At 39.9% G+C, this 62,666-nt stretch overlaps 5 protein-coding genes across 7 annotated transcripts; 2 read left to right on the top strand and 3 right to left on the bottom strand.

Annotated features, from left to right (window-relative positions):
• Positions 1-6,312: 6,312 nt before the first annotated feature.
• Positions 6,313-16,365, bottom strand: LOC148723266 (procollagen C-endopeptidase enhancer 2-like). Its single transcript, XM_088733635.1, has 4 exons — positions 16,227-16,365; positions 8,364-8,620; positions 7,505-7,897; positions 6,313-7,252 (listed from the first exon to the last, which is right to left on the bottom strand). Exons 1-3 carry the CDS (start codon positions 16,355-16,357, stop codon positions 7,533-7,535), a joined length of 753 nt encoding a protein of 250 aa, XP_088589761.1. The 5' UTR covers positions 16,358-16,365; the 3' UTR covers positions 6,313-7,252; positions 7,505-7,532.
• Positions 16,366-18,453: 2,088 nt separating this feature from the next.
• On the top strand, positions 18,454-47,059 carry LOC148723263 (ovochymase-2-like). 3 transcript variants are annotated; one of them, XM_088733368.1, is made up of 9 exons: positions 18,454-18,760; positions 39,906-39,944; positions 40,070-40,145; positions 41,104-41,142; positions 42,525-42,669; positions 43,922-44,178; positions 44,706-45,098; positions 45,935-45,973; positions 46,211-47,059. In XM_088733368.1, the coding sequence occupies exons 3-9, from the start codon at positions 40,097-40,099 to the stop codon at positions 46,297-46,299; spliced, it is 1,011 nt and encodes a 336-aa protein (XP_088589494.1). In that variant the 5' UTR covers positions 18,454-18,760; positions 39,906-39,944; positions 40,070-40,096; the 3' UTR covers positions 46,300-47,059. The 3 variants fall into 3 exon arrangements, with proteins under 3 accessions (XP_088589494.1, XP_088589493.1, XP_088589495.1); XM_088733367.1 differs by lacking the exons at positions 18,454-18,760; positions 39,906-39,944 and having other exon boundaries at positions 39,994-40,145; XM_088733369.1 differs by lacking the exons at positions 18,454-18,760; positions 39,906-39,944; positions 45,935-45,973 and having other exon boundaries at positions 39,994-40,145.
• On the top strand, positions 35,438-36,896 carry LOC148723265 (uncharacterized). The gene is made up of 2 exons (XM_088733388.1): positions 35,438-36,275; positions 36,367-36,896. Exons 1-2 carry the CDS (start codon positions 35,612-35,614, stop codon positions 36,777-36,779), a joined length of 1,077 nt encoding a protein of 358 aa, XP_088589514.1. The 5' UTR covers positions 35,438-35,611; the 3' UTR covers positions 36,780-36,896.
• On the bottom strand, positions 36,794-37,814 carry LOC148723264 (uncharacterized). The gene has a single exon (XM_088733382.1). It carries the CDS (start codon positions 37,777-37,779, stop codon positions 37,033-37,035), a length of 747 nt encoding a protein of 248 aa, XP_088589508.1. The 5' UTR covers positions 37,780-37,814; the 3' UTR covers positions 36,794-37,032.
• Positions 46,835-55,445, bottom strand: LOC148723262 (tolloid-like protein 2). The gene is made up of 7 exons (XM_088733381.1): positions 55,132-55,445; positions 53,924-53,962; positions 52,786-52,930; positions 52,249-52,509; positions 51,163-51,551; positions 48,789-50,476; positions 46,835-47,307 (listed from the first exon to the last, which is right to left on the bottom strand). The coding sequence occupies exons 1-6, from the start codon at positions 55,187-55,189 to the stop codon at positions 50,388-50,390; spliced, it is 981 nt and encodes a 326-aa protein (XP_088589507.1). The 5' UTR covers positions 55,190-55,445; the 3' UTR covers positions 46,835-47,307; positions 48,789-50,387.
• Positions 55,446-62,666: the final 7,221 nt, after the last annotated feature.

Here is a 62,666-nt window from a genome sequence, read left to right as displayed (position 1 = left end):
CGAATGCACAAAAGGAGGTTATCCTTCAATGAATATAGTCATTTTAACGTCTAGCAACGCACCTCAGCATCCTTAAATACTTATTTAGGTTTTATTTTGTTGTTACTTAGAGATGAAAATAATCCGCAAGTTTTAGAAGAGATTACAAGCTTTTAAAATTTAACCCTTCCGATTTTTATTGAATGAAATGATCATAAACTATAGAACTCCACGAGTAAAGAGAAAGATTTACGTATAACCCCATTCATTAACTATGCTTTCAGTCTTTGCTCAATGAAAACAATAGCGATAACCATAGAATGACCTAACCAAACTTACTTGGGACGCTTTTCGCGGGACATATCAATACCTGTGGGGAAACGAATACGCCGCACAAATGTTACAGCAATTCTTAAGCAAACTTGCCTAAACATATGATTTAAGGTTGTAAGTATTTACTCTTCTCGATGCAAAGGCAAAAAAACGATTGAAATGTTTAAAAAACACTCACCAAAAACTCCCGCAGTCGGTACTACGTCAAAGTACTCTGTTTGCCTTAATGGAGAAGCCCACCACGGCGGGTGGATAACGAAGTCGATACTCGCGCGTGCGCAAAAGTGTTTAACTTCATTTCCGGTTCCCGTAGCCGTCCACAAAACCGTCGATGCTAAAAGACCCTTCTCTCTATTTAGCAAGAGGACGGGAACGTCAGTTGACAACGGCGTGCGCAGCAAAAATACCGGTAAGAAACTGGGTCGAGAACGTCGTCCCGTTGTGTTTCAGAACTGATTTAGCAGTCGTTGCAACGAGACGTCAGTGCAATATCTGTTCAATTCTTCAAAAGCCTGAACTCGGCTTTTCAAAGATCGCCAACACAAATTTTCGCTTTCACAAACAGCTTTAAGGACAACGAAAATATCCTCTTTGAGAGTGATGCAACAAGCGCAAACAGAGGATAATTATAGTTACGGAAAGTTAGATGTTTATGATATACGAACCACATGAGCGATTAAACTCTGTAATTGATCTATTCCAGGTAAGACTTGTGTCTGTTGATTTCTTTCTCGAATTTTAGAGCCCATTAGATATTTTTTCGCGATTTGTGTTGCTGTCTTTTCGTTTCGTGCCTTTAGATTTTAGCACTGCTCATCTTCGTAGTTTTACAAAGTATAATTTAGAAATCATCATCGTTTTTCCCCTTGTTTACTGAATATTTCTATTCATTCATGACGGTACATCTCTTTTGAACATTGAATACTTAGAGGTGCAAAGCATTTTGAACGGGGTTATGGCGAAACCATGTAGATAAAAAAAAAGTTGTTTATGATGAGTTCTTGTTTAACGCTGAAAAACTAATGCAAGTCACCCATGAGACCGTTAGGTTTAGGATAAGACTTGGTTTTGGTTTTTTGTATGTTTTGTTTTGTTTTGTTTCTTCCTTTTTCGACGAAGTTGTTCAAGGCTGAATTAAATTATTTGATTTAGAAAGTCGTGTCGAAATAAAATTGATTGTGATTTACTTTGCTGCGTGAGCACGACTTTCTTGTTTTCATAGGCGCCGGGGAGGGAGAACTTCAGACAAGTGTTTGACTAAACAAAGTGGTATATTGGAGAAGCTACTACCTAGAGATTTCGTCCTTGCAGATCGCGGATTTACCATCCAAGAATCCCTTATCTTTAAGAATGCAGAGGTTGCAATCCCAGCCTTCACACGGGGTAAAGACCAGCTAGATCCAGTGGATGTCGAAGGAACCAGGGAAATTGCTAATGTTTGCATACATGTTGAGTGAGTAATTGGTTTACTTCGAAGGAAGTACACTATTTTGAGTGGAATTCTACCAATTGATTTCTTAATTAACAACCCCAGTTGTTCCCAAGAAACATCAGCTCCTATGATTGACAGGATTATTAATGTATGAGCGGCTCTGGTTAACCTTTTCCCTGAAATTGTCCCATTTGACTGATTTTTCAATCAGATGCACTTGTTTGTATATGATACATATATACTATTAGTTAATGTTTAAGAGCAACAATTAAATTTTCTAAATTAAATTGAAACTGTTGGGAAGAGCTGCATGTTACGGGCTCTCAAACAATTGGCTAAGTGAGGTCTCATCCTTGGAATATCAAAACTTGCTTGGGAGGGGTCATGCCCATACATAGGCCTGGGGGGCATAAAATGCTTCCTAGAGTACCACTTGCCTAGCACCTCAGGAAGAATACAAGTTCTCCAAACATGGTGAGGTTGGGCAGAACAAAGTTCCAGTGTTGCTCATCGGGTATAATTCACTGGTGGAAAAATGTAACCGTGCCAGAGGAATCAATTGCACACACGATAAAGTCATTGTACTTTATTTTTACCGTAAACAGTTGTTGTTGTGTCTGGTAATAATATTCATGGTCTTGCTTGGGCCAAAACTTGCCAGGGTTGTCCTTTTCCAAACAATGTGAACTTTTACAGACATAGTTGTCAAAGGCACCATTTTCCATGCAAAGAGGACACTTGGCTTCGCAACATCCTTCCCCACAACAGTCACAAGAACAGAGTTGAATTAAAGACTGAGAAGGTAATGAGGAATCTGTGTGAGCTACCCGCTTACTTTGTGAGGCACTAATCCTTCCAGCTCTGTGCTTGAAAAAATTTGTACCTTCAGACTGGTTTCTGGTGTCTTCCTCAATATGTGTCATTTGATCTTCAGACTTTGCAATTTTCTTCTCGAAACAGACCTTTAGCAGTTCAGGATACTCAAGATCCTGATATCCAGGATCGGACAAATCGTGAATTGTAGGGATCTCGCGACTCTTTAGTACAAAGCTGTCGGCTTGAAACAAGACTTAGGGAAATGGGCTTAAATTTACAGCTGTTTAATTCTTCAAAGAAAGACTCAATTTCATCTTCTGACAGATGTGGGACAACTTTTGACTCAGCTTTCGAATCTTGGCTGTGGCTATCGACTTCAGCCATCTCTGACAGGCTGTCTAGGCGTGCATCTAAATCTACTTTCATTTTCTTCGCAGAGGTAAAGTTCTTTGTCCATGCCTCAAGGTAGAATAAAACACATGCAACATGCGAGCATGACTCTCCGAGACCGGCCTTACACCCACAGCAGAAGGCAGATAAAATTGTTCCCGACTTTTCGGTAATGATCCGGACAAAAATCAAGGCTTCATTCACTCTTTGCGAATTCGTTCGCTAAAACGATAAATTTATTGTTAATGATGCGTCCCCATACACTTGAAATGAACCCGATACCATTTGACTGTGTGCAGGAAGGCTTCGAAAGGCTTTAAATTGCTGTTTAACGTTAAAGCTAGTCTCCAGCACCAGGTAAAACAGCAGGTCCGTGAATTCCACCAGAGGTACACGATCCGGCTCGAAGTTCTTGCCCTCCATTAAGATTGGGTCGATTCCGATCGCCGATGTTTTCTCAAGATAACGTTGTTTGACCTTATTCTCTAACCTGTTTGCATAATCGGATAAGGGTATCGCAGGTGAGGTTATCCCGGAATATTTATCCTCGCTTAACTGCACATCACTCTCTAGAGGACAGGCCGCCATTTTGAAATTTGGCGCGAAAGACCGGAAGTTTCGTGACGTCACGTGCAAGCCACCCATAGCGTTTCATTAAGAGTTAAATTTCTCAGAGAGGCGAACAACTGAAGAACGTAAGACAATACACGAGAACTGAGGCGATGCGAAGTCTGGTTGATCAGCTAAGTCGATTGGCCCATTTAGGTAATTTCCTTGTGTAAAATAAGGAGACGTCAATTTTACTTTTTACACTGGATTATGCAACACCATAGTAGTCATATCTCGAGAAGAATCTTGATGAAGCAAACGCCCTTAGCATAATTAAATTTACTTTTGACATGCTCACTGGGACATGTTTTCGTCAGGTAGGTAAAACAGGTCATTATTTCCTCAACATGTACTAACTCAAATAATACCTTCAGCGCATCATGTTTTTCAATGTGAACTGATATTTTCTGCTTCTATTCTTCTCAGGATCTCGAGGGTCTTAAATTCATTCAAAAGCAAAGCGATTAATGCAGTTGATGTAAGTTATTTAAGGGCTAGCGTAGCGAGCGAGAGAAAATCTCTAAGAGATGTACCCGTAGTTTCTCGGTTACAAGACGCACTCACGATCGGCTATAGGAAGTACTCCAAACTTAGAAATTTAGTCAAGCCAAGTTCCCAAACTGAAAATTACATGAAAATACTCAGTTATAGGACGCACGAAAAGGATGAGAGTTGAAAAAAGGATGTGATGGAACTGAGAAAGTTTCACGGTTGCGCTGGCGTTAAAAGCAAATGGAGAAAAACTCCCAAGGAAAGTCATATGCAAAGGTATTCGACAGCTGAATATCAACACGCCACCGAGGAAACAAGTTTCATTGCGTAAAAAAAAACTGGATGTACGAAGGTAGGTTTTTTCTCAAAATTGTTTACTCAGATAAAGAACTTTTCGAGCAAGCGACACAAACACTATTTTAGGGATTTAAAACGAGGTTCGAACGATTGTTTTTTTGTCATAGATATGTTATTGAGCACGTGCTGTTAAGTAAATATACAAATTTCCGTTTGTTTGCTTTTCCAAGGAAGTTGATCGGTGTTCTAAAAGTAGTATTCCTTTTTAATTCATAGGAATAAAGGAGTGGATTCTACGCAATCTTCGCTACACCTCAGACCAAAAAGCTCTTCTCGTGGGGGATTCGTTTCGTGGTCATTTGACGGATGCCGTATAAGAAACAGTTCTTTCAGAACCACCACAACAGCTCTTTTCAGAACCATCCCAGTTCTTTTCAGAACCACCAGATATAAAAGAGTCAGTGACCAACAATTAGTGTCCTTTTACTGTCTTTTTAATGTAAGTTCTGCTAAAAGTGTGATCTTAAGATTTTGTTGCACAAAAATACTTGGCTATAAGACGCACCCCAATTTCAGCACTAACTTTCCAGCTGAAGAGAGAATTTTCCTGAAAAAACCGTGCGCCTTATAACCGAGAAACTACGTAAGTAAAAGATTGATATAAAAACAAAAAATTTTTGAACAATATCTAAAAGACTTAAGATCGCGAGAAATCAGGGCTATTTTCTACTTCACTTTAGCCACAAATGCATGAGAAGATTCCGTTTACGTTTCATGTTAGAAAATCAAAATAGATACCTTGCACAGTTTCGACAAATAGCCGTGAACTTACCGCTGAGAGCGAAAGCTGAAAGAATCGAGCGTCGCTGATATATTCCCTTTCTCATTCACGGCGAAGTTTCTCCTCTTAGCAATAGTAGTATATCAGAGCCGGCTAACTGTGCATAATTTCACGGTGACAAATGTTGAAATGCCTAAATCCGGTATGTAAGGTGAAACTGCGCGTCAAACTGAGACGATGTTCCCATCACTGATTGGCTGAGAAGCTATGAGGAATCTTCCTTACGGATTATATTACAATGTGCGCCACTTTTATTATGAAAAGACCATTTATGGTCTGGATAAACAACTTATCGAAAGGCTTCTTAAAGTAAGGTCACCGTATAACATAACCTTTAATGAGCATTAGAGCATTTCTTATGAAACGACCATTTATGGTCTGGATAAATAACTTATCGAAAGGCTATTTAAAGCAAGGTCACCGCATAACATAACCTTTAATAAGCATTAAATTGTTTAAAATCCAACCAACAAAATAGCGTAATAAATATTTAAAAAATCCTGAGTTTCAAGTTCGCAATCTGTTTTGTCTGCCACCTAGAAAATAGCCTAAAGACAGAAAGAAACCTATAATTGCTCGTCAGGTTAGACAAAGATCTTGGGATAAACAAATAAAGAATGTATGGTTCAAGAGTTGAGGGGATCGACAAAAACAAAATAATAAAATAAAATAATGAAAATTATACTGAGACAGTGAAGTAATATTCTGGAAGGAAACATTTTGCCGGAAAAGGATGGAAAGAAAATTATAAACGAGAGATACGGTGAAATTCAAACAGGGAACTGGCAAGCGCTAATCGGTTTAGAAACAACTTAAAACAAAAAACAGCCACTAAGATGCGTTTAAATTTCCTGCTGAGCGCCATTGTGGAATGAAACAATATCTATGAAGTAAATCATTTTGATATGTAATATACGTTAAAAAAATGAATTCTTTGACCCTGATAAATGGCATCATGAGAAAAACTATTCTGAGACACTGACGTAAAGTTTTGAACGGAAAGATTTTGCTGAAATAACATTTAGACAGAAGCTTAGGAACTAGAGATTCGTTAAAATTTAAACATAAAATTGATGACCACCAGCTGGTTCATCATTAAACAAGTTGAAAAATATACCAGCCATTTAAAGATGCATTTTTATTTTCCTGTTAGTTTCAAATAAAACTGTGATCAGTTTCATAAGCGGCTGCACTTCTTTCCCAATAGCGCTGGCTCTCTTTGATCATATCGCATCTAGTAATGAAACTGTTTCCTGTCAAAAGCCTCCAAGTCAGCAAAGAACCAAAACACCATTTTAAAATGTCAGAAATAATATCTCTAATCCATTGTCAAAAGAACAACATGATTGTCCCGGAAAAAAAGGATCGTAGTCACTCGTAGTCACTCGTGGTCCATCGGTGTTCCTTTTGGTCACCAATGGTTACTCGTGGTCATGATTAGTTGTGGTCACTTGTGTGTAAATTTAGACATGAATGTGCGATTTCAGTTTACTTTGGGCTCCCTCAACGTCAAATACCGACAATGATTATTTTACAGTTTGCATGGCTACCCTTATCAACCACGTTTATACAACGTTAAGTGTCAGCATCACAGCGGAAATTGTTCGTTTTAATACTTTAGATGACGTAACTATATTCTATAAACGTAGTTCCAATGATAGGTGGGAGAGCGTTGTTACTTGATTATATGAATACAGGACGGACGTTTCTTTGATCTTATCAGTGTTTGTATGATGATCTACATGAATCAGAGCTGCTCTAATAATTTTCCTTGTCTCGTTTTATGGTAAAATGAATACAAATTCAAACTGGTTGAAGAATCCTTAGCGACGACAAAAATCTATCTACAGAACATTAGAAGGAATATAGCTCCTCCAAAAGATGGCAATACTTGTTAAAATCAGGCTTCACAGGAACAAAATGAAACAAAAAACAAAACTTAAAAATCAAATCGCACAAAAAACTATTTTCGACATGTGATTATAACAAGTTGACTTTTTCCACGATCAGAGCCGAGAGGAACAGCAGCGTCAATGGATAACTGGCAGAGAATCTTCCTTGTCCTAGAACAATGAAAAAAAAAAAAAAAAGGGATGGAGAGACAATTTGTTAACCATTCGTTTTCACGGCTAGTTGAATAGCTTTGGTACAAAAGTCAACTCTCTCTCTTTCTCTCAATAACAAAAGAAAAAAATCATTACCTCCGGCGACTAGTTTTGAAATTTCTGCCTTAGTGGCGAATGAGTCAAGTGTAAAAGAACTTCTGTTCCGCTTTACGATAGAGAAACTTAACACATCGTATTTTTATAACACACCTGCTTTAAAGGAAGCTCTGAATCCCTTCTACACTGTGGTGGAGTTTCGGTCACTATTGAACTGAACCCAAATCATGTTTCCTTGACTCTGTATCGAACTCGGCTTTGTACTTCTACACAGACGATTGGTCAGAATTGGACCGTTTGTGCCAGATATTGTTTTAGGATGACCAGCTACGACGGATGCCTCACGGAACTCAACGTAGTCATTTTTGCAATCCTCACTATCCTCCAGTTCAAATACGTCGAAGTCTATCTGAATTTGCCGACCCTCCGGAACAATTAGAAACCATTGTTCTGCGTAACTTGAGGGGTAGTTCTCGACGCCAACTTTTGGTGTGCCAAACTCAATAGTTTCATCTTCGGTTGCATTTAGAAAGTTTTCTTCACCCACTGCAAAATAAAAGTATTTTGCTTTCAATCTCAATCCTGAGGAATTTGTCTCTAGTCTTAAGATGAACATGCCGTGAACATGCAACATTTAATGACCATGAAATCGGGGGAATATCGTCTTAAGAATGGAGCTTAAAAGAGTTGGGGGAGAGGGAACTGAATGCGGGGTCTTTTTGCTTTAAATCAGATTCTACCACAAAACGTTTTATTGTGAAATGGTGCATCACACACACACAAAAAACGGTATCTCAGAAATAATTGTCATGAAATGGTTACCTTTGAGCCTCGGTCTCTTGCTCTCAAGCCAACTGCGCTGGCTTACATAAAAGAAGTTTTGATGGCCACTACTATCTCTAAAGCAGGCTCTAAGGTCCTCTTTAGAAAATTTTTGAAAGGTTGTTCACTTGCTTGATTAGCGACTATTTGTACGCTTCCTTGCTTTATTGTTTGCATAGTTATTACTTACTTGACACAGAAGAGGCTATGAAGGTTAAATTAAATCCCTTGTAATGTGAGTTGTCATCTGACACGAATCGAAAGTAGAGTACCGGTCTAGGAACAGCGCCGACTAACAAAGCTTCCCAATCAACGTTGAAGAGATATTTTTGTAAATAGTTGTAATTGTATCGTCCACATCTTTTATCTTTCCGATGTAAATCATTATAATCGGAACTATATTGGACATAGTCGCATTTACAACCAGAGCACCTTTCTAAGTCCAAGCTAGAGGAAAAAAAAATGAAGCATTAAATTCTGCTTTATCTTTCATAAACCTAAGTAAGAAGCAAACTGGAGATGAATGCAATGGAGAGTCAATTGTAACTTTTTTACTTTGGTGGTGTGGCCTGTTCCATACAAGCTTGACTACGATTATTTCTACCTTTTGGCTAAGTCCATCGTGCAAGTTAAAAAAAAAAATTGATGTTAGCGCGATGCGGGTAACTCTTGGAATCATGATGCCGATGCGCCGCGGGAGCTCCATCAGTGAGCCGCTCGAGATATTACTCTTCCAGTGCCTCGCACGAGCTACATGAGTGAGGCACTCGAAAAGCTTTTTCGCTCGTGGTCCATATACAATCTGATACAAGCTCCTTTCTTGTGTGCTGTACGATGCCGAACTGGTCTAAATCCAAAATGTTTCTTTACCACTCTAAACTTGCTTTCAATGCATTAGTCCTTCCTTTGATCATCTTGGGCTGAATAAGCCCCACCCGAACATTGATCAATTGACATGATTAAAGATTATCATAACCTGATTAGTGATTTTTTTTTTGTTAAATTGAAAGTGTTCTGTTCAGACTACTAATAATAACTTCAAGTGAAAACCACATGTATTTTTTTATATACCATAATAGTAACACAACAAAATCTCCTCAGTAGGGTGGTCTCGTCATAAGTCCAGTCTCACTGGGGGGCGTGAGATCCTCCCACTGCGGGTCCGGGCCCGAACATCCTCCCCACCTCTCCAATACTTTTGGAGACTTGACACTGGTTTCCGTGTAACTTGTTTCTTCTTCGCCCTTTCCTTGACCTTTCGAGCAACAGACTCCCCACCGTAAGCACCGCTGTCACAAAATTCACCACTTCCAAATTGAGTACTGCTTGCTTCCAAACAATGTAGCCTCTGTACAGGTCTCCTTAGAAGCCCTTTCTTTGTCTTCAAAACAACAGTACGAATCAAGCCGTCTTTTCCAGGAAGCAATCTTTCAACTCTTCCCATTGGCCACTTTCCTCTCGACACCTTGTCTTCAGAAATCAGCATTACATCTCCAATCTTGAGGGCTGGTTGTTCATTCACCCACTTCTTTCTAACGGATAACTGATGCAAGTACTCTCCCCGCCACCGTTGCCAGAAATGGTTAATAAGCTTCTGCTGGTACAGATATCGCTGCCTCGTTGTGCTTTTGTTTGCTGAAAGTTCGTCTACGAAGTCCGGTAAGCTAAACAGGGATCTTCCAATAGCAAGATGAGCTGGAGTTATAGGCGTTAGATCTCTTATGTCGTCACTTACTGTGGTGAGCGGTCTCGAGTTAATAACGGCTTCAATCCTGGTAAGGATGGTGGCCAACTCTTGATAGGACAACAGCGCTTTGCCCAAGATCTTGCGAAGAGGTTCCTTCACTGAACGCACCAGCCTTTCCCACCAGCCGCCATGCCAAGGGGAGCGCTCGACGATGAACTTCCACTTGATTCCCTTGGAGGTCAATTTGGCCTGGAGCTCTTCCTGATCTATCCTGTCCCACAATCCTTTATTGACAGATGACCCTTGTGTGAACAACTGTTGGATCTCACGGTCAGCGCATTTGAACGTCTTCGCATTGTCAGACCAGATGGTTCTACAGAGCCCTCGTCTACTGATCATACGAAGAAATGCCTGAAAGAACTCTTTAGTGGACAAGTCACCCGTAAGCTCTAGATGGGTCATGCGGGAGGAGGCACAAGTAAAGATGCATATATAAGCCTTTTCTTGGGAGGCACTCCCTCGTACGAACAATGGCCCTGCAAAGTCTACACCAACGTGAGTGAAGGCTGGAGACAATGACGCCCTCTCTGATGGCAATGGCGCCATTTTCTGTGAACATGGACCAACTCGTTGACGTCGACAAACAAGGCACTTTCCCAGGATTCTTTTAACTTCACGACGTCCCTTGGTGAGCCAGATCTCTTGTCGTAGAACCGAAAGAGTGCCCTCCGGTCCAGCATGAAGTAACTCCTTGTGCACACTTTGTATGATTTTCTCAACTACCGCATGCCCATGTGGTAAGATTATTGGATGTTTGGTACCCTCTGGCAAGTCTGAGTGCTGTAATCTACCTCCTACCCGCAGCAAGCGATCTCTCTTGTCGAAATAAGGGTCCAATTTTAATATAGCACTGGTGTTTGGTAAAGGAAGGTCCTCCTCCAGCCTTTCATACTCTGCTTGGTACACCTCTTGTTGTATCTCCCGGTACCACCTCAACTTGGCATCTTGCAGCTCCTCGGCTGACAGCTCTTTGGAACCTGCACTTATTCCTGACTTAAAAGCTCGAACACCTCGAATAACAAATGCTGTTACCCGGATTAGCGTCAGCCATTGCTCATATCGAGATGGATCAATCACTGGTTCCATAGTAATCAACGCGCACGTTCTTGTCACCCTTTGTTTTCTTTCTTTCTCTACAGACTCGGTCAATTCGTTTGGCGACTCTCGTTGTTCAGGCAGGCATTGAGAAGATAACCAGCACGGTCCACTCCACCACAACTTGCTATCAGCTAAGACCTTTACGGGCACTCCACGTGTAAGTAAGTCAGCAGGATTGTCCTCCTCTGAACAATGTTTCCAATGGTGTGGGTCCCATGTAGACTGAATCTCAGCAACGCGGTTTGCTACAAATGTCTTCCACTGGTTACTTGAGCCTCTGATCCACTGAAGAGTTACCATGCTGTCAGTCCAGCAGACTACCTGCTCTACTTTGAGTGTTAACGTTAGGGATTCTACAACAAACTTCAGCAATCTTGCGTTAACAACAGCTGCAAGTAACTCTAATCTCGGTAACGATACAGCCTTTGCGGGAGCCACCCTTGATTTGGACATGACAAGAGTGTTGACGCATGGCCGGTTTCATCCAAGCACTTGATATAGACTGCCGCACCGTATGCCTTAGGTGAAGCATCACCGAAGCCATGGAGCTCTATTCTAGAACTTGATCCAATGTTTTCCATGAAATAGCGGGGAATGGTGATACAACTTAACTGTGAAAGTTCCGATTTCCACGACCTCCACTGCTTAGCAATATCCTCATCTAACTGGTCCTCCCACTGTAAACCCTTCTGCCATAGTTCTTGGAACAACATTTTCGCTCTGATTGTAAATGGTGTGATTAGTCCCATAGGGTCAAAAACCCTCGACGCAATGCTCAACAGACTTCTCTTCGTTTCGGGGTCACGAGCGGCCAGCGTACTTGGTGGCACGTTAAAGAGGAAGCAGTCAGTTAGTGTATTCCAACATATTCCCAGTGCCTTGAGCGGTTCCCTTGCATTGAAATCAACAGTACTGGACTCTGCCTGATCTTGCTCTGCAATGTGGCTAAGGACCTTCTTCGAATTACTGGTCCACTTTGTCAGATTAAATCCACCTCGTTCCATCATCGCACTTAAGGACTGCTGTAACTTCACTGTATCTTCAACATCGTCAGCACCACTAAGGCAGTCATCCACGTACATGTTCGACAGGACTTCCCTTGATGCGTCAGGGAACTCTTCGCTGCATTTCTTCGCATGGCTTTGAACTGTGGCAATGGCCAGGAATGGACTACAATTAACACCAAATGCCAACCTTTGCAGCTTGTACACTCTCGGTGGTTTATCACTTTGTAGATCCCTCCAAAGATAACGTAGAGTGTCCTGGTCTCGTTCGTCAACCTTGATCTGGAGGAACATATTTTCAACATCAGCCATAAGTGCAATCCTACGTGCTCGGAATCGAAGTAATACTGATACCAGGTTAGGTTGAAGTGCTGGCCCTGACAGAATACAGTCATTGAGAGATACCTCATGCTCGTCATATGCTGAAGCATCAAAAACAACACGGCATTTTGTAGTTTTCTTGTCCTCTCGAAAGACTGCGTGATGAGGTAAATACCTGACCTTCTCGTTATCATCAACTGCTTCCTTTACTTCTACGGCAAATCCCTTATCTACGTATTGGTTGATGGTATCCTTGTAAGCATTGGCTCTCTCTGGGTTTCTCCTCAGCTGTCTTTCGACACTCTCAAGTCTCTTGGCTGCCTGAAGGTAGTTTGACTTGAATGGCAGAGCATCGCTTTTCCATAACAGCGGTACTTCATAACGCTCACCATCAAACTTCAGTCCCTCGTTGAACTGTCTAACAGACTCTTCTTCCTCTAAGGACATGGGTGTATTCCTTTTATCTACAATTCCAATAGATTCCAGCTCCCAAAACTGCTTAAGAATGTCTGTAACTGGATCAATGCACACGGTAGACAGCATGGATTGAGTGTTCTTAGAAGAAAGACCCTCGATGGGTCCTCCTACAATCCACCCAAGTGTTGACTATACTGCAGTGGGAGCATGAGTGGCTTCCCCTTTCTTGCATTTACCACTCATAAATGAAAAGTAAAAGTCTGCTCCTATCAAAATATCGACGTTAACTGGTCCACGAGGGTACGAGTCGGCAAGTATCAAGTTCCGCAGGTGGGGGTAATCTTCTAGCCTGATCTCCACTGGTTCTAGTGGTGTGCAGATCTTGTCGATGGTGAGGGCCTCCATGCTAACTGGTGTTGAAACGTTTTCTTGAACAGAGGCAAGTGAGAACCTGACTTTCTTCATTCTCTTCGTTTGACTGGCTTCTCCCCCTAACATGGATACACTAAGGACCTCAGAAGGTCCATCAAGGGCAAATGATTCGGCAACCTTCTTGGTGATATAAGACCTCTGGCTTCCTGAGTCAAACAAAACTCTTACAGGTGCTCTCTGGAAATCGTCTGAAACCAGCATGGCTGTCCCAGTCTGTAATAAGGTTTGTTGCATCTTGGAGTTGTACGAAGCCACGAATCCACTTAATGTTGTATGTCCCTTTTCTTCCATGGTAGGATCCCAGTCACCATGAAGTATATTGTGATGACGCCGGCCACATCCTTCGACTTTGCACTTGGGTTGGCGGCATACTGAAGAATAGTGGAAAGTATTTGCAGGCTTTAAACAGTTAAAACATAGCCGGCTCTCCCTTACTAACTGCCAGCGTTTGTCAACTGACTTTCGCTCAAGCTCTGGACATTTAAATGTTTCATGTCCCTGCTCCTTACACACATGGCAAGCTGCATAACTTCTCCGATTTGTCTCACTTGCTAGTAGAGCGGCTGCTGAAAACACTTTCTCCCGGGTGTTCCTTGCCCCAGCTCCATCCTTGTCTCGTGCTCCACTTCCTCTAGCTGTCCCACCATTCTCACCAATCATACTAGCATTCCTTTTTCCGGCCTCCTTGGAAATCACTTGTTTATTCAGGAACTTGAAGAAAAGTTCAAGATCAACACTCTCTTCCTTTGTGTCAGTTAGTTCTAATTCCCATTTCTCGGATAACTCAGGTGGAAGTTTGGTTTCTAATATTGGAAGGAGGATACAAGAATGGGTCGTTGGCTTTTCGCCTAGGGCCTCCAGTGCTCTAATCCGATTCTTTAGCGTGTCATGGAGATCTCGCAAAAACTCTACCCCTTCGTTTGACCTTGGTAACTGGATAATTGACTTGACTAGAGATGAAATAATTATTCTTTTCCTACCAAAGCGATGTTTCAGAGCATCAACAGCATGCTGATAATTAGCACTAGTGACTTCAAATCCCTCGATTGTGTGATAAGCAATCCCTTCAAGTACTGAACGCAGGTAGGTGAATTTTTGAACAGAAGGCACATTGTCATTATCATGAATAGCAACCTCGAATTGGTCCCAAAAATTTTGAAATTTTAAAACATCTCCATCAAATTTGGGTAACTCAAGTTTTGGTAATTTTAAATGTGACTGTTTGTGCTCCGCTGAACTCGAAGTAGTTTGTTCGTCTGCTTTGGAAATTGCTTGTCTAGATATATACTCTTGAGCTATGTCTAAAGCATTATCAATCACTCGTTGATAGTCAATCCACTTTTGAGCTTCTTCAGCAACTTCATCATCAGAAATAAGAGCAATAATTTCCTCTCTTACCTTACTACAACTCTCCATGTAACCATTCAACTTTTGAACACGATTTTCCATTCTTATGATGTTGTTGCTGGGACTTTTGCTTGTCTCAAGTATTACTTGTATCACAGCATTAATGTCCATCTTAAGGATCATTTCTTTCCTTCTTAACAACTGAAAATTACTTAACTGATGATTGGCAGACTGTGACGACGAGAGTTGACTAGTTGATGCTGCAGGCACGTAGTCAGCTGGCAAGGCTTGTTTAGAGCCTATATGAGTCGATTCCTCACTTTCGTTTTGCAAAGATGGAGGATTAGATTCTTCTTGCTTTATAGCAACTATAAGTCGAGCCATGAGAGCTGGTTTCTTTCCTTTTGCCGGTAATCCTCTCCTTTGTAACTCAGCTTTGACTAAGGAAAGAGACATTTCACTCACAATTTCCTCCGCTGTCGATGCACAGTTGTCTGCCATATTCAAAACTGTAATCGTTTCTCTCGATGTTTACTTTTCTGCTCAGTGCTTTGCTTCCCCAAAGGTTTCTCAAATCCGGCTTCGAAGGACCATAATGTTCTGTTCAGACTACTAAAATAACTTCAAGTGAAAACCACATGTATTTTTTTATATACCATAATAGTAACACAACAAAATCTCCTCAGTAGGGTGGTCTCGTCATAAGTCCAGTCTCACTGGGGGGCGTGAGATCCTCCCACTGCGGGTCCGGGCCCGAACAGAAAGAAACCATCACATGTCTCTCAAAGATTGCACTCACTATCTAACGTATTTCAAAAAAACCTTAAGTAGTTAGATCGTTCGATTGTTAATTCATATACCATAAATAATCATAACCATTACAATGTCCTCCAATGTGCGTGTAGCATTAACAACTTTACTTTTTTCTGATTGTTCTGTAGGGTTGTAATCGGACAGTGTAATCGGACAATTGGCTGTAATCAGACACCTGTAATCGGAATTTAAAGCAGTCAATCCTGGTAAGTCCACCCAGAAAAATTCACCAATCATAGAATTGATTGAAATAACCATAGAAACAACAATTTCAGTACTCTGCAAAACTGGTAAAAGTTGCAAAATGGAGGTTTATTTTTCTTTAAACAATGTGTCTACCAGAGATATTTCCTCTAAGAATGTATTTGTTTTTTTGCGGATTTTGCAATGGTTATGATTAATTGGTAAAATGACTTGATGTCTTCCAGTTCGGTCTGTAATCATACTCGTGATTCATAAATCTGATTTTGTAAATCACTCTTGAAATAACGTACCGAATTGGATTCCACTTGGTCCTTTTACCAATATGTACACCTTTCCTGGATTCTTTAGAAAACATTTAATCAAAGACGCCATACATATTTCGAAAAGAATGACACAGCTTGAAATTAAAGTCCCTTTTTTTTCATGCAGCTCTTGGGCATTTCAGGTCGGAGATAGATTATCGATTATGCTGTCGTGAGTCGATTTCTGGTTCTTTTGAGGAAAAGCTACCCGACATGTCTCAGAGGGTTCAAAAGGTCATTTTCATTTTGTAGGTTTCTATTTTTACGATAGTGATGAGCAGCAGCACAAAATCAACTCACGGCATCGCCTCAAAGCCATACAATTTGCATGCTATTGAAAGGTGCAGAAATGAAAAATGTGACCATACCTTAAGTAACGAAAGAAAATGACGGCATAAGTGTCGGGAACCGTAATGCTCCAACATTTGGTCTCGTTCTTTCCATAAGTACCTGTCTCGGGATACTTGAGGCTACCGCTAGTAGCTGTGATGTTTGTCATACCATTGGGACATGCTTAAGTGAACACAGAAGGTTATGTTTACATGTTGACTACATTTATCATTAAAATTTAGGAGAAAAATCCGTTCCATAGGTGTATATCATTTCATTATACGAATTGGCATATTCATGTCGAGATCAGTAAGATGGAACTTACTTCTCGATTTTTTCTTGTTTCTGATAACTTAAAGTGCGATTAGCAAACTCGCCGCCAGTGAAAATTTTTTTTGAGATATATAGATTGCTCACAAGGGAGTGGAAAATTGTCACATCTATTCCTTGCAACAAGTGAAGCTTCACTCATCTACTCCTTGCAACAAGCGATTTAAAGCCCCACCTAAAGTTGATTTTATCACAACGCTCTCAAATATACACAAAATTTGTACAAATTCGCCGCATTCTTACTGGCCATTGCATAGTTTTTAGATGACATTTGGCACCCTTAGCCACACCCTTGGAGAAGGTGAACCTTCTTTAAGCAGTAACAGACTTACTTGAATCACTTGCCCCGCTTCCAATGAAAAGCGCCAGAACTACAATGAGATTATATAATATTAGAGGTTTAGAAAAACCAAAACGCAACTTGTCCGGGGAATGGAAAATCATACCCTTAAAGGAAAAATGTCGAACTTGCAGCAATAAATTTTCTTCCGGGCCGTAGTTATGAAGTAATGAGACAGAAGTTATGCCTACTTTATGCTTCTTTTGTATTCTTATGATCATCATAATCATATGTTTTCCTCACCTCACCGTGTGAAACAAACAACCTTTTGTTCGAGGTCAAGGTGCAAAAGTCTGAGAAAATTCGTCATTGGTGTCTTAACGTGGGACAAGGGGTTCGTCCGGCTCGAGCTTAACCTGGTTTTGGTTTTTTTCATTTTAGTAAAATCTCTGGTGTCTTCAACGAGAATAGGGAAATCGTTAGTCCTCTTGAATGGCAGTTTATTTCACCCAGCGTCTTCTCCTTCCTACAACCAAACCTCTCCCAATAGCATTATGCAGTTTGTTTTGCAAAGAGTTGTTTTGCAGAGAGTCTGAGAGCAAAGTGTTTTACCGATCGAAGAACACAACACAATAGCCCAGCCAGAGCTCGATCATAAACCTCCCAATGTGTAGTCCTGGCCACGGCTCCTTTTAACGTCTTACCATAAGACTGGGGGACCCAAGATAAGTGAGGTAACTTGCCTGTCCCTGTAATCTCTTATTTTATCCTGATCACATTTACATGATAGGTGGGGTGAACCGCAGGCTGTCCGGTCTGCCGGACAGGGTTACCGTATCGGCTGCGGTGGCAAGTTGCCATGTAAACGTCTCAAGCTAAGGTGGGGTTACTCGCTAAGTCGGGGTCGCGTTCATTTTACTTTTATAAGCGTGCTAACAACCTTACCACGAGATCTCGGGCTATTTTTGGACCACGGCTGGGTGGGTCACCTCACATTCCTGGGTCTCACATCTTCATATAAACAGGCCCTTAATTTCTGTTTAGATGGCTTAGCGATGCCGCCTGTACTATAGGATCGTGTCCCGTATGGCGGTCTAATTAGTTCTTTGTCAACCTGCGCATTTATACCGTGGGGGAAGGAGAGGAGAGCACTGTTTGATTCTCAAGAGTCGTAACAATTCGCTCCCTCATGTGCACCCACGTTAAAAAGTTGAAATGACTGAAGTTCTGGTTAATGACTAGGTTAGTAATATGACTCGTTCAAATGAACTTTTTTACGTCGCCGTTATAGGGTACCTGAATCACAACATTCCAAAAAATTAAAGAATTTTTTTTTTCATACAATGCCTAGTTCAACTTAAAAAAATACTTCCCGCAAGATGATAAGAAAAATATGTTACACACCGACTGCTGGTCTAGGTTTTAACACGAAATGACTGCTTTCCGTTTAAAGTATAGATAATCTTTGCAGCGGAAATGTGAAAAAAGCTTGTTTGCTCATTCGAAAATACCACAGTATGAGTTCCGTTTACGTAAGGGGAGCAAAATTTGAATTTTGAGTTTATGCGTAAGTGTGAGTATCATTTATTTCGCGTTAGATTTTGATCGTTAACCACAAGTGATGACGAACAAGCGCGAAAATGCGTCCCCACAGAAACGCGTCAATAGTTAGATTAAGCACCGCGAAAACGGCGAACGCTGAACGTCGGCAACTTTAATAAATGGTGATGCCTTTACCTATTTTCCTCCTAGCCGCAAGATGTGATACCAATTTAAAAGTGTCTTATCGCTTACTGTTTTTTCCAAGAATGGATCCTCACTTCACAGCGTTTGGCAACTGCAAAGAGGGAAGAAAAATGAGCAGGATAAATGGTTTTCATGGTGATCAATGTTGACTGAAATTCATGCATTTGGTTTTAGTTCGATTTACACCAAGGGAGGTGGCTCTTTATGAATGGGCAAGTTAGTAACACAAGAAACCTTAAACTATATTTATTTTTGGCCAACATTAATATCTATCATTTTAGGACGAATTACTGTCAATTTTATCAACCTAATTTTCATTTCCCTTATTTCTTTTCCTCCAATTATAACCATCTCATCTTATTTCATTTTAACCCTACTTATCGTTAATTTTCGTACTGCCTCACAGTCTGTTGGTCCCTCGACGCTAGTGCCCAATTAAACAACTAATCTCTTTTATTTGGACGCTGCGTTTTGGTTGACGTAGCTGCCTTGCAGTTTCATTTTGGCCTTTAATTTCAGAAACAAATATAGCAAGCTTTTTATTAATAGGAAATCACATGCAGGAAGAGGTCAGCTGATCGTCACGAACAGTTTATAGCGGATCTCTACAGTGGCCCTACATGCCACGTAGTAGGAAATCGTAGTTAAACAGATCGCTCTCCTATGGTGGCCCAAAAGTGCCACGGCAATTTCAATTTGATCACGGAAATTTAACCACGGCAATTTCAATTTGACCACGGCAACTTCAAGTTAACCACGGCAATTTCAATTTGATCATGGCAACTTTACTTTCACCACGGCAATTTTCAATTTTTGAGCTCGGCAATTTCAAATTGAGCCACGGCTCAAGTTGTCTCGCGACACAGTCAGCGAAATTAAAAATATTCCCAAGGTACCTTGCGCAACTAACGCGGATTTGAAGAGCGCGGACGGCGGGAAGGTCAAAGAAGTAAAGAAATCGCTTCTCCAGTCGTTGTTTTACAAGGGTCTCGAGTCTAGTACACAGCCCTAGAAGTCAGCACCATATAAATATTAGCCTTCGCACTCTTAAAAGAAGGCTGAAACAATAAAGTCTCCAGAGAATGGTGTTGAGTTCTGGTGTTGAATGGTGTTGAGTTCTGCCCATGATCTTTGAGAGGCGCCATAATGGAAATCACTGATGGTCCAGGGAGTACTATAGGCTACCACTGTGTTTGCCATGCTCTACAGCGGAAGGGAATACGTGTTACCAGGAACTTAGTTGAAGAAATAATTTGAGAACTCGACCCCAATGGAGTTGAAGCAAGAAAGGCAGACAAGTTGCGTAGACGAGAGTACATTTGTGTAAGACCTAATAAGGTTTGGAATGCCGACGGCTATGAAAAACTTACGCCGTACGGGTTTCCCATTCATGGTTGTATTGACGGATATAGCAGAAAAGTTCTTTGGTTGTACGTTACTAGGTCCAACAACTTGCCTGCTAACATTGCAGCCTATTACTTGGATGCAGTTCGCGAGTATGGGGGGTGCCACGTGAATTACACTGACCTGGGCACAGAAAATGGCATTATGGCTGGGATACAATTTTCTTTTGATGAGTGACTCAGATTTCCATAAATATGTGTTATCATCCAGTAACCAACGGATTATATGTTTTATAAGATAACATTCAAGTATTAATAAAATAGAGGGCAAAATTACTGAATGCTGATTGGTCGATGAAGAGGGTATTTTTTCTTAATTTTGCTCAAGAAAAGGGCAAAATTAGTAGCTCATGATTGGTACTCAAGTTGCCTAGCAACAGCTTATGCTATTGAAGAGTTGTTGCTGAAGATTTTCTGTAACAATGGCGTCTCGTTTCGAGACCGTTGACAAGGAATATATCGAAGAATTAAAAGACAAGAGTGAAAACGAAAACACGAGGAAAAGCACGGAGTACTGGAAGAACGTTTTTAAAAAGTGGGCGAATGAAAGAAACTTCCAAGCAAATTTAGACGAGTACGGGAGCGATGTCCTCGACCGAACACTGGCGCAGTTTTATGCCGAGTTACGAAAAGAAAATGGGGACGAATATGAGGCCGACCGCCTGAAAATAATGCAGGCATCACTGGAGAGATATCTAAAATCAAAAGCCTATCCAAAGTCCTAGTATCTTTGTGCATAAATAAAATTTCATTCAGCTCATTCGTGCGTTTGTGGCCATTGATTCTCTGTCAACTTTAAATGGCTTCCTGAGACTGATTACTGAAGAGCGCATTCAGAAATTCAGTAATTTCCCCCTCAATTTCATTAACAAGTAATCGCAATGGGTCCTCGTAAAATCAAGGATTAATATTACGCGTGTTTTCAGAAGTTGCAAAAATTGCCCGCGTCGCTCCGCGACTCGGGAAATTTCAGCAACTTCTGAAAACACGCGTGATATTAATCCTTAATTTTACTCGGCCCCATGCGATTACCTCTACGAATCAATTTTCTGTACAAACAAAATAAAAGCGTCCAGTTTCACTTTAAAGGGCTACTATGACAAAATTCGCATCTTTCCTATCTAAGCCATTTAAGACATAAACTTGTAGTCTGTACGAGAAGAAGGATGCTGTTTACTATTTTCAAATCGCTTTTTTTTCCAAAGATGTTCAAGTTTTTTTATATGCAAATTAGCCAAGTGATGACGTCACAAACTTAACCGAACTTTAATCAAATGTGATGAAAAAGATATCTCAGCCAATTTATGTCAGAAATGCTTGATTCTTTCCTGGAATTCCATGTTATATCCTAAAAATGAAAGGGATAAAAATATGATTATAGAAGCACTTTAATTTGGTTACATAATTAGGTTCTCATAAGCTATTTCTCATGTGCGAACTGTGAAGGTTTACTACACCAGTTACTGATTATTTACCCTGTGACTTGGGTTATCAACTATGGAAGTGTGATTGAACTTCACCCTTACTTTTAAGCCACGGCCAAAGATTTCTCGATGTCGTTGCTCTGTTAACCACTACATCACTACTGCGGCACTTAAATCTGGTGTTGAATACTTCTGCCCATTCGCTGCAATATCTTCCTCTCCACTTCACTCCACACTATAATCCCATGCTATTGCTGATTTATACACATAGCCTGTTACTTGTTCATCTTCAACCCAGTAAAGAAAGTCTTGAAAATTGTCGAGAACTTGCTGCTCCACAGCCCTTTCTGGAGTTCCAGGATTAGAGAATTCTACTTCTCAGCAACTGATCAAGTAGTTTGCATCAACGTCTTCACAACTTCCTTTTACAAAGAGTGGCCTACAGGCCTCAGGGCTGTTTATTAAAAGATCTTTCAAGCCTTGGGCTTTTACACCTTCCATATGCTCACCAAGGGAGATTGATCGCCTGCTTACCATGCTTATTGTGATGGAGCCCATAATCTCATCAATTTTGTCCTCCTTAATTTGGCCAGTATAGCCATGATCAACAATGATGTCCTGAAAGTTGACAACATCCTTCCTGATTCTGATAATTTGTTCCCTCTCAGATGGTGTTAAATGCTGTTCAGCTTTGAGTTTCATTAGGTCAAGATCTGGATTTACCAGCATCTCATAGGATGACTTTCCCAGAAAGGATGGTGCAGGACTGTTTTTTGCAAGACTTGCTGCTGCAATTTCTTCAGCTGCCCTGAAATTTCCATTCTTGATGAAGAGCGTTGAATGTACAGGACTTCCATTTGGAAACATAATGTGCCATATCACTGATGACATCGGTAAAAAATTCTCCAACCAATGCACCGGTATCCATTTCTTGTTCTCTTAAGTACTTGATCATAACTTTGCATTCTGGTGGCTTGCTCTTTCTTTCCCTCTCCCACAATTGAATGACACGATAGAGACTTATACCCGCGTCTTATGTTCAATATTTTATAAAACAAGTGTGTTATAAATACTATTGTAATATTGTTTATCTAAATATCTACTTTGTTAGGACCCGAAATGTGACTGTTCTATTGTTTTAAAGCTTCTTTTATTCCTGTTTTGTTACTTCCTTTTTTTTATGTACTTAACTTAATAAAGAAATATTAAATAATAATAAAAAATACCTGATGGCTCCCCACTTGTTTCAAGTTGATACCATATAGGGTCTGGAATATGAACGACTTTGTTGACATCATCGTTACCTCCTGTGCTGTTGTTTTGAGAAATTTTTTCATCAGCACACTCATGCATGAAAAAATCTGATTTAGCACATAAGTACGAGGTTATCCTCTTAAAGTCTTTCCCAAGCTCTTCCTGGTATCTTTCAAGAGCGAAAAACTCTTTATTTCAACCAGGGAAAAATACCGCCTCCCGGAAATCCTCTAGCAGCAGCAAGTATTCTTCATCTTTAATATAGCAATCACTATTGAATTCCTTCCATTCACTAACAGCCTTTTGAAGTATGGTAGTTGCAGAGTCTTTTGTATTGACCCTCAATGCCAGTCATTTTCCATGCTTCTTCTTGAGACAGCTACAGTTGTCACTCCAAGAAACTAGGTTGATGTAATAGTAATGTCAGCGCTCTCCTTTTGAGGGGGTTCCATGGCACCTTTTCCTTTCCCTTTTGCTTTCTTTGTAACGCTTTCCCTCCATTCCTGGCCTTTCATCCGTTTATAGGTTATGAAATTCTGTACCCGCCCAAATAATCCAGTTGGCCCAGCGTTAGATTCTCTTTTGAGAACTGTGGAAAAATTTGAAGTTAGGATGCTGACAGTCTAACACCTCGAGTAAGGTGAAATAGTACCCACCTGATCCACCGTTTGTGCAGAACTTTTGTTCCCCCGTAACCATCGAAATCGAATCGCCACAATTTACACAAAACAGCGCTTTGTTCACTTCTTTCCCACCGTCCGCCATCTTCAATGTCACGTTAGTTGCGCAAGGTACCTTGCGAACATTTGTAATTCCACTGACTGTGTCGCGAGACAACTTGAGCCGTGAATCAAACTGAAATTGCCGTGCTCCAGGCGGTGTGCGCACCCTGATTGCATTGCCTCATGGTCGTAAAACAAAAATTGAGTCATTTTGTATCTTGAAGTGTTGGAGTGAACTTCTTTGGTAGCAGCGAGATAGCGTGAATATAGGTGGATTGTAATGGGGATTCACTGTCTGTTGCCGTTCCTTCGAAGGTTAAAACGTTTGACGAGCCTGCGCGACTCCTGTCATTCCTCCGTGACGAATTCGTTCTTGGGAGGCAACAGACGTTATTAAGAAAGATTCGAAACTGCAATCTGCCTAAGAATCTCGACACAAATGGCAACAGTTACACTCACAACCGATGGCAGGATGAATAATTTCAGTGTCAGAAATTATATTCCTAGATGCGAGTTATTTAACGGGGAATTGACCCTTGACATACAAACGGATATTAAAGAGACAAAGACCTCGTAATACACGAACTTTTTCCACCGAGCGTAAAAATAGGGGATTTGTAAAAGGAGAAGCCCCACGCCTCCTAGGAACGAATTTGTCGCGCTCCACGTTTAGTAAAAACGCACAGAGTTTCAAAGTACTCTTCGAGAATAGAGCAACCTAGGTGAGGGTTTCGAGAAACGATTCTCTGGAGTTATTACTTCAGGAGAGAAGTATATTCTGAAACAAAGAAAATAGCGCGCGCACAGAAGAAAATAGTGTTTTTTGTAACACAATCTCATCCGGCTTTGCCAGAACTCAAGAACATACAGATGGGGAAATGACACCTTAAAACTGACCCTTATCATCACATAGCTAAGGAAAGTCATCAAGAGTTATCCTAATCAGAGCTTAACTTTGAGGGTAGAAGATTTAAAAGCGCTAGCGAATGGTAAGAGACACACAGGCCTATCAATTTAAGGAACCTGGAATTTAAGGACGTTGATAGCGCAATGGCACGGTTCAGAGCTCTCTTCCCAAAGTATCTTTTAATTTGTATTCTGTGGACTCTTTCGAGTGATTTTCCTCCAAAAAATGCTGGCAACAGTGCTTTTACACTCTCGGTCATTCAAGATTCGACCGCGACTAGTATTTGGTGCGCTCTAGACTTCGATATTCAACTGTACTCCAAACTTACAAGATGGCGTCGCTTCGATTACGGCATCAAAACAAGCTTTTCATCAAGTTTTACTGATGCTTGGAGAAGACATAGAACCAAATACAGGCCCAAACCAACAACTTAAAGTTGCTTTATTTAATGCTAGAAGTTTAGTGAACAAGTCTACATTCCTCGATGCTGATGTTTATCCAAGAAACTTTGATATAATAGCGGTCACTGAGACTCACTTGGACGATTCCATCAGATCGTCCGAATTATTTCCACAGAAGTATCGGGTCTTCAGACAAGATCGAAATCGCAAAGGAGGCGGTGTGTTAGTTGCTGTCAATGAGAACATCATTTGAAATGAACGTAAAATATTGCAAGGTAACAATGCTGAACTTTTGATGATCGATATTCATTATTCAAGGGACAAGTCATTTGTGTTTGGAATGTTCTATAGACCACCATCTAGTGATTCGAAATGCCTAGAAATACTCCAGTGAAATCTAGAATCTTTGTCGCACCTATCAAACATCATACTGGTTGGCGATTTCAATTTTAGAAATAGCGATTGGAAGAACAATTTATTCTTGAACTACTCATTTAATTATGAGCTTTTCTCTGATATATTATCTGATAATTTTTTTTAAACCAAATGGTCTTACAGCCTACAAGAGGTGGCAATATACTGGATCTTATCCTAACTAATCACAACGACATGGTCTCAGATGTAGAGGTTGGAGAACCAATATCTGATCACAACATCGTTACTTTCAAAGCAAACGTTAATCCTTATCAAAGAAAATCTTCCATAAAAGAGTTTCATAATTTTGAGAGGGCCGACTGGTCAGGCTTGAATGAATTGTTCAAACATATGCCATGGGAATGTGTATTTGCTTCGAAGACATAAATGAAGTGTGGAATGCATGGGTTGATCTTTTTAACGCTGCAGTCGACCAGTGTGTTCCCAAGAAAAGCAGGAAGAAAAATCACTACGCCCTGTGGATCTCAAATGACATAATTAAACTTGCTCGTAAAAAGAAACGTTTTTACAAGAAGGCTAAAGCGAGTGACAATGCTGATTTATGGTCCAAATACAAGACTGTAAATAACATGCTTAAAAAGAAATGTAATACTGCCCGGTGGGAAATACTTGAAGGACTTTGCAAGCAATATGCATGACAAAAAAGAGTGCAAGCTTTTTTGGAGTTACGTCAATTCAAAGCGTAAAGGGTCCGATGATCTGACTGTTATCAAGATGGATAATGGAAGCACATTAACTAATGAACGTGAGGCGTGAGTAGTCCAGTGGTCAGTGCGCTGGACTCTAGGTCAGATGGCCCGGGTTCAAGTCCTGGCTGGGGCTTGACGTTGTGTCCTTAAGCAAGACGCTTCACTCACATTGCTTCGTCTTCTCGGATAGGACGTAAAGCCGGAGGTCCCGTCTCCTGCACCTAATAATTAGTTAATTTCGGCAAGGGACGTTAAAGAACCCACATCACGAGATTACTGTGATGTGGTCTGGCCTGTTTACTGGGAAGGGGGGAGGGGGCATCTGTAAAAATTTCTCCTTTATTAATTGTAAACTGCCGCCGGCAGTCTGGAAAAGTCCCCCGCACAGTGTTGTAAAGCGCATTAGAGCATTTACATGGAAATGCGCTATAGAAATTGATCTATATTATTATATTTTTATTATTTCTGAATGCATGAATGAATTCTTGGCATCGGTCTTCACTCGAGAAAACCTAGAGAATATTCCATCATTCGAGCAGATCATTACAGTCCTAGTTTTCTTCAACGCTCCATTGATGAAGTCACCAAGTTACTGAAAGAGCTGAAACCGCGCAAATCTCCTGGGCCGGATGGAAAACACCCATTGATATTAAAAAATTGTACGGATACGTTAGCTATTTCAGTTTGTAAGATCTTCAATTTGTCATTCTCACTAGGCAAGGTACCCGATTGCTGGAAGCAAGCTGACATTATCCCGCTACGCAAAAAAGGCGCTAAAAATAATCGTAAAAATTACCGCCCAGTCTCATTGACTTCAATTCTTTGCAAAGTGTGTGAGAAAATTGCAAGACAACACCTAGTGGAATTTTGGATAACTAAGGACATTTTATCCCTAATCAATTTGGATTGATGAAGGGCAAATCTTGCTTGTCTCAGCTCTTAACAGTCTTTCATGATTGGGTTCACAATAGAAACAATGGGCTTCATACAGATGTTGTATTTTTGGATTTTGCGAAAGCGTTCGACTCTGTCCCACATGAACGTTTATTTTTAAAACTACATGCATTTGGTATTAGAGACCCGCTGCTATCGTGGGTAAGGAGTTTCTTTACAAACCGTCAACAGCGTGTTGTACTCCGAGGTCATTATTCAGCTGTCCTATCCGGTGTGCCGCAGGGAACCGTATTAGGACCGATATTGTTCCTTATATACATTAATGACATCACGCGGAACATAGAATCTCAATCGAAATTATTCGCAGATGATATGAAAGTTTACAAGGCTCTTAGAAATGTTCACGAAGACACCCAAATTTTACAGAACGATCTGAATGCACTCGAACAATGGAGCATTGATTGGCAATTAAGCTTTAATACAACCAAGTGTGAAGTAATGCGAATCTCAAAGAAGAATGACACATCATATCCCGAATATCACGTATGTGGTAACAGATTAAATTCAGTGTCCGAAACAAAAGATCTTGGTATTTATATCACGTCAAATCTGTCATGGAGCCTACAAGCCACCAAATGTGCAAACAAAGCTAACCGTGTTCTTGGCTTTGTTAGACGGATTGTTGGACCAAAAAACCCGGACTTATTCTCTAAATTGTACAAAAGTCTTGTAAGGCCAATCCTTGAATACAGTTCCCCAGTATGGTCGCCACATCTAAAGAAAGACATTGCTACTCTAGAAAAAGTCCAAAGACGAGCTTCCAGATTTGCGCTTGGTATAACTGCAAATGATATGTCGTATGAAGATCGATTGAAACGACTTAAATGGCCATCATTAGAAAAAAGGAGAACTTTATCATCACTCTCTGAATGCTACAAGACAATAAATGGACTGAATTGTCTGAATCCACACGAATTCGTCAGCTTCGCGGACAAATACAGACCGTTGAGATCCAACCATCGCTTCAAGCTTAAGACGAAATCTGCTAAGTTAAATTGCTGTAAACGCTCTTTCTTTCTTCGCATTGTTAATTTATGGAACAATTTAAGAAAAGAGACCGCGGAAGTAAAAGATTTAAGAACTTTTAGAAATAAGCTACTCAATGAATTTTCTGAAAACATGATTTATACTTACCATTTTAGACTTTTATTATATAAGTATACGCAATTGTATATATATAGTTTTTGAATTTATAGATAGGTAATTAGGATTTTTTAATTTTGCTATATATGTTAAGGAGGTGGACTAAAAAGGGATAACCTCTTCTACCTCCTTTCAGAATTTCTCATGTATTTTTTGTTGTTAATGTATTGTTTTTAGTTTTTGTTTGCTTTCTGTGTGTGATTAATTGTGAATAAACTAGTGTTATTATCAACACCTTTCAACGTTCGAGTGCCTTTTGCTTTCCGGCTTTTCGGCGTGTCGCCTCACGCAAGGTATTTGTTAATTTACAAACATTTAGACAGGGTAGCCCAGTTCAGCAAAATAGCTGGTTTAAATGGGGCCCTGTGAAACAATAACACCCACCCATCCCACCCTAGGGGAGGATATCCACCACACAGTAATCTCCTGCGTGGGAAATTAACGTCTCCTACCCCTAACTCTGCATGAGACGGGGCCTACGGTTTATTCTTCCTTATCCGAGAAGACTAGAATATCTATTCTTTTCTTGATATTATAGAAAGGTAACAGTTATTTTAAGACCACGAGTATTGGTCCGGCCGGGGCTCGAACCCTCGACCTCCCGCACAACACAATTTGGCGCTCTAACCAATTGAGCTAACCAGGGGGCGGTGAAGGTTTTCATGGATCAAGTGACTATTTTCATTGCTCTAATTAAACTGTCCTTCATTCAGTGGTCAAGATAGAAGATTTACCACACAACGCTCGCGATTAGTTAATTTTCCTTCACTTAGGAAAGTAGAATTACTACACGATTGATAAATGTCGTTGCAGTAGTGACGCCATGTAACGGAACACACTAAACGCAACAATGGGCCTTTTCGCTCCACAAAAGGGTCTCAAACGCCATGAAAATGCATTAAACGTTTGTACCGTTGGAGCGCGTTTGAGCGCCTTTGGTCAGAGCTGTTGAAGAAGGATCAAATTGGCCATACAAATCTTTAAAAGGCTTCAAACTACGAGGTACAACGAATTTGACCTTCTAGAAAACCGATCTCAAATTATATGCTAAAAAACTGTACTTGTGTTTGTCCTTGAGAACTATATAATACTTGACAAACACGCACGAAAAATACTTTTATACGTTCAGAATACATCAAATTATATTTAGCTATAGTGAAAGGAAAAGGAACGGCCTAGCTTTTACGGAATATTCAGTCAAAGTCTGCCCATTTCTACCGCTTTTACCGTCATATTGAAAATAACGCTACCACAATGCAATGCAATCGGAGTGCGCACATCGCCTGGCTTTGCTCAAAAATTGAAAATTGCCATGGTGAAAATAAACTTGCTGCGATCAAATTGAAATCGCCTTGGTCAAATTGAAAATTTCCGTGATTAAATTGAAGTTGCCGTGATCAAATTGAAATTGCCGTGGCTAACTTGAGGTTGTCGTGGTCAAATTGAAATTTCCGTGGTCAAACTGCAATTGCCGTGATCTAATTGAAATTGCCGTGGCACTTTTGGGCCACCGTGGGAGAGCGATCTGTTTAACTACGATTTCCTACTACGTTACACTCTACTCTAATCTAACGAAATAACTCTACAGGTGAGTTATTTCGTTAGATTAGTATTTGGGAACGTTAAGCATACCACGACGGCGACGGCGCTGAGGGCAGAGGAATGGCTCAGTATGAGCGTTTTAGATTTTCAGAGCCGTCCTCTGAAAAATGACAACGTGAAATCCCCCAAATTTTTATTGTCTGAGAACGGAAACTGTGACAGCAAATTATTTGAAACTGAACCCCGCTCACGTATGTAACCGCCTCCTGGTAAGCTCAATCGATTAGAGCGCCGGACTATTGTGCGGGAGGGTGAAAGTTTCCAAAGAAACTGTGATCCTGCGTCGGTGGGGGTAACAAGGTAATTTGGTAATATCAACTAACTCGAAATTGTAGATTGGCCACCGTAACGAGTTAAAAAGCTGATGTTCTGAGCGTTAGTCCTCCGTCAGAGTGACGAAGGACTAACGCTCGAAACGTCAGCTTTTTAACTCGTTGTTGTGCGGGAGGTCGAGGGTTCGTGCCCCCGCCGGATCAACACTCAAGGTCTTAAAATAATCATAGTTAGTAACTGATGAGAATGTGCTACCTTTCTATAATATCAAGAAATGAATAGACGTTCTAGACTTCTCGGAAAAGGACGAATAAACGTGGTGGAATAAACGTGGACGAATAAGGCGTGGTGGTCTCATGGTTAGTGCGCTCGACTCCGAATCGAGTGGTCCGGGTTCGAGCCCCGGCCGGGACATTGTGTTGTGTTCTTAGGCAAGACACTTTACTCTCACAGCGCCTCTCTTCACCCAGGTGTATAAATGGGTACCGGCCATTTAAATGCTGGGGGTAACCCTGCGATGGACTGGCATCCCATCCAGGGGGGAGTAGACATACTTCTAATCACTCCATGCTACAGAAACCGGAGTTAAGCATCTGCAATGGGCCACTAGCTAGGCTCGTAAACAGACTTTACCTTTCCCCGTCTCCTGCATCTATTAATTAATTAATTTGGTTAGGCAGGGGACGTTAAAGAACCCACTGACCAGATTACTGTGATGTAGTCTATCCAGTTTACTGGGGATGGGGGGGGGGGGGTAGCTAGCGAATATGTCTGTTATAGATGTTGCAAGATGACATATGTAAATGTAAATGTAAATGTAAATGAAGGTGAGGTGTAGCGTCGCAAGAGACGGTAAACACATGCAGACTTTCGCGACTGAAATTGTAAGAGATATGTCTTGAAATATTCCTTGGCGCTACCGTTCTGGCTGGTGAAGGTCCTTTATGATACGGGGATCAGTTTATTTTGTTCCTCAGTACACCACAATGTTTACCTCCTTGTGCTTGGTCATGTTTTTATTCATACTGAGACTTATTTATAAATAGGAGATGATGTCAGTTATCATGCAGAATGTTCTAGAATGAGCTTGTTTTTAAGAGTGAATTATAAGATTAAGCTAGGGAAGAATCTAACGACAAGCAAATGAATGTTGCGTCTGGAAATTCAAAACATTTAAATTATTTGATTTGCACAGCTCTGTTATAACCTACTGACCTGAAACAAACAAAAAAGCAACGATCAATCATAATAATAATAGTAATAATAATAATAATAATAATAATGACCTTTATTAGTATACTTCCACATAGTGGCTCTTCGCTACTAATATAAAAACTAACTATATACATAATACTTACAATAAATCAAAATTGATAAAATAGTGAATAATAAAAAACTATACTAGAATATCCATTGCATGTCAGTATGTGTCTCTTAAGATTTTTAAAAAAAAGTGCATTGTCACTGAAATTCCTTAGCTGCGCAGGAAGCTTATTAAAAGCTTCTGCAGCTTGATCTTGTAGAGTGTTCTCAATTTTGTTGGCAAGTTCTAATTTTGGTGCAGCTAATGACCTAAGACTATATCTATTTACGACGTGTTGCTTGAGTTTTAGTGGAAAGTCCTCATTGTATAATGACTTGTGCGCTAGCTTAGCTATATTAAATTCTAAACGTTCTTTGATTGGAAGCCAACCTAGCTTTCTAACATCTTGGAGTCCAGCAAATTTAGTTAACACAAAACCCGCACACGTGTTCTGTACTCTTTGAAGGCGTTTGGTCTAGTACTCTGGGAGAGGACTAAACTCAACGTTACAATAATCCAGTTTAGAGAGTATAAGACTTTCCACCAGTCGTTTTCTTATGGGGTATGGTGCGAAGTTTTTTAGTTTCCGTAGTACTGCTAAAGCAACGTAACACGATGACAACAGATTCGTTATGTGTTCTTGCCATGTTAGTTCCTGATCCATATAAACCTCCAAAAGCTTGGTGCTTGAGACTTTCTCAAGTTTAGTGTTACTGCAGTATACATCTGCAGAAAAATCATTTAAAGAGTGTGCGCGCGCCAATTGTCTTGTAGAGAGAAGCATCCATTTGGTTTTTTCTGAATTCAACGCTAAATTGGACGATTCAGAATAACTGCTCAGGCTCCATATTGTCTGATTAGCATCCTTTATGCACGCCTCTATTTCATGCGGCTTCAAGTGGTGAAGCAACGTGGTATCATCCGCATATTGAAAGCATTTGCAACTCAACTTTTTCTGGAGGTCTGCTACATAGATATTGAAAATTAACGGTCCTAAGATCGATCCTTGAGGGACGCCGAAGCACGTTTTCAACCGCTGAGAACACTTGTCATCTATCATTACATACTGTTGTCTGCCCGTAAGATAGGAGGTCATCCAGGTTAGAAAATCCTTTGAAAAACCCATTGAGTGCATTTTATAAATAACTGACTTGAAGTTCACAATGTCAAAAGCTTTCGAGTAGTCTGCAAGAATCATGAGAGTTACTTCGCCGCGACCCATTGCACGCGTAATATCGTCTCTAATCCCCAGTAATGTCGTGGCCGTTAAGTGATTCTTTCTAGATCCTGAAATGTTTTCACCAAAAAGTGCTCTTTCTTCAATAAATCCAATTGTCTGATGGGCTACCAGCCTTTCAAAGATTTTGGACTGGGCTGGGAGGATAGATACAGGTCGATAGTCATGTTTAGCCATTGTTTGATCTATCTTTGGTATTGGTGAGATTCGCGCCACCTTCCAGTCAATAGGGAAATAATTATTTCTGATACAGCAGTTAATTATATGTGCGAGGGGACCTGCTAACAGCTCCGCAACTGGTTTCAAAAACTTCACTGGGATATTATCTGGACCTGTTGAACTGTCCGTTCTTAGTAATTTGATTTCACGTAAGACCTCTACATGGGTTACCTCGCGTAGCTTGAAAGGGACGGAGTCACTAACATCACCCAGTGAATTTACCAGATATAATAGGTTATCGACAGAGTCCCCTGAAGATTTCCCTAAGGTTCTCTCTGCTGTAGTGGCGAAGAATGAGTTGATCGGCCATGAGTGGCTTAGTACTGGGATTCAGCACTCTGTGAATTGTACGCCAGATTTCTTTTGGTCGTTTTGAAGAAAACGCGTTATCAAAGAACGATTTCTTAGCCTGCCTTATCTCAGTTTTCAGAGTGTTCCGAGTAGTACGAAATGCCTCCCATATATTGTTGTCATTTGATTCATGTGCTCTTTTGCCTAGCTTATTGCGTTGGGTCTGCAGCTCACGGATTTCGGGATCAGCTATCCAAGGAGCGGGTGGACGTGTAACTTCCACCCTTCTTAGAAGAGCATGTCTTTCAATGCATTCTGTAAAAAGAGAGTTAAGCGTTGTAACCATACCATCTGGACATCCCACGCCATAAACAATAAATAGAGGCAGGGCTGAAAAGTCCTCTTTATATACGATTGCAAGTTAAGATTCTTTTCGTTTCGAATAAACTTGTAGCGTGGGAGAAATCTTGTAATACGCATACTGATGGTAGCATAAGGCGCATCATGATCATTGATAGTGGGGCATGGCAGAACGTCTGTGTATGATACTTTGGAAGGCGAATTTGAAATCAGATGGTCAATCAGAGACTTTGAAGTCCTTGTAGTTCTACTGGGTTTAGTGACATGGTTAGTCAGATTTAACCCTTTGAGTATATCCATGTATTGGCGGGTGATGTTATCTTCTTTGTCAAGCAAGTTGATGTTGATGTCGCCAGTTACAATTAATAATCCGTCCTAAGTAGAGACAATTTGGGACAAAAGATCCTCAAAACAGCAGAGCCAGTCACGGGTGTCCATTATCAGATTAGACCTATAGATCGTCCTTACAAGTAACTTGCTGTTCTTATTTCGACCTTCGAATTCCAGCCATAAGTGCTCAGAGTCCGATTGCAGCCTTTCGATGTCCTTTCGGCGCTTGAAATTGAGATTATCACGTACATAAGCTCCAACATCGCCGCCTTTCCTTTTTTGTCTATTTCTATAGGTTGCGGTAAAAGCCGGTATAGAGACGTGTTGCAGTAAGAGTGGATTGTCATTAAGCCAGGTTTCAGACAATGTGACGACATCAAAAGGATAGTCGTTCATTAGCAACTGCAGCTCGTCGAATGTTGATGTCATGCACTGTATGTTCAAATGCATAAGCGACAAGTGGGAAGGGTTAGCAGTAAGCGCAGACAGATGTATGCTCTCATCGCATGTTTTTAGATCACCAGCATCCGACTGGGATTCATCTAATATATTCCTCTGTCCATAGAATGGTAATTCTGTTAAACTACATTTTGGACAAGTCCATGAATCAGGCTCATTTCCACCGCTGAGAGATTTATAAAATGCAGCGGATACTACACATCGAGCATGCGTGAGGCTTCTACACACTTCACATACAAAGTGCTTTTGATTTCGTTTCACTGTTTTGTGGCATTGAAAACATGATTGTGCAGACGATCCATTCAGCCGAGTAGACAATGAATGTTGACGCCGTAGAGAACAATTAGTTCGCTCACCGGGACCGCTTGTATTGTTTGTGGGGCCAGGGTTAAGTTTAAATAGATGTTAAGTTTAACAATTTGGTAGCTTTAAATCCGTTTGTTTGGTTGGAGCCGCCATTTTGCTTGTAACTAGGGCTCCAAAGTTACCCCCCAAAGCGCAAGGTATTTTGGGTAATGTGAAAAAGGAGAATACAGTGGAATGTTGCTGAGCAATTAGAGTAATGCATGCACGGGCGCTTGTTCCGTTTGATCTTCACTACGAAAATTAAGCGTTTAGCAGTAAATTGCCCAACACAATGACAATAGACGACATCGCACTGAAAAGGACTGACAAGACAATGGATAGAAATGACTGGAATCCGAGGTATCCTTGAGAGAGCGAACGTCTAAAGTTGCAGAGCGTGACGAACCCGCTAACCAAAGGTTTCAACTCGGTATATCCAACGAAATTGCAGCATTTCCCGACGAAAACGTTCTCCATGCTGAACGTCGAGTGTTTAAAGGCCCATTAAATGGGCATACGTGCCCACTAGGATGAAAAAAAGCCAGAAAAAAGCACGATAAATGTGGAGCTGTAGATTGCGTGGCCATGCAAAAACTTCAGCTGGCATAAAAATCTGAACGCTATTGTAGAATAAAATCGTCTACAACCTAGATGATGATAGAAATTTTGCAGTGAAACCACGCAATGATCTAACAGCTCGCTGTACATCCTGCTCAATCTCGTGGTTTCACTTCAATTTGGAACTTCGTTGACGTCATCTCTATGATCACTAAGGTTACAGACAACGGAAACTCGTGGTCAGGAAGAAGATCGTGCGGGCATCTGTTGTATACTCAACTCAGTGAATCCTGATCTTTTACTTTTTTAGACAAAAAGTACTTAACGGTGTTGAAGGATGGGAGAATTTAAAACCCACCCACTGGTTGCAGCTGCTTCTGTCATTGGTATGTTGTCCATCCCTCATGTTTTAAAACGTCCTCGTTTCCCAAAGAGGACCTGTATCATTTCCTCGCTTTCAAGTAGAGTTCTTTAGATTTTCATTTTCTTTAAGTCTTTGAAACCTGTTGTCTGGGGCAACTGCGGTTTTGGCTTACGTGAAAAACTACAGAGGCTCCAAAACTGCGCAGTCTGTAGTTCATTAGGGAACTTAAGCACCGGTCGTTTTTGAGGCAACGGCAACTTTAGCGACCGAAAGAGCCTGGGAAGAGAACAACGTCGTTCCCGCCAAAATATAAACGTTAAGCAGCTAGACGAGGTTTGCGGCGGCGACGTGGGTAGCAAACTCTGTTCGCTTTTAAGATAAGCTGTGTGAGAGCATGTCATCCTTCAGTGAGATGAGAAATCTGCTTCTTTTTTTGTACGATAGTAAAATCATCAGTGACGAAGAATTTTTGACCTTGTACGAAAGTCACAGTTCCAAGAATCCAGAATTCCCTTACAGCTCATACCCTGAGTTTGATTTCGACCAGATGGATGAATCAGAGTGTTTAGCGGAGTTCAGAGTGCGAAAACAGGACATAATGTTATTGGCAAATGTCCTTCAATTACCAGACACTATCCGCTGTCCACAAAGAACAACGTGTCACCGAACTGAAGGGCTTTGTATGCTTCTGAAGCGCTTCTCGTATCCATGTCGCTATTCAGACATGATTCATCGTTTCGCAAGACCAGTTCCTGAGATAAGTATGATTACCAATACAATGATGGATCATATTTTTTTGAGCCATGGTCATCGTATTTCACAATGGAATTTTGATATATTGAGTCCGCCAATGCTACAGGAGTATGCAGATGTTATTCATGCAAAAGGTGCACCTCTCAGCAACTGCTTTGGGTTTATTGATGGAACAGTCAGACCAATTTCTCGCCCAGGCCAACACCAAAGAATAGTGTACAATGGCCATAAACGTGTACATTCCCTCAAGTTTCAGTCCGTCACTCTACCAAATGGACTCATTGGAAATATGTATGGGCCTGTCGGTAAGTTATGTTCACTGGGATGCCATGAATATAAGCTGCCACATAAGGTTTCTTTAATTTATTAATTTTATTTATCCCTTTTTGTATGCAGAGGGGAGAAAACATGATGCAAGCATGTTAGTAAATTCCAATCTTCTCCAGGAATTGGAAAGGAATGCATTTTCCCCAACTGGCCAACCCATGAGTGTTTATGGTGATCCCGCCTATCCGCTGCGAATACACCTACAGGCCCCATTTCGCCATGGTGTCCTAACACCGATGATGGAACAATTCAATTTTGACATGAGTTCTGTTAGAGTAACGGTGGAGTGGCTCTTTGGTGACATCATCAACGACTTCAAGTTTTTGGATTTTAAGAAAAACCTGAAAATTGGAATGAGTAGTGTGGGAAAAATGTATCTTGTATGTGCACTTCTTAATAATGCTGTTACCTGCCTATATGGAAACAAAACCTCAGAGTTTTTTGGTCTAGACCCTCCATCATTGCAGTATTATTTTAGATAAATTCTCTCAAATAAACCGAGCAGAAATGAAGGCCATTTTAATTAAACACAAATTCATTAAGTACTTGAATTCTTCTTGGTGGTCAACAATGCAGAAGTGATCAAACTTTTAACAATAATAATGAATGAACTTGGTTTTTTTTTCGAATTCACAAAACGCAAGTAAATAATAAGACATCAATTTCAACAAATACCTGTCTTTTTTCTGAAACAAATAAACACTGACTTTCACATGTTCATACTTAGGGAAAATGTCATTCCTTCTTCTCAAGAAGCTTTTCAATAACCGACAGAATGGCTTGATTTGTTTGTTGTTGTTGCTGTAAGACAGTCACCATCACTCGCTGATTCTGCTCTTGCTCTAGTCTTCTTAGATCCAGCTCTTGTTGTCGTAATTCTCGCTCAGTCTTGACTTTCTCTTGCATGAATTCAACTAGTGGTTCGGTGCGAGCACTTCTCCGTTGGCGCTTCGGTTTCTCCACGCATTCGTCGCCATTCTCTGTTGACTTTCGCTTTTCCGTTTTGCTGTATCGCTCTAAAGCTTTCTGCCTTATGTCCTCTGCCTTGCTTTTATCTTCTTTTTGCTTTCTTGACTGAGCATCACCAACTTTGTTTAAGCTTTCTTCTTTCCCGACGAGTTCTTCTAGCAAAACATCTATTTCAGACATATCGTCCACGGATATTCCACTTGCAGTTTCTTCTTGATGCATCTTAGCCTTATACTTCTTCTGGAGAAGAACCCATCGGTCTCTTACTGCCCTCTTATCTTTGAGATGAAAACAGAGTGTCTTCACTTGATTTAACTTTTCTGTGATCGATTCCCACCTTTCTCCCCTGGCAACACTTCCTTTTTTGAATGAAAACAAATCGCTCGCCAGGATTTCTCGAAGCAAAATAACATCATGATCTTCAGTCCACTCCATAGCTCTAAAAGCAAAATACGACAATTCATCTATTTGACCGATGGTCGAGGAAAAATGTAAACTTGTTAAGATAAACATAAAAATATTTTCCGTTGAAATGTCTTCGAAAGACTCCATAGTTAAGCTTATTTTGCCTTTCCATCGGAGGCGGGCGCCGACATCTTCTGCTCAAAGCTACGAGAAATGAAAATGTCCGTGTGTTTATCTATATTTGAGTATACAGTTTGAACAACATGAAAGAAAATAATTCTAAAAAGGTAACAAGAGCAAAATAAAATGTTACAACAAGTTTGAGACAAGCTAGTGAGGGAAAAATACTCACGTTCTGGATACAACGCCAAAATGAAGATTCTCACGTTCGCGCGAAACGAAGGCGACTTGACAGACAACTCCAGAACGCCTACCGGAACAAAAAGTCACTTCCGGTCACCGTCGCCGTCGCAAAATAGCCTGGTGCTTAAGTTCTCTATTGTAAGCAAGCAATGACGACGATACGGACTAGCTGTTCCAAAAACTCGGCTGGCGAAAACTTAGGCCCGGTTCAGACGTCGTGCTTTTGCCGTGCCAAACTCAGTTAATTACAATTAGGCTCGTCTTTGGAAAGAAACACAACTCTGCTTCAGAAATCGGGCTAGAGTCGTACGAAATTAGGATTTATTGAAGAAAAATAACCATTTCTTCTCGAAACTGTCCGTGAGAACGCAATCCCATTAGCATAATTTAGGAATTCTTTTCTTGGTTCGGCGGAGGCGCGACGTTTCAATCGCTGTCGCACCGGAGTCGTGTAGCAGGGCAGAGCTTATCGAATTTAATTGCTCGCCGAACTTTATTAAAAGTTAATTCAGGCGCCTTGCCTCTGTCGTGCCTCGTCAGGAACCCAACGTCTGAACTGGGTCTTTGTCATCAAAGGCAAGTGGGCACCTCTGTTATGATGCACAAAACTTTATATGCATCTACCCTGAATGTCTAAAATCTCGATTTATATCACGAAATGATATTACTTCGTACCGACTAAGGAATTTTAACGGAATAAATTGGATTTTCCACAACCTCATGCTAACTATTTGAAGGGAATCTTTCCTTGTAGTGATGCTATGTTGTGGACCAGCCTTTCGCATGAAGTTCGATCAACAGCTTCCCTAAGCGAATTTAAAAGTACCTGTAAAATACGTCATCATAACTTTTAAAGTATTTTTATGCTACAAAATCTAAACATCACAATTTTAGCAGAACTTACAGTTTAAAAGACAAGAAAAGGACACTAGTCGTTGGTCATTGACTTTTTTAGATTTGGTGGTTCTGAAAAGAATCGGTGTGGCTCTGAAAAGAGCTGTTGTGGTGGTTTCTTGTACGCCCTCTGTCAAATGAAAAAGGAATACTGCTTTTAGAATACTAATGACCTTCCATAGAAAGTAACCAACGGAAATTTGCATATGTGCTTAACGGCACGTGCTCGATAACATGCGGGGCGCTTTCCATTTGACCAAAATTTTCGAGATTCCCGGTCTGAAATCGAATGGAGCGGGATAAGTTCAAGGATAACTTTTCGAAAATTTAGGAATACGTTGTAGTTGTGCCCTCTTGGTTGTGGTCGGACGCGTTCCGTTGGACGAGCGAAAATTTCAACATTTTGAATCGGTGATTTTTGTTGAATGGAAACGAAACAGGAGTTCGAATCTCCCTGTGCCGTGAATACACGGCATTCTAGAAATATTTCGTACTCTTAGATTATGCTGAAAGATTTTAGTGCGTGTAAATGAAGTTATCTATCTATCTATCTATCTATCTATCTATCTATCTATCTTGGCTCATTTCAGTTTTATTAGCGGGGTCTAATAATCCGTATGGAATACACTGACAAAGAAACAGCGCAGCCGAGAAATTGCGGCCTCAGGGCGATTGTTTTGAAGACGCCAAACTTCTCATGCGTCGTGCCTAATGAAAATGTTTACGGAGTAACTTGTCATTAATTGGGGGAAGAACTTTCCTTTCGAATATATTTGTGTTTCATCTTGTGTTCCATCTCATCTCGTTATTTTTTCCTCTTCGATCATTTATTCTCTTGCCGTCAAAACCCTGTCTCTTCCCAATCTCTTCCCTCCAAGAGAAATAATTATAAACAAGGACAGATGAAAACCAGTCCATATGGTTATCTCTAGCCTTTTTTTTTCAGTCCAACGTCTAATTAATTTTTTTTGTTTCAGCTTTGTTGTTATGCTTTGACAAAGGACAATGCGATTCAAGTAAGTTGACGTCATCTCTATGATCACTAAGGTTACAGACAACGGAAACTCGTGGTCAGGAAGAAGATCGTGCGGGCATCTGTTGTATACTCAACTCAGTGAATTCTGATCTTTTACTTTTTTAGACAAAAAGTACTTAACGGTGTTGAAGGATGGGAGAATTTAAAACCCACCAACTGGTTGCAGCTGCTTCTGTCATTGGTATGTTGTCCATCCCTCATGTTTTAAAACGTCCTCGTTTCCCAAAGAGGACCTGTATCATTTCCTCGCTTTCAAGTAGAGTTCTTTAGATTTTCGTTTTCTTTAAGTCTTTTAAACCTGTTGTCTGGGGCAACTGCGGTTTTGGCTTACGTGAAAAACTACAGAGGCTCCAAAACCGCGCAGTCTGTAGTTCATTGTAAGCAAGCAATGACGACGATACGGACTAGCTGTTCCAAAAACTCGGCTGGCGAAAACTTAGGCCCGGTTCAGACGTCGTGCTTTTGCCGTGCCAAACTCAGTTAATTACAATTAGGCTCGTCTTTGGAAAGAAACACAACTCTGCTTCAGAAATCGAGCTAGAGTCGTACGAAATTAGGATTTATTGAAGAAAAATAACCATTTCTTCTCGAAACTGTCCGTGAGAACGCAATCCCATTAGCATAATTTAGGAATTCTTTTCTTGGTTTGGCGGAGACGCGACGTTTCAATCGCTGTCGCACCGGAGTCGTGTAGCAGGACAGAGCTCATCGAATTTAATTGCTCGCCGAACTTTATTAAAAGTTAATTCAGGCGCCTTGCCTCTGTCGTGCCTCGTCAGGAACCCAACGTCTGAACTGGGTCTTTGTCATCAAAGGCAAGTGGGCACCTCTGTTATGATGCACAAAACTTTATATGCATCTACCCTGAATGTCTAAAATCTCGATTTATATCACGAAATGATATTACTTCGTACCGACTAGGGAATTTTAACGGAATAAATTGGATTTTCCACAACCTCATGCTAACTATTTGAAGGGAATCTTTCCTTGTAGTGGTGCTATGTTGTAGACCAGCCTTTCGCACGAAGTTCGATCAACAGCTTCCCTAAGCGAATTTAAAAGATGAAAACCAGTCCATATGGTTATCTCTAGCCTTTTTTTTTCAGTCCAACGTCTAATTAATTTTTTTTTTGTTTCAGCTTTGTTGTTATGCTTTGACAAAGGACAATGCGATTCAAGTAAGTTTCAAACCCAAACTGTTTCGGTTCAGTATGCAAATTCATTGTAAATCTATTCAGTTCATAATATAGTTGTTGTAGGTTCCGATATCAACGGTTCTTCAACTCAAAGTGTTCAGTGATAGTAATTACTAGAGGAAAGATATCGACTACAAACTTACCACCTACTCCCCGATCGATGATCTTCACAATGAATTTCAAGCACTAATCACGAGTCCAAAGTTAGAGAAAACTCAAGACTAAATTTCAAGTACGTACAATGCGACGTCACACAATTCTAAATAAGACCTTCATCAATTGACAAATTTCAAGACTTAGGCTATTTCATTTAAAAAGGGAAATCGCCTGCACATACACTTTTCCACCTACGTTGAGATTTGAGAAATCACCTCTAGAATTGTGCGTGCTGGGCATACAATGCACAGGTTGTCGACGTTTTGATCTGTTCACTTACACGTACAAGAGGTAATTGAGGCCGCGTCTACTTTACTTGACAGTCATAAAAAATTTTAACATTGGGAATGCTACCCAAACAGAGTCGTTTCGACTGATGGAAATATGTCAAGATTTATCTTTTTTGTCTTTTATTTTGTGCGTGTGTAAACTGTCAGGTTTGAAACATCTAAAAATGATGCTGCCAAAGTTCATAAAGTACAGTGAAGTATGTTTAAGAAAATGGAGCACATCCATTTTCAGAAAATGGACCTTATAGGGTACTAACCCTGATTTAAACAAGCAGTTATCTAAAACGCCGCCTTCCAAAGTTTTCTTAACAGTAAATGAAACAATCAATAGTTGTAATCAGGATTTAAAATGAAGTATGAAATTGAAGCGGAAAATATTAGAAAAGTGCTTTCCTACTTTGTTCTTCACCAGGTTGCAAATTACATAATACACGAGCAATGAGCTTGCGCGGGATTTCTGCTGTTATTGTGCCTGTGCATTCCCATTTTTGGCTTTCTATTTGCTCGCCCAATATGTAATGCCTGATTTGTGCTCGAAATGCAGCTTGTTGCGCAAGCTGAATGTAGTTTCTGGTATTGAGATATGGACGGACGGGACGAAGTTTTGGTCACGACTTCAAATTCAAATTTTATCCACTTGATAAACTATCAGATTTCCTTAGGTATGAGGATCCGCCGAGAGAATTGCGCTCTAGCTCTAGTTAAAACCGGCCACAAGTCAGTAATGGTTCGAGTTAATTAGATTCGAATGTATCAGTAAAAATTAGCAAGTATCTTCCTCTCGTAAAAGTTAGGAACTTGCTACTCCATTATGGACTCCTAGTGGCTCCTTCTTTACGGTATATCATCCAATAGGTTCACTCAATTTGGGTGGGAAATGAACTCAAAATTTTAACTTACCCTTTGTTTTCCCCATAGTTTGTCCTAATGGCATAACAAACATCACAGCTTCCAGTGGTAAGCTTGTATATCCCGAGTCAGGCACTTATGGTAAGAATGAGACCAAATGTTGGAGCATTACGGTTCCCGACACTTATGCCGGAATTTTCTATCGTTTTTCCAAGTAAGTTTTCTATGTCTACGCTATTCATTAATATGCGAACTCTGAGGCTCAGACTTCATTCCATGCTGCCATCAATCATTATCCTAACGGACATCTATAAGCAGAGACAAACAAAATCGCGAAGTTATTCCATAACAACTCGGAAATTACCTTTGAATGCTCGGAAATATGGTACTAGTTCCCGAAAGGATCTAAACATGATTGCCGGTGGCATTTAGCGGATTCTTTAAACGATGCATCTCCAGTCTCGTAGCTTGCATACTCTTGCAGGGAAGAGTCAACGAAAGAAAAATTGAAATGAGTTCCCAGCAACGTCATTGTTTTTTATTTGTTATTGGGAAGCCTAGGTTTTCTTCCTTCTGATCAGGAAAAGAGAACTAGAATAAAAAAAGAATATTTGGTGGATCAAACTGCATCTGATTGAGCTGTAACGCTTCAAGCACCTGGTGCAATTGGCTTTCGTATTTTAGTTTGATGTTATGATAATAACTGACAATAGTGCGGCTAATCATAATTATAATATAGTTATTAACATTTTTATCACACCGGAGATCCTTGCAATGCACTTGGCTCTCATTGGTGCAATTTATCCACGAATAGCACCCTTTTTTATTCACAATCGCATTTTTTCTCAGCCGATAAGAAAGCTTCACTAAAACGCAACAACCAATCAATCCCTCTCATATTTGTATCGCTTCTTTTTGCCAAATGAAAAAATGTAATTTAACGTAAAGGGCATCTAATTAGCTCACTATCTTATGCCCTTCTCCATCTTCTTATCTTCCTCGTAATAATTTTTTAGATTCTAATTTGTTGAAATAAAGGAAATAAAAAATACAAATACAAATACAAAATACAAACCAATCAGATTTCAAGGATTCTTTAACGTAACTCATCAATTTGTTGGAAAAGGACGACGTTGGCAACTTTTTACAAACCAGCTCAGTACTGGATCATTGAAATGTTTCTGCGGACTAAAAATTCCTGTGTTTGAGTGACTGAATTTTGCGTTTTTAAATTGCACCCAAAAACAAGTTAAAACTTATAAAAATTGCTCTTTACTCTGTTCATTTACCATTCTTAACCAGTCCATCCTTTGACGTGAATTTTTTAAGCCCAACACGGTCCGAAAACGGAAAAAGACATTATAGATAAGTTCGAAGTGATTGAAAAATATATTTATCTTCATTTTGTCTCTAAGGGTGGAAAGAAATGAAAGGTAACTATATCGGTTTGTCATATTTTATCCCAGGTTTGACGTAGAAATGTGCTCTGGTTGTAAGTGCGACTATCTTCAAACTCGAAATTCCTACAGCTACTTACACTTTCGGACTAAAGAGTGTGGACGATTTAGCTACAACTATTTACAAGGATATATCTACAACGTCGACTGGAGTGGTGGACTTTCCGACCATGTTAGTGGATCGACGCTCTATCTTCGTTTTGTGTCGGATGATACTGCACAATACACAGGATTTAGCTTAACCTTCATAGCTTTGTCCCAGTCTGGTGGGTAATAAATTTACAAAGAGGGTCTCAATAGGTTGATGGTATATAATGCCCGCCTTCAAGTAAAAAATCTAGCAAATCCGATGCTTTTGACACTCAACCTACCTCCAGCGGTTGAGTCTGTTGAGTTTGACTGAGCAGTGGCAGGGCATAAGCCCGACAGCCAGTCAGGCGAAACAGTGCGTTGTTGAAATAAGGTAAGAAGCCCCTTCCAACTAACGGGCAGACAACAATTTGAGGCTGAAGAGAGCAAATCTACTCTTCCCACCCCTGAGCTTTGGGTACACACAACCGCTGGTGACCCACCTTGGAGCCTGTAGGTTTTTGCAACCCCTCCTAAGCCTGCTGGTTTGGACTCTTCACCACCCTCCAACCACAGGGTGCTCACCCGATAGCTTACCTGTGGCAGGGCATGATCAATCTTGCAACATACCGTGCAGTGTGCAGGGATGTTTTTGCCCCTCATAGCAGACATAAATCCTAGATAACCTTTATTGACTTCGTGAACTAATTTTTTCATTTTTTAGTGGGTGATATAAACTATCTGAATGTAACCGAAGATGAAATCATTGAGTTTGGCACACCAAAAGTTGACTTTGAGAACTACCCATCAAGTTACGCAGAACAGTGGGTTTTAATCGTCCCTGAGGGTCGGAGGGTCCTGATAGACTTCGACGTATTTGAAATGGAAGACAGTGAGGATTGCAAAAATGACTATGTTGAGTTCCGTGAAGCATCCATCGTGGTTGGTGATCCTAAAACAATAATTGGCAATTTGGGCACAATCCTGACTAGTCGCCTGTGTGGAAGCATAAAGCCGAACTCGATATTGAGCCAAGGGAACATGGTTTGGGTTCAGTTCAGGAGTGACAGAAACTCGACTACTGTGTACAAGGGATTCAAAGCTTCGTTTAAAGCAGGTGTGTTGTAACAACGAGTTTTGCTATTTTATTACTTTTTTTCGTGACATCTTTCTCCTTTCTCCTTTCGTGACATCTAAAAATGATGCTGCCAAAGTTCATAAAGTACAGTGAAGTATGTTTAAGAAAATGGAGCACATCCATTTTCAGAAAATGGACCTTATAGGGTACTAACCCTGATTTAAACAAGCAGTTATCTAAAACGCCGCCTTCCAAAGTTTTCTTAACAGTAAATGAAACAATCAATAGTTGTAATCAGGATTTAAAATGAAGTATGAAATTGAAGCGGAAAATATTAGAAAAGTGCTTTCCTACTTTGTTCTTCACCAGGTTGCAAATTACATAATACACGAGCAATGAGCTTGCGCGGGATTTCTGCTGTTATTGTGCCTGTGCATTCCCATTTTTGGCTTTCTATTTGCTCGCCCAATATGTAATGCCTGATTTGTGCTCGAAATGCAGCTTGTTGCGCAAGCTGAATGTAGTTTCTGGTATTGAGATATGGACGGACGGGACGAAGTTTTGGTCACGACTTCAAATTCAAATTTTATCCACTTGATAAACTATCAGATTTCCTTAGGTATGAGGATCCGCCGAGAGAATTGCGCTCTAGCTCTAGTTAAAACCGGCCACAAGTCAGTAATGGTTCGAGTTAATTAGATTCGAATGTATCAGTAAAAATTAGCAAGTATCTTCCTCTCGTAAAAGTTAGGAACTTGCTACTCCATTATGGACTCCTAGTGGCTCCTTCTTTACGGTATATCATCCAATAGGTTCACTCAATTTGGGTGGGAAATGAACTCAAAATTTTAACTTACCCTTTGTTTTCCCCATAGTTTGTCCTAATGGCATAACAAACATCACAGCTTCCAGTGGTAAGCTTGTACATCTTTCTCCTTTGGAAAGTGCAATTCATTTGACTCTTGGTGAATAATCATCTGAGTGATTCACCACTGCCCAAGACAGCAGCACGACAATGTTTTAGATTTTTTGTTTGTTTTGTTGTTGCTTGTTTTTTAAGACCACTAACTTTTTTCCCCTTTCTACCTAACTAGGCATGAAAATGAATGATTGGTAAATTGTCCTAAAATCTATCTTTTTCATTATTTTAGGACAGGGAAGATTGTCTGTCAGCCGTCCAATGATACTTCTGTTTCTCTCAGCTCTGATCATGCGCTTATCAAAGAACAACTTGTTCTAGTCCCGTCAAGTGTATCCGGGAAATGTCTTTTGTTCGCCGAAGTTTTGAATCCTACACATCTAGCTAAACTCTGATTATGGACTGAAAATTGACGGACTTTGTAAAGTATTTCCTTGTGAAGATTTGTCTCGGAAATCTTTCTTAGCACATTTTTATTTCTCAGCGGATCGAATTTCTGTGTGTTGTTGTTTTATTTTTTCTACCTAGCAAAGTTTTTCAGATCAGTTTTCCTGGATCGATTTTATTTGTGTCCATAAATCAGTACGAAAAAAACGAAAATATGACAATAAACCCGGTTTGAAAGCTCTTAGACCAGAAAAAGCTTTAACAGCATGATAAGCAACTTTAAAATAATTTTATATCTATAAGTTATTTGTCAAGCGTGAGGTCAATATGGCTGGACATTGGCACAGTTCATCTTTGGCAGGAGACGAAGTCAAGATCTATATAAAGGGACAAAAAAGAACAAGGCTAGCATCCCGGCAGCCATCTTGACCCAAGCTTGGTTAATCTAGGATTTATCATATAGCAAACATGCATAAATTTAGTGCAAGAAAAAAAGAGGATTGAAAGTAAGACATTAAGCCGGTTTGAACGCGCTTAGACCAGGAAAAGCTTGAACAACATTATAAGCATCTTTGAAATAATACTCAAGAAAGGCTTGTTTATTTTCAAGCACTGGGAAACTCATATCACCTTGTTTATCAACTCTTATATTTTCAGGTTTTTACAGCATAATAAACGGCTCACGAAACTCGTTCATGTTTTCTTTGTTCTGATTGGTACCTGTCGCTTTTTACGACTCCACTGTCGACATTTCCCTAAAATTACGAACTTTGTAAATCCGCCAAGCAATTTTTTTCTTGCGCGGGATTTAAGTGGGCAATCCTGAGCAAGGAAGATCAGCCGATCATGCCAGGTCGGGTAGCCAATTAGAAGAAATGTTTCGCTTCTACTTTCCCACTGGCGCTTCTTGATAGCGCGCTTGTCCTCCCGGGCCCCCTGCACCTAAAAAGAAAATTGTAATTGAACGATATTTTAGTTGTCCAGTGCGCGCCATTCTCTTGTAAGCAATTAGGTTCTATTTAGGTTGAAAGAAAGTCTCGATATTTTCAACCCGCTTGGTCCGTACGTCATGACCTCGGACAAAGTATCCTCCGTCCGTCCCTCTCACTGAGTCAGTAAGTACATCTTATTCTCTGTGTAATATGTATCACATTTTGTGGGTGCAAACAAGATTGAGTTTAAATTTCTCTTCGGATCAGATCAACGGAAACAAATTCTCGTAGTCAGGATAATCAAATGATTTTTCTGTCTGGATTGATGGAAGTTAGGTTTGTAGGTATTTTATCCACAATATTTTTGAGTTCAACTCCAGCAGTCATATCGACGGTAATATTTGATTAGTTGCTACCCAGGAATATAAGTTGTCGAATGATTTTTTGAAACTTCTCTTGATTTTTCTCCACCATATCACTGCCTAAAAAAATACAAAATATTAGGAACCAGTGATTATTTATCTTGGAGGGGGGGGAGGGGTGGAGGGTACCCCCTCTTCTATGTCTAGTTTCTGTGTTCGAAACTATTTGTATGTAATTCCCTCAAGATTTTTTACTGCATATGGAGTACTGCTGCATGTGACAGAACTCCTCGAATAAGCACCGGTATCGGAGCGCTTATTCAGAGGGAGGCGGGGGAAATCAATTTAAAATAAAATTTTTTACCTTAGAGGGATAATTTGTACGTCTGAATTATGCCATGAAAAATTAATGGGAGAGCGCGCTTAAGTGCAAAATGTCAATTGACTTAGCTCGTCCATCGATTGAAGAAAAAACAAAGCAGACTGTAATGCTATTAGAGTACATGCGTGCTTACTTGAAAGGATTTATACGTGACGTTACGCGTTGTCACAATACTGTAAATTAAAGGTAAAAGTGTGAGAGAAGAAACTGAGTGGGGGATGTATGTATGGCGGCAAATACCCAACTTGCACAAATAAAAAGTCCCCTCCTCCCGCACGCCCCTACTCACCTGGGAAGCCTGCTCATTTCATTGAATGTTGAAAACGCTTACATTTTAAAAATAAACTAAAAAAGGTAGCCAGAGCAACTCTGGGATTTATCTTTCCCTTTGATGCGAACTAGCCAAGTCTAAAACTACAAGTCGTCTCGAGATTGCACGTATACACAGATTTTCCAAAAGGCTTTCGAGTGATTTATTGCAACACCTATTCAGTCTCCTCTACATTAATTCCGAAAACATTGGGCCCTGTTTATAATAATTTTTTTCTGGTTCAAAGAGCTCAGAAAATGATATATGAGGAGTAAAAAAATCCTTGCCAAACCGATGGTTTTGCCGCAAACCATGCCTGGTCTGACGATCACGCTATTGACTTTGAAAACGCTTTTGTCATTGATAAAGTCGTCTTAGAACACGAAAGACACTGTAAGTATGGGATACCATGGTATCCATCGAAGGGATATACTCACATAAAAGAAAAACCGACAGCTCTTCAGGCTAGCACTCCTAAAAAAAAAAAAAGGAAAATTACAAACAGACACTCCGTTCTTTTCAAACTTGATAGTACCTTGTGAAAAATGGTGTGATAAGGTCAATCTTGAATCATTCAAGTATAAATTTACATTCTAAAAAAAATTAGTTATTTCTATGCATTTGAGCTGGGAAAGGAAAGGAAGGAAACTCTTCGCGCTATTTCAAGAGGTTACTACAGATTATAAAAGTCAGAATATATAAGAAACAAATTACATCAATAATCAAAAGTAAAATGTGCACAGTGACCAAAGTAGCATAGCTTTCGAGTTGGCTACTGTCACGTATAATTAACTAGTGTATCTTAACATTTACACAAGACTTACTTTACTTTAATTCTATATTTACACTAACCAACGTATAAATACACGCTGTTGTAATCGTTACGGTGGCCAATTTACCACTTCAACTTTATCAGCCTTTATGTATTTATACACAATTAATATTTTAAACAAAGAGAATAGAGAAGTGAGTAAATAAATAAGTAAATAAATAAATAAAAATTTAATGAAGTTAAAAGAAGGAGAATTAATTTTTTTTATGATGAATCAAAAGAACAAAGACAAAGAACAAAGAAACTAAAGTAAGCTGAAGCAATGCATTCTAAGAAGCAGATTGCGAAGTTAGCAGATATAGCTTGAATTGTTTGAAGAAGCGATAATAACGTAATTTTTTTAGATGCAGTGGAATCAGTCTCCCATATTTTCGATGCAATGAAAGTAAAAGTTCATCGTGTCTGATTTATCATGACGGGTTTATTACGAATCATCTGAATGGCCTGCTCCCAGTTGGCTTGTTAGCTCAATTGGTAGAGCGCTGCACTAGTATCGCAGAGGTCAGTGGTTCGAATCCCGTACAGGCCTGATTTTTTTCAGGTCTGATTTTCGCTATTGCATATATAGCGCTCTCTACTGCGAGGATCGTGCATCATACGTATCTATAACCGCAGTTCAAAATATATGAACGTCATATATTCATCATATCTGATTTATCCTCACGGGTTTATTATGAATCAACTTAACGGCCTGCTCCCAGTTGGCTTGTTAGCTCAATTGGTAGAGCGCTACACTAGTATCACAGAGGTCAATGGTTCGAATCCCGTACAGGCCTGATTTTTTTCAGGTCTAATTTTCGCTATTGCATAAATAGCGCCCTCTTCTGCGAGGATCGTGCATCATACGTATCTATAACCGCAGTTCAAAATATATGAACTTCAAATATTTATCATATCTGAAAGTAAAAGTAGAAGCTCCATAATTATTATGTATTAGAGGCCCACGAAAGTTATGGTTAGAAACAAATCTAGGGTAATGGCTATGGAAGTTAGAAGCCAGAGGTAGATCTCCAGAAAAAATTGCTTGGATGCCTGTGGGACTGTTAATAATTTTATGAGCAAAGAGTGCTACTTTTAGTTTGAAAATATTATCAATTGTTAGGATATCCAATAAATTATAATAAGGCGTAGCATTCTCTCTACTGTGTGGAAACTTAAAGCAGTAGTAAATTTCGAAGTTCTACTTGGTACTCAGTTGATGAAATTACAACACGTTGCTCTTTGATGCGACCAAAAGCAAAGCTGAGAAGCAGAGGAGAGACTGTGGGCTGGAAACGAACAATGTTCCTTGTCCTGTAAAAATCAAAACATTCAAAAATAATTATCAGAGTGTAATTCTTTAACCAATCTCAAGGTACAATATCCTCTACTTTTGAAGTATCTGGCCAACATGTCATTAGAGAGTTTTAGACCACGTTCGGTGTGTTAACTACAAACTGAAACTGCGGTTAGCGGATTTAGGTTTGAAGTTAGAAATTTCGAGATTTTCAGCCTTTCAAACCGACCTTAGCTTTCAACTGAAATAAAGCAACATGTCAAGGCAAGTCAAGCGATGAAAATAAAAATTGAATCCTTCACGAATTTTGCCTGGATCACTTCCCATTTCAGAAAAGCTGGGAGAATCTAGAAATAGCCGAGTTCGTGACGAAAAATTCTCTCGCCTTGACAATTTCTGCGCTTTCTATCCATTCCTCACGAAAACGTGATATATACAAGCCACAAACGTGATGTTCAAGAAATGCCAGTTGCCTGAAATAGCTGAATGAGGATTCCTCTCGGCATAAACCCAAAATGGGAGTCAGGGGGGTAAAGTAAGTCAGTCTCTTAGCTTGATCATTGCGTAAGTTCTCCTTTTCAGCCGCAAGAGAGTGAGAAGGTTAGCATAGAGCCCTCTTGCAGGCTACAAAACTATAAAACTACAAAAAAGAATAGCAAATACAGAGGCGTACCGTCGCCACGAGGGGTTTTTAATACTTCACCTTCGTTAAAGGTTGCTTCGAATCCCTTGTACACTGCAGTAGAGTTGCTGTTACTCTTGAACTGAACCCAGACTATATTCCCTTGACTCTGTATCGAGCTCTGCTTTGTACTTCCACACAGGCGATTGGTCAATATAGGACCGTACTGGCCAGATATTGATTTTGGATCACCAAGAACAACGTATGCTTCACGGAACTCAACGTAGTCATTTTTGCAGTCCTTGCTGTCCTCCAGATTAAAGCAGACAAAGTCCATCTGGACCTGCCTTCCCTCAGGAACAGTTAAAAACCATTGTTCTTTGTAATTTGAAGGGTAGTCATCGACGCCGCCCTTTGGTGTGCCAAAAGAAATGGTTTCGTCTTCGGTTGCATTAAGATAGTTTGTCTCCCTCTGCAGGGTGAAAGATATTTTTTTAATGTTTGAAAGTCAGACAAAATGAAGAAACGCTTGTTTTCATCCTAATTTGAAACAGTAATGCGAATGTAAAAAAATTTATTGCTACATGACAGATTTCTGACCGAGGAGGTAAGCGCAAAGTGTCCGATATTTTCAAATTTGCTGCAAATCTTTAAGGGAGTAAATCTTGATTTGTTTCGTTTGTTTTTTCTTGTCACTTTAGCTATACTCCCAATCAGAAACTTTTTTCGGTGTTTCAATGGACTAATAATTAAAAAACAACAACAACAACAAGAAAACAGAAGACGATGGGAATTTCTTTATGCAATTTTCGTGGACGTTAGGTCAGCCTCACGACTTCGTGTGCTAGTTCCAGTTCTCTTCGCTTGTGTTTAGAAAGCGGACTATGATTATGGGCTACAAGATAATTTTCCCAAAACTCTTACTCATTCCCCCTCTATTTTTTTGGTATTATTTTGGGTGACTCTGGATGCATGTAGTAGAAAACCAATATTCATTTGCTTTGCGTTTTTTTTTTTTTTCACACCAATTCTTCATAGTTTCTGGTGCCAATACTTCCTTTGTATGTTCTTGTTTTGTCGCATATTTTCTTTCGTTATGCTTTCCGTGGCTTAATTGTACCGTTTTTGATTAGTTAGCTTGTGTTTTTGTTTTGGTAACTTTACTACTTACCAACGCTAGAACCACCAATAAAGGTGAGATTGAATCCGCTGTAATGTTCAGTGTCATCCGACACGAAACGAATGTAGGCTGTCGATCCCGAAACAGCAAAGGCAATTCCACCACTCCAATCGACGAACCAGAGGTACTCGTATAAATAGTTGTAACTGTATCGTCCACATGATTTGAACTGCAAGTGTAAACTATTGTAGGTGTTACCACTCTGGAAATGGTCACATTTACAATTCTCGCATTTTTCAATGTCGAACCTGATAGAAAAAAAAATATACAAACAGTTATAATCAGCTTTCTGTCGACATCGGTAAATAGGGGACCATTCATTATTTATCGTTTGGGGGAGAAAAGGTGGAGGGGAGAAAAGGTGTGGGGGGGGGGGTGTGGTGAGTGGGAAGGAAGGATTCAAGAGGGATCACGTGGTTTTTAGGGGAAACGGAAGTTAGATCAGTCGTCGCCAACAGATTATAAGAGGAGACTGCAACAAATTGACTGCTAATTTTTTAGCTGGTCAACGACGATAAACTTACTTGTAAAAACGAAAACCAATGTCTGCATAAGTGTCAGGAACTTCAATTTTCCAGCACTTGGTCTCATTCACGCCATAATTACCTGACGTGGGATACATGAGGCTACCACTAGACGCTGTGATGTTTATTATACCATCGGGACAAACTGTTTAGGAAAGAAAATGTGGAAAAAAATACTTATTCCCGATATCAAATATTGCCATCTGCTTTGCAGCCTGTAACTTGAGTCGATAAACGTAATTTATTCCAGCCGATTTTAGATAACTCTCTGCATCTTTCAGTAAAGGAAAATAATTTTTTTTATCCATCCCCTGAGATTTACACGCTGAAAAGACGTGAAATGAATATTTATTCACGAGCTGGTCGAAGAGTCAATTAAATGACTCACATCGCACTTTTCAAGTGTGAGGAAAACGATTCGTCCAATCAGGAGCCGCGGAAGATAGACAGCCAAATTTAGCCAAAAACGAAAAAAAGAAAACTCCTGAACGACACACAAGCTATGAATAAAAGCAATAAAAAAAAAGATTCAAATATAAATATCGAGAGACAATGGGGCATTCATAGCAAGATGGTCATTATTTTATTTTATTTATTTTATTTTATCAGATTCGCCGACAGGCAGGGACACCACAAAGGCTTGCGCCAATTACTGCGGGCCCAGTAAACCCACTCATCCCACCCCAGGGGAGGACATCCATGACAGTAATCTCGTGCGTGGGAAATTAACGTCTCCTGCCCCTAACCCTGCAGGAGACGGGACCTCCATTTATTCGTCCCTATCCGAGAAGACTAGAATATCTAACCATTTCTTGATGTTATAGAAAGGTAGCATATTCTCCTCATTTATTTTAAGACCTTGAGTGTTGGTCCGGCCGGGTCTCGAACCCTCGACCTCCCTTACAACAGTCCAGCGCTCTATCCATTAGCTGTATTAAATATGTATGCGAGAAGTTTATCGCGGAACACATGTACAGTTCGATAACTAACTTTTCTTGCATGTGTGAAAAGCGTTTGGCTTTATCGATTGTAATCTGATATAAAGAGAACCCCCTTAAACATCAGAATTTCACATCGTTTTATTTCAGACTCAAACCCTCAGCTTGATTATTAAGATTGGTTTGTGCACGGAACTTACTTGAATCACATGTTCCTTCTTTGAGGAGAAGCGTCAGAACTGCAACAGGACAAAACGAAAGTGATACTACGCGTTAAAAAATTAGAAGTATATTTTTCCCTTCGCGTTTATAGCTATCGAGCGTTGACAAGTGTTAAGTGATTGTTGGGATTGCATCCGTCAACTGAGCGGGAGAATGAAAGCTAACGGAGAAGTCGACAGCTGACACAAATCAGTGAAAACCTAAACTACTTTATATCACATTAATATTATAATATATTTATGTTTGAAGACAGGGAGGGCGAAAATGGACAGACTACCAGAAAACCAGGCTAACATTATTATTTAGAGGGAGACATCCTAGTAGAAAATGATTTTTCAAATTGTGGCGTTAAAATGCACTAGTTAGCCAGCAAAAAATTGTGAACCAAGTTTTGACGATGATATAAAAACTTTAAAACCGAGACACAAACAAAAATTCTCGTCAGTGCAGTTAATTATTTACATCCTGTAGAAAGTAGCAAGCTGCAGAAGAATTAACTGATTTATCGCAAACATATGACAAAAAACTGAAAACGTAACAAGAAACTTTTTAGATAAAAATGCGTCGATTGAAGACATTGTTGCTTTAATGCAAATAAACAAGCTACTCTCGCTCGCTTTACCACTTGCGCCAGCTTTCTCAACTCACAAAGTTTCTGTAAATAATTGTCTTTAATGCGTTATCGTTGTCCTAGTATACTACATGTTCAGCCCTTTGTTACTTTTTAATTAGATAGCACTTGTGTCACGCCAACTAATTTGCGCCTGTTGTTGCTATTGCTATAGATGCTGCATGCTCTGATCCAAGCTATCGTCAGAGGATTGCTTATAAATTATCCTACAATGCGTTTTGACCCTCATAAACTCGCCTTAATCCGGTAATAAATCAAGTTGAAATGTCAGGAAGCTATATTGCGCAAGAAAACACTAACGGTAACAGATATTTCGTGTTGAACTTTGTTCCCGGCAGCTACATATGACAGGTAGGGATGAATTTGGCGTCCCGATAATTATGCGACTCACATTGTATTCATCTCAAGATTTATCCGGGAAATCGGCTTAATTCTCATCGCTCGCTATCTGAATTCGGTAACGGCGTCACAGGAAGAAATAATGGTTTATCGCGATCGCAGCCCCCTTGCTTCTGGCTTAATCGTGTTAGTTTTGCAAAAATTTAAAGTACTGACCTGTAAACCATAGAACATGAACCAATTCGGTCTGCCTTCTTTTAGCCCCAAACACCATGACTTGTTTGCGAAGGTGAGTTGAACTGAATTGTCAGCGAAAAAGGCTGTTCCTTCTTTCCTTATTTTGCTGTCGACTCGAAGCAATAAGTGGCGAACACTGAACTATCCGAGCATTAAAGGCGTTCTCTGTAACCAAACGACCAGAAAAAACATCTGATCTATTTTGGAAGCTACAGTGGTTTTGGCAGGTCTAAACAATTACTCACGAATCAAAAAAAATTATTTTCATTTACACGTTATCTATGCATGTTACGCATAACAGCAATGCAAGATGAATTAGACTTTTTCTGGTTCATATTCGCGTCTCAACCTTCCAATTGTTTTGACAGGTCTTAATACTCACCATAGTTAGTATGCACTTACTCACGAATTAAAAAAATTCTTTTCATTCGAATGTTATGTCTGCATGATGTTAAGCGCAACATTAGTGTAAGATGAATTTTTTTTCGGTTAATAGAGGTTTTGCATGGCAGCCATGTTGCATGGCAGGAACAATGAAAATATTTTTTCCTATGGGAAAAATAATCTATTGTTCCTGCCATGCAACATGGCTGCTGTGCAGAACCTTTATAGTCGCATCTTAACCATCCGATTGTGAACATAATTTGTTTTACATGTAACGACTGTTTCTAAAATAATCAAGTTTGAGGTTACAATTTGTTGTATAGATTTTCCCCAGTCCATCTTGTGTAGCATATGACTTTTCGTTGCCAGGAAAATTGTGGTCTCAGAAAAAATTTGTCCGGCGCCATCTCTGCAGTTCTCTCTCGAACAAAAGGCAAGATTTTATTCTTCATTATGCAAACAGTCTCTTGGATAAAGATAACAATAGCGAAAATAGTATATTCCCTGTGGGATCACGGCTTTGTTTTAGAAAAGTAGAGTTTGCACGGAAATCTTTCCTGAACTCGTGTTCAAACTGCTAAGAGAGTGTCTTTATTTCGCGACAAAGAAAGACCCTTGTTAGCCCATACTAATCGGAAACACAAGTTCTTAGTCCTTTAAGTAATCTATTTTTTCCGCTATTGTCTTCCCTTATGAAAGAGCTGCATGCGTGATAGAAATGATGTTGTATGCAAATCTTTGAAGTACTCATTGATGTTGTAAAGCCTTACAAGAAAAATGTAAACAACTATGAATTCATAACTGCGTTTCGAATTGACGATGTTTAGTTTTTTAAGTGCGCGAGAAAAAGCCTTCTTGGCCTCGCTATTGTTCTAATAATCCTTATGTTTTTACACCTGCCGACTAGGCCAGGAACGGTGATTCACATTAGTATGAAAGAAAAATGTTTAAGCCCACCATTTAACAAAGAAGTATCTGAGTCGTGGCAAAATCTTGTTTTTGATTTCATTCCTTCGAACCCTTGTTTTTCAAAACAAAGAGATGCGTTGAAATGACTTGTAGTATTAAACCTTTTGTTTCTTAGTATCTCAGTAGCGACTATTAAGCAAATTAACATCAGCATGTGGCAAGCACTCCCTCCGCCATTTAGGGCCCAATCCAGACTTGAGAGCAATTACCGCCTTAAAATGTTTCAAAAACAAAATACATACATTAGATTTAGTGACACTAATGGATAATGGATGCAAGTGCTGTCATCTTTGTAATTCATAGATACATTTGTCATACTGTAAATATTGATATCATTTATACTTACGCTTATATTTAAATATTTTTACCTTAATTTATATTTATTTATGTTGTATCCCCTAATTAGTGTCCCATAATTAGCACAAGTTTCTAACCTAAGCTAGGAGGTTTCTTTAGACACCTTAATAAAGTTTTTTTTTCTTTGCATCATTATCATGTCTTTTCAAAGTAAAGCTAGCAATTGTAAACGATAATTACATACTGGGAAACGTTTTGTAAGTAACATAGAATATAATGATGTAAGAAAGGGGATCCAGACATAATTTAACACTGAGATTTGTAAAAAAACTTTCTCCTCGAAACCAGAATTTAGGGAGGCTATAAACTTTTTCAGCCTCTTCCCTGGGCTTTCAATGAAAACATAAAACATACCGGTACAGAGCGATAAGGGCCATGCGAAGGGACTGGGGATGAGCGTTCTCTTCCTCTCCGAACCCCGGTGTTTTTTCTTTTCCTTTCTCTTATTTCCAGTAAATAGGCTTAGTTCTAGACCGTAAAAAATGCCTACATTTGGTGGAGTCCTGCTGACCATAATATGACTTGGCATTACCAAAGAATGGCAAATTATCAAGTAATTATTAAGTTAAACGCTGCATTGTCGAACACTTTCCTCTATCGATAGATAGCTATATATCAAACGAACTAATCTGATAGGGTTCGAATTCATGTCCCTCAAATATAGATATGGCGTTGCTGCCATGTTATGTGCTAACCCTACTTGTTTTATCATTCTCTATTGCTCTACTTATCTATTAACGTATCTGTTTATTTTCCATTTATTTCTCAGGCATCGTGTTTTGCCACTTTATTTATTTACATTTTAAAATGCAGTAAATGGAAAAAAAAAAATAAAAAGCAAAAAAAACAAAGAAAAAAAAAAAACAACAACAACAGCCTCCTGTTGTGCGGGAGGTCGAGGGATCAAGCCCCGGCCGGACCAACACTCAGGGTCTTAAAATAACTGAGGAGAATTTGCTACCTTTCTATAATATCACGAAATGGATAGATATTCTAGTCCGGCTCAGATAAGTACGAATAAACCGTAGGCCCCGTCTCCTGCAGGGTTAGTGGTAGGAGACGTTGATTTCCCACGCACGAGATTACTGTGTAGTGGATGTCTTGGGGTGGGATGGGTGGGTTTACTGGGCCCGCAGTAATTGGCGCAAGCTGTTGCGGTGTCCCTGCATGTCGGCGAATATAATAAATTAAAAAAAATTAAATAAAAACAACAACGACAGCAACAACAACAAAACAAGGAACGAAAAGATAAAATTTTTAACCCTATAGTGGGTTTCATCTTTTTCTCGAGTTGAGTGTTCTACGGTGCAAGCGGCTTTACGGTCGAGTCTTTTCAAGAAATTTTCAAAGTAAGGTCGATATTCTCTCTAAGGTAATCAAATATCTTCGGAGAACACACTCGTTTTGTAAAAATTGCAGTAAGATGTTGACAAATATCACAACAGTAGGATAGAGAGAATAAAATTGAAGAGCAGTCCTTTAAAGGTATTATGAAGTCAGCTCAGTCGAAAATTTAGCTGGTTATCAGGTTGAACTGTCGATCGCATCTGTGTTAGAGTTCCAAGTTGACAGAGAATGATTTTTTTCAACGCTTTTCCGTTTCGAGAAAGTCTCCAGGCAAACGCAAAAGGATCTAGAGCACACTTTATAAACATTAGATTAAGACAAACTCTTTGGATGATGACGATTGCCTTGTACCGCTGACATGGATCGCAGTACACCATTAGGTAATATGAAATTGTTGCAAAAACTGCCGGAATAGTAGAAAATATAACAAAAATCAGCAACACTGCAAAATTTGTTATGGAGAGCGATTATTTTTTCGACTTCGTCCGTGTTGGCGCGCCCGTGATTGTTGGCGGCTCTGCGAAGATTCAAAGATCTCTTGGTCTGATCTTGAAAAGCGAAGTACAACAAAACGTAGGAGACAATGAGCAGTGTTGAGTTTACAGTTGAGTTGAAATATAGGTCCACCTTGAAAACAATTTCCATGGAGACGTTTACGTGAGGAAGTACTGAAAAAATAGAAGAATTTATTGAAATGACTGCAATGAGAACTTGAGCACGACGCAAAGTTATCCAGCTTTTATATTTCGTTGGTCGAAACACTGCAATGAAGTAATCGACAGCTAGCGCGAAAACCATTCCGAAGGAAACATTAAGCGTGAGCAAAGAGATTGAAGATCCAACTTTTGCCAGGTTTGGCAAATTAGGTTTTCCAAAGTGGTCGTTGTACTCGAGGGTTGCAAAAATTGGTGCAACGATAAGCCCGGTGAAAACGTTCGCTATTGACATCGCTATAAGAAATGCGGACCAAGGTACACGGAACGTTCTCAGTGGGTCCACGTAAGCTGTTAAAACTAAAACTCCATTGTTGATTACTGTTATCGGAACTAAAATCATTTTGAAAACTGCAAAAATGAACAGTCCTGGTTGCATTGAAGATCCTGAGGTGGTATTCAAGTGATTGGTCGAGTTCGAAGAACTCATCATTGTAGCCGGAGAAAGCGATGTTGAAAGCTTTTTGATGACTTAGCAAATGTTAAAGAAAAATCGATCAAAAGAAGCCTTTTTAATAAAAAATCTTTCCTTAAAAGCAAATAAAGCTGGCCCCATTGCGTCGCAAGAAGCTGAAGCCCTGTCAGTTTATGTCCATTGAAGTGTCAGCCGATAATATGAAGGGTTATTATAAAAACCGACCTGGAATAGAAACAGCTTCATCCAGCGGAAAGGTCTCTCACAAATCTTAGCCGGTTTCCAAAAAAAGAAATCGCAAGCAAATGGTGACAGTTACATTGTTTCAATTATATTTTTCTGAGGTGCAGGGTATTATTTCCGCTGATTAATGATGAATGCGGAACAATCAGGAAAAAAATGGAATGTAATGTCGTTTAAGGTAGATTGAAGAGTTTGTGAACAGTAAAACTTCAGCTATCTTTACATTAATACACAGGACGAATGTTCTTATTTCAGTGCCTTTAGGAAAAATCTAAAGCAGTCTTAAAGGTTGAGTAAAGCTTGAATCGTCTTTAATTGTCAAATGAAATATCCGAAAGCTAACAATAACCTTTAATAAATCTTTAATTGAACATAAGTTTAACTTTAGTAGCGCAAATCTTTCACTATCCTAAGTGGTTTCTTTTTTGGCACAAACGAGGGTGTTTCATTAAAATACATTTAATTTGACTTTAAGATGAGATTTAAATGAGTCTCGCTGTTATGACATCTTTAATTCATGCATTAAGGATAGTTTCATTGTAATCTGAACTGTCAACAGAAAATTCATCACAAATTAGCCAACACTTGCATTGATGAGCTATGAGAGCAAATTTTGTTCAACATGCAGCAACGTGAGCTCACAATTCTTTCTGGAGTCGAAACATCTTATTGAAAGCGACGGTTTTCATTTTTGCATCTCCTTTAAAGAGCGCATGGAGTGCGATGACAAGAAAGGATATGTTTTCTGCGCCCGCTTTGATGACTTCGAATCACGTTCAACTTTCGAAAGGCATAAGCGGAAACGTCACGTAAATAAATTAACAGATACTTTCGTGGCGACTTCAAATTCCCGTGATTCGATCGTTTCACGAAATTTCAAGTTCATCTGATCATGAAGGTTAGTTAATTTGAATATAAAAAAGTTATGTATATGACTTGATTTTCGTAGAACAGTGCTCAATACATAGAAGTAGAGCGAAGTATATATTGTGGGAGGCAAAAGACAAGTAAACTACAAGTTCATCCCTACAAGCCTGTTTCGTGGTCGCCCACTCATCAGGGGATTTAATGAGAATAAGCTTTACCATTGCTTATATACAATATAATTTGCATGATCTAACTAGTCTAATTTATGCAGCGCGAAATTGACAGTTTAGTTGTTGCGTAGGAGGGCTTTGCTTCTGTGGCGGCATGAAGACACGAGTTCATTACGTTTGTTTAGTGTTGATAGTTCGGGCCGGCAGATGATTAGGAATTTTTCTTTGAGGCAGAGGTTACATCTTTTAGTTGAGCTGTTATACGGTGAGTGCGATGAGAGAATGCGCCAGGAAATAAAGTGATCGATGTTGTTGTCTTTGAGGGTCCAGATGTGCTTGCTGAGTTCGGTAGAGTTTCTGTGTTTAGCGTGGCGGAATGATGCGGTGTGGTTTCTGTATCTTGTTTTGAAGTCATTCTCTGTGAGTCCGATGTACGTTTCTGTCGTGTTGTTGTCTTTGCGTGTAACGGAGGCTTGGTAGATTACTGATAGTTGCAGGCAGTTTCCGTCGAGCGGGCATGTGTTCTTTTGTCGGCAGTTGCATGTCTTGTTGTTATCAATGGTAGTGGCAGTGGCGGTGGCGGCGGTGTCATCAGACTGTATAGATGCTGTTAGGATGCGTTTGTTTCTATGGCACATCTGGACCCTCAAAGACAACAACATCGATCACTTTATTTCCTGGCGCATTCTCTCATCGCACTCACCGTATAACAGCTCAACTAAAAGATGTAACCTCTGCCTCAAAGAAAAATTCCTAATCATCTGCCGGCCCGAACTATCAACACTAAACAAACGTAATGAACTCGTGTCTTCATGCCGCCACAGAAGCAAAGCCCTCCTACGCAACAACTAAACTGTCAATTTCGCGCTGCATAAATTAGACTAGTTAGATCATGCAAATTATATTGTATATAAGCAATGGTAAAGCTTATTCTCATTAAATCCCCTGATGAGTGGGCGACCACGAAACAGGCTTGTAGGGATGAACTTGTAGTTTACTTGTCTTTTTCCTCCCACAATATATATATCTATATTTACGTCTTTTATTATTACATGAGAACATAACTGCTATTGAACATTGCTTGAGACGATTAACACTGAAACTTCCTCGCACTCAATCCCAGAAGATTTTTTGAGGTCGGAGTTGTCTACTGCCGGTGGGCATGGACGCCCCATTGAGAAAGTACCTTAGTAGACTATTGCGGAAAGTTTGTAATGTTTCTGATTCATATTATTTGCCTTTGTTTGCTTTTGTCGTCTGGCTTATTTCTAGAAAGAAGTGCTTGAGAAGCTGCGGTGCTTCTTACTTTAAAATTGCATCGAGACTAATTTGTTTGCAGTGTTTTTCCTTGAATCGAGACTGCAAACGGTGTACGGATGTACTTATACTTTCTTTAGTGTTCTTTAAAACCATGTTGTCCTTAAAAGAGACCAGTTCATCACCTGTATAGGTTGCAATGGTTTGGTTTTCCGGCAGAGATGCTTGACTTTTTTCGGCAATGACACCTGTTTGGTTTTCTTTCGTGACGCTTGTTGGGTTTTCCTCGGCAAAAACTGTCGTTTGGCTTTCTACCCTCGTCTCTGCCATTTTGTTTTTTTCTCCAGAGCGTTTTCTCATGCTTTTGATTCTAACAGAAATTTGCTTTGATCAGTGTTTCTTTGATTTGGTTTGATTCGTTTGTTTTATTTCTTTCTCCGTATTAAATGTAAGGCTTACAATCTTTCTCCTTTCCAGGAATATCGATTGAAAAGCCTGAGGTTTGAATCCTCACATGCTTCCACCCAGAAGTTTGTCTTTCTGCTCTGCTCTGAGAACGTTTGCTGGCGATGTTAAGTAAGTTGAGGTTTGAATCATCGCAAAGGTCCTCACAAATTTCTTCTTCTGCCCAGCTGATAGAGCAGATGTTCCTTATGAATATTGACCCAGCTCGTACTTTTTTTTTGTCTTCCAGCTGATAAGGTGATGCGTAATTTTTCTGAGATAATTGATTTTTGACTGATATGACATAAACAATTAGTTCTTGTGGCCCCTCTCAAGTTAAGCTCCGGA

Source organism: Stylophora pistillata, chromosome 9 (genome assembly GCF_964205215.1).
Source record: "Stylophora pistillata chromosome 9, jaStyPist1.2, whole genome shotgun sequence".
Classification (NCBI taxonomy): domain Eukaryota; kingdom Metazoa; phylum Cnidaria; class Anthozoa; order Scleractinia; family Pocilloporidae; genus Stylophora; species Stylophora pistillata.
The sequence above is the reverse complement of the archived record's forward strand: the minus strand, read 5'-3'. Positions and strand labels throughout refer to the sequence as shown.

Bases quoted from the DNA above. Each gene is read 5' to 3' on its own strand.
- LOC148723263 (XM_088733368.1), top strand. From the start codon at position 40,097: ATGGGAGAATTTAAAACCCACCAACTGGTTGCAGCTGCTTCTGTCATT. The intron at 42,670-43,921 runs GTAAGTTTTCTA...ATTTTATCCCAG, and splicing joins ATTTTCTATCGTTTTTCCAA to GTTTGACGTAGAAATGTGCT. The intron at 44,179-44,705 runs GTGGGTAATAAA...TTCATTTTTTAG, and splicing joins CATAGCTTTGTCCCAGTCTG to TGGGTGATATAAACTATCTG.
- LOC148723266 (XM_088733635.1), bottom strand. From the start codon at position 16,357: ATGACAAACATCACAGCTACTAGCGGTAGCCTCAAGTATCCCGAGACA. The intron at 8,621-16,226 runs GTATGGTCACAT...TTTTTCCTCTAG, and splicing joins ATTTTCTTTCGTTACTTAAG to CTTGGACTTAGAAAGGTGCT. The intron at 7,898-8,363 runs GTAAGTAATAAC...TTTATTTTGCAG, and splicing joins CATAGCCTCTTCTGTGTCAA to TGGGTGAAGAAAACTTTCTA.
- LOC148723262 (XM_088733381.1), bottom strand. From the start codon at position 55,189: ATGGTGTTTGGGGCTAAAAGAAGGCAGACCGAATTGGTTCATGTTCTA. The intron at 52,931-53,923 runs GTAAGTTCCGTG...TTTCCTAAACAG, and splicing joins AGAAGGAACATGTGATTCAA to TTTGTCCCGATGGTATAATA. The intron at 50,477-51,162 runs GTGAAGTATTAA...TGATTTTTACAG, and splicing joins CGAAGCAACCTTTAACGAAG to GACAAGGAACATTGTTCGTT.
- LOC148723265 (XM_088733388.1), top strand. From the start codon at position 35,612: ATGTCATCCTTCAGTGAGATGAGAAATCTGCTTCTTTTTTTGTACGAT. The intron at 36,276-36,366 runs GTAAGTTATGTT...TTTTGTATGCAG, and splicing joins AAATATGTATGGGCCTGTCG to AGGGGAGAAAACATGATGCA.
- LOC148723264 (XM_088733382.1), bottom strand. From the start codon at position 37,779: ATGTTTATCTTAACAAGTTTACATTTTTCCTCGACCATCGGTCAAATA.